The sequence below is a fragment of the Symsagittifera roscoffensis genome, chromosome 10, assembly GCF_963678635.1.
Source record: "Symsagittifera roscoffensis chromosome 10, txSymRosc1.1, whole genome shotgun sequence".
NCBI classification, from domain to species: domain Eukaryota; kingdom Metazoa; phylum Xenacoelomorpha; order Acoela; family Convolutidae; genus Symsagittifera; species Symsagittifera roscoffensis.
In genome coordinates, this window is record NC_087071.1 from 44,253,593 (window position 1) to 44,325,453 (window position 71,861).

At 35.0% G+C, this 71,861-nt stretch overlaps 3 protein-coding genes across 3 annotated transcripts; all 3 read left to right on the plus strand.

Annotated features, from left to right (window-relative positions):
• The first annotated feature begins 7,006 nt into the window (after positions 1–7,006).
• Positions 7,007–8,640, plus strand: LOC134855290 (solute carrier family 35 member C2-like). The gene has a single exon (XM_063871772.1). It carries the CDS (start codon positions 7,053–7,055, stop codon positions 8,232–8,234), a length of 1,182 nt encoding a protein of 393 aa, XP_063727842.1. The 5' UTR covers positions 7,007–7,052; the 3' UTR covers positions 8,235–8,640.
• Positions 8,641–9,897: 1,257 nt separating this feature from the next.
• Positions 9,898–19,598, plus strand: LOC134855141 (ras-related protein Rab-23-like). The gene is made up of 7 exons (XM_063871557.1): positions 9,898–10,054; positions 10,646–10,731; positions 11,754–11,830; positions 12,297–12,421; positions 12,948–13,030; positions 13,592–13,696; positions 18,292–19,598. Exons 1-7 carry the CDS (start codon positions 9,900–9,902, stop codon positions 18,459–18,461), a joined length of 801 nt encoding a protein of 266 aa, XP_063727627.1. The 5' UTR covers positions 9,898–9,899; the 3' UTR covers positions 18,462–19,598.
• A 2,547-nt stretch (positions 19,599–22,145) lies between these two features.
• LOC134855199 (uncharacterized) lies at positions 22,146–52,501 on the plus strand. Its single transcript, XM_063871643.1, has 29 exons — positions 22,146–22,449; positions 22,994–23,443; positions 23,936–24,126; positions 24,357–24,515; positions 24,836–24,948; positions 25,296–25,524; positions 25,811–25,885; positions 26,358–26,481; positions 26,786–26,910; positions 27,183–27,376; positions 36,515–36,776; positions 37,126–37,206; positions 37,359–37,469; positions 38,400–38,610; positions 39,210–39,363; positions 39,896–40,016; positions 40,496–40,607; positions 40,912–41,103; positions 42,011–42,120; positions 44,099–44,196; positions 44,452–44,662; positions 46,936–47,069; positions 47,732–47,834; positions 48,446–48,637; positions 48,948–49,044; positions 49,861–49,897; positions 49,999–50,077; positions 51,472–51,662; positions 52,141–52,501. The coding sequence occupies exons 1-29, from the start codon at positions 22,197–22,199 to the stop codon at positions 52,256–52,258; spliced, it is 4,527 nt and encodes a 1,508-aa protein (XP_063727713.1). The 5' UTR covers positions 22,146–22,196; the 3' UTR covers positions 52,259–52,501.
• The last annotated feature ends 19,360 nt before the right edge of the window (positions 52,502–71,861 follow it).

Below are 71,861 nucleotides of genomic sequence, written 5' to 3' on the forward strand. Positions count from 1 at the left end.
CAGTCAATTTAAAAGATAGTGTACTCACTACCCAATCAAGCACAGTTTATGTAGATTTAAAATCAAGAACAAAATATATATATATATATATAATGACAGAGTATGAATACCTCTATAAAAAACGTATGTGTAATGTACTCTTGGTCGGTCGTAGTACAATAGTCGAACTTGTCTTTTAAAGAAAAAGCTTTCCCTGACTTTGAAGGCAGTAATTTTCTCAAGTGGGCGTCTATTGCACCCACCGAGTACTGCGTTACCTATCTGCCTTCGGACTGCCCGAGCTAGACCTACTAAAATCCTCAGGGCAGTCACTTTTCACAAAAACGTATTATGTTACAATCCACACCAATGAATCACGCTCTTTTTAGTTTAGACTTAGTGTCGCGAATATCCGAGTTCGGACCTGTTTTGTTTTGGTCTGGTTCTTATTGAAAGGCAAGTTACCAGTGCAGTCACTGATTCCTAGCCTGTGTGCTAATAACCTAATATCTCTCACTTTAGTCTTTCTTTCGCCTACCTAAGTCCTTTAATAAAATAATACCCCTCCGGATTGGCACAAATAGGACCCTTCCGGACTAACAAAATCTAGACCCTTCCGGATTGGGACCCCTCCGAGTTAGTTAACACAAGACCCCTCCGGATTTGGACCCCTCCGAATTAGCAACTATAAGACCCCTCCGGATTCGGTCCCCTCCTAACTTGAAAAAATTTTGACCCCTCCGGATTGGGAGCCCTCCGGTTTCGTAAAAGTAGCTTTTCGGAGATTTCCTTCTTTCAACCTATACCCCTCCGGATACGTTCTCCAATGCAATTTTGATTTTTCAATTAACTAGGAAGGGTATGTACTACTTTCCTAGACCCTTCCGGATTGAAGTTAAGCCTCTTATTTTAGAATTCACACTAACGGTGAAGGGTCTTGTCGCTTGCCTAACTTCGACTCGATTAATGTTTTGCTGTGCCTTTAGCCTTCACTTTTCGTCTAGAACAGCCTAAAGTTACTTTATTCAACCGCTAATACCTTTTGGTAGGGGTATAAGGGCTTTTCTAAAAGAAATTTACAAAACGTGAAGGGTCTACCTTCCTAAATTGGTGAATTTGCTAAAAACAATCTCAAAAAATTTTCACGCTTACTTTTCCGAAAATTTTTCAGTAAGCTCAGCTAATTTCTGATCTATTGGTACCAAGATCAACTCGATATGCCTAGTAGTTCCAAAGTTATTAACCAAAACGTCTTTTTTCTAAACTCAAAAATTTTCTCTCTTTTGGTTCCGCCTAACTTTTTCCGCAAATCTGGTCCTTTCGACCTAAAATTTATTGATTCGAGCTCAGAAGGCCTATACTCTTCTAGTTCAATGCAAAAAACCCGATCTAAAACGCTTTTGTTGAAAAAATTTGCGAAAAACTATGCTACCTGTACCCCTCCGGATTGATGAATCCACCAAATCAAACACGTTAAGTTCGATTTCTCTGCAACCCGGAAGGCTTTCGGGTAGCGGGTTTTAAAACTTGTAGATTCACTAGTGGACGATGTCCGAACAACTGTTTTTACTGTTCTAACTCAAAAATTTCAAAAAATTTTCTGAATTTATAGTGTTTCGTTTTCTCAAAAATCACGAAATTTCGGTTTTCGGTACCAAAATGGTTCCAGCCACTTCTGAACTAAACTTAACCGGTTCTATCTATTATGGTAGTGCAGTTACGATGTAACACACTAACTTAGCCTTTTTTTCCGTTTCAAAAAATATCGATATCTCAAAAATCTTGACTTGTGGGGGGATCAAAATATCGCTATTTTGACCCCAAAAACCGGTCTACTTTCTGTGTTTTTCACTGAAAAACGGTATAAGAGTAATAATATAGGCTATATTAGTAATAATATTAGTAATACTATACCCCTCCGGGTTTGTTTAATATCCGAATTAAGGTGCTTAACTCGGATATTCGCAGTTCGGTGAAGGGTCACTACAGTGCAGCACTGTCGAGCCCCCCACAGATTGCTATCTTAATTTTTGTACCAAAAGGGATACAAAACTTGTTAACGATACCCAACAGTCGATTGTTGTTGTCGTTGAGCCCCTTCTTGTTGCTCCTTGTACTGCTTGCCGGATCAGTCTTCTCCCAAGACCCCTCCGAATTGAGCGCAAATCAGCTGACCCTTCCGGATTGAGCGCAACTTATCATTAACGTGCTTAAATGCTCAAATAACCCTACAGTACAAGCCTCAAAAACGGGCTACAAAACTGATCGTATTGATCCTGACTGATATAAATGCCTGTAACAACAATATATCTATAAACAACAAACGGGAGGGTCGGATCACATCTTGTCTGGGGGATGGTTTCTACTGATTTTTTTTTAACTTTTTTTTTACAGTTTTTGGTTTTTTCGGTTATTTTTTTATGTTTTTTGTTTTTCTTGGGTACTATACTACTTTTTGTTTGAATTTATATATATCTTTAAGTGTTTTTGGTCACGGACCATTCAGGAAATGACGGGACCGCGAAACCCCCCACCCTTCCTGGTTCGTGAATTTTCGGTCTTAACTAGGTTAAAAAACTATTGACGGTAATCCGGAAGGCTTCCGCGTTCCGAACTACCCTTCCGCCCCGGCGGTTTAGGCCTATTAAGGGCGTTAATGTGAGCATCCGCTCGGCGCGGAGTGCTCGTTAACGGTTCTGCCGGTCATGATGTTAAAAAAGAATAACACCCAGGAGCGCCATAAAAACATGTATGTAACATTCGCCCGGAAGATACATATCGACGGAAAATAAAACTAAGTCCTAAGACGACTGGCTAACGTCTAAACAGAGCTTTATATGCTTTTCACCGTCTCTACCAAGCCAGTACTTTCGGTGGTCTTTTCCAACATCGGGTCGACAAAAACGTTACTGCTTTCGGCTTCGGTCAAAACACTCAAATTAACGTAATTACATGCAGAAATAGTGAGCTCATGGCTGGTTCTCAGTATCCCCAGACCACGAGGTCACTCCTAAAAACAGGGCTACTACTTATTATATTACTATTGTTTTTGTTCAGTAGATAAAAATCATCATCTCCATCGAAGATGGATCAACCCCTTCCCCCAACTCCTAGCTTCTCATCCTTATCAAAATGAATCCAGTTGTTAATTAAATTCAATTCAGGACATGACAAGAAGCTAAAAGTCTATATAAAAGGATAAAAGTCTGAGTTCCGAAACCCTTCCGGATTCTTGAATCCACTGAATCAAGCTCGTTAATCTTGATTTCTTCGTAATCCGGAAGGCTATCTTCCACCCTTCACCGTTGTCTGCAACGGCCTTGCAACTATTGTAGCGACACAATAGTTGCAACTCAGAACGTCCTTCTGTTTTTCTCTGCTGTTTTTCTATCACAATCTTCGTTGTTTTTGTCAGTGCGACTATCGTTGTTCTGTTGCTTTTTAGCTTTTTCTGCCAAAATGGCCGTTTCTGACGTTTCTCAGAAATGTTACGTAATCACTTCGAAAATTTAAAAATTAGCAATTTCCGAAGCCCTCAACCTTCACGTTTTGTTCAATCGTTCCAATAACGTTCTTAATCCTTAAAAATCACTAATCCGGAAGGCTCGCTGCTAAAAATTCGAATTCTGCAGAGATTGCATTTTGGCACATTCTGGTCGAATGTCACACTTATTCCTTTCCGGATGGACACGTCGTCCCAACACCCTTCTTGGTTCTCAGGAACTGCTTTGTTACGATTGTCACTGCACATTCGTTACAGCTCAGAATGGTTGTGGGTCACAACAATCTTCTTATCGTTCGTATATCCCGGCTGACTCTTCTCTGTCTAATTTTTACGTTTTTCTCGTTGAGAATACTGTCCATGTTTCTACCGCCGTTTCAATTGGTGTGAAATCTCAAGGTCGTGACGTGTCCTCATTTTAAAACGAATTTTTAAAAGCTAACTTGAAACTCCAAATCAACCTTTTCGAGTTCGTCAAAATGAACGATTAAGACCTCTAGTTTGTTAAACTCAATCTTCCCTCTCCGATGTTACAAAAAAATTTCGAATTCGAACTTGAATTTTGACACATTTTGGTCGAATGTTACGTTTTTCAGAGCCATGTCCCGGTTTAGGGAGTTAAATAGTAGTAGTAGTAGTAATAATATGAATTCTGTGGTTCACGCAAGGGGTTTGGACCCCGTCAGTTTCTCGTTTCATATAACAGTTCTAATTCTGCAATTGTTCATCGTACAATCGCTCGCTATTTTTCAAGTGCTCTTGTCGCTCTCATTGTATTATTCGAATTTCGACCAGAAGATTTTTAGAAGTCGTTGTTTCAAGCCAATCCCTTCTCCTAAATCGATTTTTAACACATTCGCATGTCCTCAGGTTTGGTACGTGAAGTTCTGTTTGCATTTGGCTTTCCTTGGACGACTCAGCTGAAACAAATTAGCGCGCGAGAACTCTGTGTAATATGGTATGTCTAAGTTACATGCCTCATAACGTCCTAAAGTCAATTTTGAAAGCAACATCAAGTTGTTTAGCTGAACATACATTGGCAAAGGAAGAATACCTAAGAAGTTTTTGCTAAAAAGTAAATTTCAAACGTTTTCGCAACTATGTGCATCGTCAGGATTTTTACAATAAACTACTCTAAATGACGATAAAACATCAATTTACAAATGTTATTTACAATAAATCACATACAATTTGGTTCTAAACCATCATGATAAAAAATTAGCCAATCACAGTTGACCTCTAAATTACTATTAAGATTAAAATACTTTTAACCTCTAAATTAATTAAACATTTTAAAATTAATTTGTCTGGAAGTTTCTGAGTCATAATTTCGATTTAGACATGTACGTTTTGAATAAAAAACCAAAAATATTTTGGGACTAAATTTTCAGTGTTAACTCCCTGCTCCTAAACTCATCGCGCGTGTTCAAGCCCGGTTTCTCTTTCCTGATATGTATTGCCTCTAGTGTTAGCAATTTTGTTTGGTTGTTTGACCTATCTATAATTTCCCAACTAAGATCTGCGCTATTTCCCTCAAGTTGGCATTGCTGAAGGTGGAGGCCTACCGGTGAGTCTGCTTTCTTATGTTCCTCGATTCTAGTGGTCAAATGTCGAACAGTTTGTCCGAGATAGGTGGAAGTGCATCCACTACATGACAGTTTATAAACCACTCTTGACTTGAGGTCATTAGAAAATGCTGACTTCAGTGATGGTAAACATGATTGTAGTTTTCTTGTGGTGAAAACCACTTAAACGTTCGTTAGTTTTCGTAACCTGTTAGCAAAATATTGGCTCTGGTTACCTCCATATTGCACCATCAGCATTGGGGGCTTCTCATCCTTTGGCGATTGAACTGACAAACCCCTGTCACTATCCAGGGGCTTGCCTTTACCCTCGATGATCTTGCACAAGGCGTCTGAAGCCACTTTTGCGGACCAATTTTCAGGGTACTGATTTGTCAGCCATTGTGCCCTATTAGTTTCCATAGCCTTATCAAATTGCTCCCAGCTAGATGTACTCCTAAAAACCCTGTGTACAGTGCCTTGGATAACACTACGCTTATACTGAGTTGGGGCGCAGCTTCTATAGTTCAGTATAGTCCCTGTATCTGTTGGTTTTTGATACCAACTGCAAGTTACACGCCTATCCTGCGATACATTTATGTTCAAATCCAGGAACAGCAAATTCCCCTCCGAATTAGTTTTCTCTAGAGTGAACTGCAAATTTGGATGAAGAAAATTGGCGGCATCGAGAAGACAACTCGGCTCCCCTCTGACTGTTCTAACAATGTCATCCACATACCTGAGGAACAATTTCACCTGGGGAGTATCCTTCTCCTTGTTCTTAGCTCGGCAGCCGCTTTCACAGTACCAGACTATCTCGGTTATTGTAGCGTATACGTCATCGGATATTTTTCCGCATTTTAGATGATACCAGTTTCGGCAACTCTCGCATTCAACCCCTTTGATCTATATGTGACTTTCCTGCTGCAACATGGGCACAAGCCGTTTTTGTCATTAATTTGCTGTACCCCCGTTACCACCGGTATTTGTTGTCGTAGAGCAAATTCGTATTCTTTCAGCCATAAGTTTGCCAGAATTTGAGCGAGGGACGCGCCCATTGCTAAACCATCAACTTGTACATACCATGAATCATTACACTTGAAATATACTTTGCTGACCGCCATATTCAAAAGCCTTTTCATGGTTGCTCTTTGAATTTCCAGAGTCATAATTTTGGAAAATTTATAAAAAGAAAAATTCAAGACTCTGGAAACTTTTTTTCTATTTTTCCCATACAAAGAAAAATTCAAGTTTTCTTTGTATGGGACATTATTAACGCAAATCCATTTTACTGCTCTTCGCTGAATAGTCTCTAAATCGGGCATCACGTACTTATTTAAACCAAAACACGGACTTGCGTAAAGAATCACGGGGTTTATCATGGATTTGAATAAGTTCAGTTTCGCTACTCTGTTTAAATTCGATATGTTTCTTTTGATCGCGAAAAAAGTTTCATTTGCTTTTAAGCCTGCTTTGTCAATGTGTAGATTACAGTTGTTTAAATTTGGTTGGTCAAAAAGTTTTAGAGCATTTTTGTTCATGTTTCTCATTTTTTCAGATCTTTGATCGTTTTGTAAATTTTGTTAAAAATTTTTATGTGCAAAATGTGCAAAAACGTTTGAATTATCCGTTTGAATTAACCTTCTTGTATACCTTAAATGTGTAAAAACTCTTTTGTTAAACATGCAAAATTAATACGTTGAGAAAGCTTAAGCATGGCTAGATAGTGAAGCCCCCATTTAAATTTATAATAGATTATACTGTGTACTCGTAGTCGGTCCCAAAAACTAAATTCGCACTTTTCAGCGTTCAAGCTCAGGCAGTAAATTTGTTCCGATATCGGAATGTTTTTAAGGCCTCGGAGTACGAATGACAGCCGAGCGTGAAAACCCTGGAAACTGGTCTTGAAAAACTTAATTTTCATCCGAGAAAGCTGTAAACTTTTTTCTACTCTTTCAGATGCGGTTCAAATGTGAATGTGGAAAATTAACCTTATTTATTAGAACGTCATGTCATTTACAGTGTACATAATCAAAGTTATCTTCTTGGGATCATTCTTCTTTACATGTTCTATTACCTTAACTTTCTATAATAAATGGCTGTTTCAAAATTTCCATTTTCCGTTGACGGTAACCTTCATTCATTTTTTGACCCAGTTTCTAGGTGCAGCCATTATTCGAACACTGATGTCCTGTTGCTGCTCAAAAAGTCCCCCCATAGTTCTTAATTGGACAATGTACATGAAAAGAGTATATCCTGCTGGACTTGCAGCTGCGTTAGACATAGGGCTGAGCAACATGTCCTTGATGTTCATAACAGTGTCACTTTATGTAATGTCAAAGACATCTTGTGTAGTTTTTGTTCTAATTTTTGCGGTTATTTTGCGCTTGGAAAGCCCTAGAGTGACTACGTTAATAGTAGTTTTACTTGTCAGTGGGGGATTATTTCTGTTCACTTACAAATCTACCCAATTCAATTTAGGAGGATTCATTCTTGTTATTAGTGCGTCATTTCTGGGTGGTCTGAGATGGGTATTACTGCAGATGATAACCCAGCGTGAAGATATTGGTCTGAAAAATCCGATAGACACAACATATCACATGGCGCCTGTTATGGCGCTGGGTCTATTGTTACCCGTCTTTCTCATTGAAGGCGTACCAGCAAGTCTTTCATCAGAAATATTCCGCTATGAGTCATATCTTACTCTGGAAACCACCACCGGAAAAGTAGCTCTTGGAGCGCTTCTGGCGTTTTTGTTAACACTTTCTGAGTATATGTTTGTCCATTACACATCTTCATTGACTTTGAGCATCGGAGGAATTTTCAAGGAGTTGCTTACTATGTACTTGGCGTCTGAGATCAACCATGATAAATGGTCAACAATGAATCTTGTAGGAGCAGGTCTGTGCGTTCTGGGAATCCTCAGCCATGTGATGTTCAAAGCAATTTATGCCAAGAATAAGTACGATGTACAAGGTGCGAGTCCTAGGAATCCCCGGATTCGGTCGTCATCAGAAGGAATGGGTGCTTTGTTGAAGAGGGATAGGAAGACGAAACCATCTTGGGAGGCAATTGAACTCTTGAATGGAGACGATAGCGATGCGATAATTTCGTCGAGCGGAGAAGAAGAGACGATATTTCCGAGCGAAGAAATGACGAGAAAGAGCAACGGACGTTATGATACTGATTAAGATTAGATATTGGTGCATTTTATTTTGATTTGCGTTCAAGGTTTATGTTGGAAGCAGAATGACAGAATGAATCAATGAATTGTATTTGTATTCTCTCTTGTTTTGTAATTGTACTTATCTGAAAAAAGTTGCTGAACCAATTCAAACGTGTAGGTACAGTTGGTGATGTAATAAAATTAGTAAAGATTTTCTGAATTTTAATTAGATTTGCTTGCTTGAAAATGTATAACAAAAGGGTGATTAGAAGTTATTTGAATAGCTGTTTTTTCCTTTGTATCTTAGATCAGCATTAATACTTTTTTCCCGTAAACAACTTGTTCACAGGACTCATCCTTGGGACTCATTAATTTCCTGATCTTTGTTGGAAACTGCAACAGACACATTTTGAGCATGTTAGCAATTTAATTATCCGTCCTATTCGAAATTTGCTTTAAAGGTAGATAGTAATTTAACCATTTTTTAAATTTCATTTTCTCTTCTTGTAAAGGGTTAAATAAATTTCGGCCTATATTATATTGGCTTAGTGCCCTGATATGGCGTCGTTTGATGAGAGAAAAAAATTGTACGTGTGTGTATTGAATGGGATGGGGCTTTAACAACTTCTTAATTAGTTTCTGTGTCTTTTTTCCTTTTTTTCTCGATTATATAAGTTTGGCCTAGATTAAATCGGCTTATTGGCCTCGTATTGCGTCGTTCGATGAGCAAAAAAAAGTTTTTGTGTGCGTGTGTGTTTTGATTGGGTTGGGGCTTCAACAACTTTTTAATTAGTTTTCAGGTCTTTTTTAAACTTAATTTTTTTATCGGTTAAGTAAGTTTTGGCGTCGTTTGTTGAATAGAAAAGTTTCGGTATGCGTGTGTGTATCGAAGGGGATGGGGCTGTGTCAACTTTTAAATTAATTCTTAACTCTTTATTTTTTATTTTCATTTTTTTCTTGGTTTATTAAGGTTCAGCCTATATTATATCGGCTTTTTGGCCTCATATTGCATCGTTTCGGCCTCATAAGAGCAAAAAAAACTTTTGTATGAGTATGTGTATTGAGGTGGTTGGGGCTTCAACCACTTTTTATTAGTTTTCATAAGTCTTTTGTGAAATGTTTTAGTCTGAAAGGGTTTCTGCTCAGGTACTTTGGGCTTTCTTAAATTTGGTTAGTTTTCTTCTGATGCTAAGTTTATCTTCTTTTGTCTTGGTGTTTTTTTTTGAAAACTAGTTTTATTGATTTAGATAGAATTCGGCATTTTTGAATTTTGTTTTCTATTTAGCGGCTGATTTAGCGACTTATAAAAACTAATAAAAAGTTGCTGAAGCCCCATCCACCTCAATACACATATAAACACAAAAAAATTTTCGCTCATCAAACGATGCAATATGAGGCCAATAAGCCGACATATAATTTATTAAGCTTCGCATGTGGTGCGAAGCTCGGCTTCGCCTCTGTGTTAAAAGCATGCAAAAAGCCAAAAAAAGTCTTGATAAAAGTCGTGTAGTATAGTAAAAACGCCAGTGGTTGATGTGAGTTTTGTCGAAAAGGGAAGTAATTTCAAGGATTAAGCCATTTAAAAGCAGCCACAAGATGAATCTTTAAAGAAAGCTTAAATTTATCATAATAAAGAAAAAAGTTTTTTTTTTCAACTTGGGAAGATTACTTGGATCAATTTCAGATTTAGATGGAGGAGGAAGATTTGGAGATAGCGATTAAAGTGTTGGTCGTGGGCAATGGGGGAGTGGGTAAATCGTCTCTCATTCAGAGATACTGCAAAGGCTCTTTCACTTCGGGATACAAGAAGACAATAGGAGTCGACTTCCTGGAAAAGTCACTAGAGTTAGTAATCCTATTAGTTATTCAACATTATCAGTGAACGTTTGCGACAAGCTAAAGTTTACGCTCACGATTAGCAAGCGTTATAAAATTATGAAATTGAAAAGTGTTTTTTTTGGCGTAAAAGATCTCATTCACAAACTTGCGCTGCTAAAGTAGAGCGTTTTTTTTTGCGTTATCGAATGATCTTGCTCAATGTTACGTATTCTCCAAAGGCTCAGAAATCCTAATCTGAACTGGCGTCTTAATCTGAAACCAAATAGAATTTCATTTATTTATTAAAGAAAATGAGTACAACATAGTCTCCAAATTGTTTCATAATCAAATGCTTGTGCTATATCACGTTCAGTTTCGGTTCAATTTCTGTTTTTTTTGGACCGCTCGAGTTCTCTATGGCAATTTACGAGCATGTTTTACGGGTTTATTGATGGCAAATTTTTCTTTTTTTTAGATTTTACTTAATTTTTATATTCTCGAATTTGAAAGCTCCTTTTTCAGTTTTTTAAATGTGTTAGCGAAATGCAGCTTCGCCTCTGCGCTGAAAAAAAAACTAGTAGTTAGGTTGATTGACTATGATATGGTTTTTATTTTTAGAATAGATGGACAGGAGGTGAAGATGATGTTGTGGGACACAGCTGGTCAAGAAGAGTTCGACTCAATCACTAAGTCATACTACAGAGGTATAATTAGTAGCAATAAGTTCGGACAGACAAAATTAATTAAAAAGAGCAATTTATCTAATTTGAAAAAATGTTGCATGGAAAACCTAATTTTTCTGTCCGAATTGCTGTCTCAAGGTCGTCTGTAAAACAAAGTTGCATGCAAAAATCTATCAAAATGTTACGATTGCTCTTTTTAATTAATTTTGTCTGTCCGAACTTTTTGCAGCTCTCTATAGTTTTGTTTACCTTAGACATTAAGGCCACAATGTGATCGATCTCAGATTTATACAATATTTATTCGTTGCTTTGGAAGACGCGCATAATATTCAACGATGGTTATGGCTTGAAAAATACGAAAAAGTGGGTTTTACGAAAAATTTGAACTTTAAATGCCGAGAGGTTGAAAAATGTACTAAATGGTGGCATTGATTGCTAGGAATAAACGACAACAGTTAGGAGCCAACTTGAATCGAATTGGTTGCAATTCTAGGTCATTTTCACCTCCTTCTATGATCATCAAAGCAGATGTATTTAAGCACATGTGTCAGATTTGGTTCCAAAAATTGAACAGCAAGTGTAAAAGAGACAAAAGGATGCTTATTTTTGTTGCATTTTAATCGCAATGGAATTTAATCTCACATGAGTTATCCGTGAAATCAAAATCATTTTGAAATAGGATTATTTCCGGAGAACAGTTTATGGAGCTTCGAGAACATGATCGCTCGAAAGCTTGAATCAGTTGCGTTTTTATGGATAAAACATAAAATTAAATTTCCACGAAATATGTCATCACAACCAAAGAGTTCTCGACTAACCAGCTCTATTCGTAAAATCTCAAAAAGACTAAGCAATAACCAGCATTATCCTAAATATTACCAGCATTATCCGAGAGGGCTATAGTTCTTAGAAGTGACTTACAGTTATAGAGATGATTTTTACGGTACCATCCTAGATACAGAATTGAAACGCGTCTTAAATGTCTTGAAATTTCATCTTTTTTGTAGACTAAATTTGACGAGTTCATTAGTTTTTTTTTTCAGGTGCCCATTGTTGTGTGCTAGCTTTCTCCATAGCAGACAGAGTGTCATTCGAAGCAGTGGACAGGTGGAGAGCTAAGGTAAAGGACACTCAGTTTGATTGGCAGTTTCCAATTATGTAATAGAATCGGAAGAGCATTTGTATTGAATATATAGGTTTGGTGGACTGCGACCCACCTTTTGTCTAATAATACGTGTTTGTTACATGGATTCTTTCTTATTATAGCCCCCAGTAAATTATAGACTCCTCAAATTTAATAATCACTATCGTGGAGGGGGCTTCAATTTTTTGTTACTGAGCCAAGGGGGGGGGGGGTATAATGGGTATTATGTTATTCGATTGTTCTAAACTCAGTTTTTATTGTTTTTTTTTGCAGATTTCCACTACAAATCCTTTTCAAAAGCGTAGAAAACTACATGAGTAGTATGTTGCTTCTCTATTTTCACAGAATGTTGCGACCACTTCGTAGGTTGAGTAAAGTGGTCGGAATCGTAACATCTTTTCGATAGAGGAGGGAGATTTTTAGCAAAAGATTTGTTTTGCAGGTAGTTGATCAGTGCGGAGACAAGATTTGTATGATAATAGTCCAGAATAAAATGGACCTTCTAGAAAATTCTAACGGCCAAGAGGAGACGGCTGACGACGATGCAGCATCCAAATTTGTGTCTCCGTAAGTAGGTTCTTGCAGATAAGCATGTAAGCATCCGTATAGCTACGTTTTGCTGGCAGAAAAATGTCTAGAAGTGAATTGAATCAATAGGTTTTATTGGAAGAGTCATATAGTTTTCGGTCATTTATGGTTTTAAGTTTCTGGACAGTTTTGATTCGGTAGTGATGAATGTTTTGAAGCAATTGCGAGGTACCGGAAATGACTGCCATTCAAAACTGCTTGCAATCAAAAGTATCAGATTCCTTATGTTACAACGACTAGATTCGATATTCGGATCCCGAACGAAGTGATGCTTGGATAGATTTTCTACCGAAAAAAAAAACGAAACACATACCTGATTGCTGGAAATGACAAGATACGACTAGAGTTTCGCATTGTTATGATTAAAGGCATTATTTGTTTTAGTTTGTATAACATTAAAGACATGCAGAAAAAGCTGTTCAGCTTGTCGATATATATCTTCTGAAAATTTTTATCAAAACACTTGTTGCAATGAAAAAATAGTTTTTGTTGTTGTTTTGTTCAGACAAGAGGGCGAGGAGATGGCGAAGAGACTAAAGATGAGACTGCACAGAATATCAGTGAAGAACAACGAAGGAGTTGGCCCAGGTATGAGTCATAAAATATCCTTGATCGTCAATTTTGAATTAAGTTGGAATTTAGTTTTTATGCTATTTAACAACATCCATCTTGTAAGAAAGGGCAGGAGGTTCTCAAAGAGATAATTCAACGAAATAAGCAGATTTTGTGGCAAGTCAGATAGCAGAAAAATATTGATTGGTCTGTCTGGACTACAATGAGTACTTGTTGGTTTAGAGGAGGTGCTGTTATTTAGTATATATCTTACGGGGGGGGGGGCGTTGTTTAGCAGACCCTAATTTTCATGGGCTCATCAGGAAAAGCCATCGCACTGATACGGTTGCCTGTGAGTAACTTCCTTTGGAATTAAAACGGTCAGGTGATTTTAGTATGAATTACTGAACATATTTTTTGTCCACCCAATGAAGCAATTGAGGCAATTAAGTTATTAGCACCTAATACATTAAGGCGTTTAAATGTAACCACAAAGGCTTTATTTTGACACTAATCCTTGGCTTTTTCTGTAATTTCTCAAGAGACCTGCTTCAGTTTGTTTGTTTTAGTGTTTAATTTGTTTTGTTTGTGTTGTAGTGTTTGAGCACCTGTGTGCGAGGTATCTGAGTAATCTGAAGAAGGAGAAGAAAGACATGCAAGAGGTGTCCTCTTCAGGAGCTGCATCCTCCTCCTCCAACATCGGTGAGAATCCATAATTGACGTCTTCTAGAGTTCTGGCAATATTTTATTTAGTAAACGAATCTGAAAGAGTTCACTAACTTTAAACTGCTCATTTTGCTATCGAAACCATTTTATCCATGATTACACAAGCCAAGCGTAGTGTATTATTACGTAGAATTTTTTTCTAGTCTAAGTCGCAAATAAAAGTGCTCAGTTGGTGGCACTTTTGGTATATTTTAATTTAATCATATTTAAGCATAGGCAATTTAAAAGCAATTAGGTCCAATTTATTAGATCCTGTTTGAAAAAACAGGTATTATGAAAATATATGGGATTTATTGTTTTTCGCTGTGTTTTTTGCGAAGCATTGGAAAGTTTTTGCACTTTGCGTAGAAATTCAATTTTTCTCAAAAACTTCTGTAGCGTTTTTAACAAAATGGTACCAATGGACAAACCGGCTGCTCTTCTATGTGTCTGCATATTCCGCTAGTCTCTTTTCATTTTAACCCATGTTTTCCATTTTCTCAAAAATTCAATGCACAAATCTGAGATGAAGGTTTCAATCAAAAGAACAAATTTTGTGAATCTTTCGTACGCAAGCGGCTGTGCTCGGCGTTTTGAAAAAAATTGCCTTCGAATTAGTCCAATTTTTGACAATTTGCCTGTTGTTTCAGGAAACCACTGAATTAGATTTTCCCTTCGTAAACTTTCACTTTTTTTTTTTTAGAAAAAGAGTGTGGAATTCGGAAAAATCCTTTTTTTTTTTTGAAATTTTTACAATTTTTTAGAAATTTAAACACTTCTCGAAAACACTACTCTAAATCTGATAGTAAGGGTTCAGTCTAAAATTTATGACTAGAAATTTCCGCTGCATAAGAGGCTGTTCCCTTGCTTATGTAGAGAAAAATTTATGGATTTAGGAAAAGTCAATTTTTTGATAATTTTTTTTGGAATCTTTTTCACTTTTTTTACACTGCGATCAGCTTAGTGTGTTATTACGGACATTCTTTTTTCTAACCAAAAGTGTTCACTTATTTGGAAATTTTTTTGCTGCATTAGAAATTTTAATTGAAATTGCAGACAAAAGTGTTCACTTATTTGGAAATTTTACTGCTGCATTAGAAATTGTAATTGAAATTGCAGACAAAAGTGTTCACTTATTTGGAAGTTTCACTGTAGCATTGGAAATTGCAGACTCTTAATCTCTATGTTGAAGATTCGAATCTAAGAGATAGACGTATGTTTGCTAATTCGATGATTTTTTCTAATTTTATCGTGTTCTTTTTGTCGTGTTCTGCTTTTTGCCGTGGTCTGCTTTTTGTCGTGGTCTGCTTTTTGTCGTGTTCTCGCTAGTGTTTCCATAGCGAAGCTTCACCTCCGTGTCGAACACTACCCAGCCAACTTGATTATAACTCGATTGAAAGATTGAAGAGTAGTTTTCTCCTTTAAAAAAACTGCTAAGCTCCTAATTAAGCGTAAAGTCCATCTTTTTGAAATTTTGAAAATTACGCATTTCCGTATCAGTACAATATAAGATGAAAAATTTTAAAACTGGTACATCTAGCATTAGCTGGGCCCCTAATGTTCTTCCAAGTTACCGTGGCACAGATGCGAGGACATGAGTGACACTCCTAATCATCAGGTCGGAGATTCTAATCCAGAACATTGAAATACTTTTTTCGCTCGAATTTCTGCTGCTTTATTTGGTGGCTAGTGTTAGTAAAAAAATTATTTCAATGTTACGGATAAGAATCTGCGACATGATGATTAGGAGTGTCACTCACGTGCTCCCATCAGCGCCACGGCAACTTGTAACTACATAAGCGGCCCAGCTAATGCTAGATGTACCAGTTTGTTGTTGCTCTTCTTGTATCGTCTGTTAGTAAGTTTTTGAATTGTTCTCAATACCACTAGTGATGATTGCTATCACAATTCAAAGTCTTTTATTTACTTCTTCAACTGTTTGTGAAATTACGAGCCTTCGTGGAGCATAATGGTATACAAGTGAACGTGATTTTCTTAGTCTCAAAATTGTTTTTCAAGGTGTATTTTTATTTTTTTTCCTTATTGCACTTAGTTTTGCTTGTTTAGAGCTCTTTTTCGTCTGAAACCGGAATATGCAGTTTTTTCCTTGGTCCAGCTTTCTCTAAATGGGTCATAGCAAAACTTAAGAGATAAAGTTTTTAAATTCCAATATTGAAAAATGTATGTTCAATTTTTTATTATCTTAAAGACCTTTTCAACCATATGATAGCCATGTTTTACATAGTAAGTTATAGTTGTGTGCAAATTTTTTACGTTGTGTATCTAGCTATATCGGATTTTTTTAAGAGTTCTTTGCTGCCTTTTTTTTTAAAGAATAAAGCATGCGTTAAAGTAGTGTATATGACACCATGGCTCAGTTGTTGGCAATGGGCTTTTGTGCGGGAGGTTTCAGCTTGAATCCCGTAGTCTCACTGAACAGTGATTACAATGTCTCTAAATTTATTATCCGAGGTTTATAGATATGCCTTCTTTCGAGGCATTTTTCTGTAGTTTCTCCCTTGTTAAGAGTCGATGAACGTAGTTCAGACCCTCATATAGGTCGCGATGATGTTTTTTTTGTCAGGCAAAGTCCTCAAAGTTCAGGCTCAATTACTTTTTGGCGGTATGACTTTGATTTCTTTTTAAGTACCGTTCATTTTTTTTGTTAAAAAGAAGGCAAATTCCATTATCGAACAGCAATTCTACAAAAAAAATTCTGGATAAAATATGCATACACTTTTTTTATGCGGATTTTTACATTTTCTATGCGGATTGCACTTGTCTTACTGTTAATTTCTTAGATTAATGATTTAATTCAATTTTATTTAGTAATACGGTTAATTTTGAACAAATCTAGGCTATACTCAAAGTTAGCTTTTGAAATCCGTTTTTTCTCCCTCCAAATCGATTGGGTGGGAATTGTACGGTTGATATTAGATTTTTTCATGAAACAAATCAGTATTTTTTTTGTTTACTTGCGTTCATTGACTCTTTTCAACTGTCAGTTGTCTATATTTTATTTTTTGCCGTGTTTTTTTTTCCGCATGTATTTGCGAAACGAAGCTTCACATCTGTGTAATACATGGTATTATATTCTAGATGTGACTTTGTTTGCACAGATGTTACGAAGTAAACACTAGTTTTTGAAGTCTTCCTCTATCTTTGGCATTTACAGAGAGTGACCTTGTGATTTAATGACGTGATGTTCCTAAATTTATCGACAAGATGGTGTTGCAGTTGCTGGATTTCTATTGGTTGAAACTAGCGCGCTTTCTCATGTCGAATATGTATGGCATTTCTATGCCTGCTGACAAGATGTGAAAATAATGAATTTGGTGAACTTGGAGTTGAAATCTCCAATGATCTATCGTATATCCTTGTGTATTTTGTTGGCTAAAATTGGCATTTTGCAAATCCGGTTTATAAAACAAGATTTATAGTTGACCCGTGAAGTGTTTGTAAACACTTAAAATGTGTTTGTTAAAAGCCGTTTGCATGCGTTGTTAAACGTGCAAATTTGGTTTAACTAATTGATAACATGTATTGAAAGTACTTTTTTCATGTTTGTGGTTTTGAGTGAAAAAAGAGCTTAATAAATTTCAGCCTCACCCTTAAAGTGAGAGGTTACACAAATCATTAATCATTTGGTATAAAATTAATTCAATAGAAGTTTTCAGGAAGCTTTGGGACGGCCATTTGCAATGCTTCTTTTTGATGAAGGGGGAGTTGTAGACTTTTTTTTTCCATTGAGATCTGTTTAACTCTCCCCCTCTCACGCTCACCCCATTGCCTTAGGGGGAAGATTCTTTACTAGATAAAAAGTTCACACTAGCTTAACCGTTGAATTAGTTTTTTCTAAGAATAATGAATGTAGCGAGTACTCTTATATGGGTCTTGGTGATTTTTTTTGTTTTTTTTTTCAGGAAAAAGTCTTGAAATTTGTTCACGCTCAATTTTGATTTTTCTCGGTTTAACTTGTGATTTATTTTTAAGTTCAGTGCATTTACTTAGTTAAAAAGAAGGCAAACTCCACTATCGAACAGCAAAAGTGTAAAGGTCACGAAAAACGTGATCGACTTTAATTTCGAAAATAGAAATTAATTATCAGATTTCCCAGCGAAGTAAAAGTTTTACCTATTGATCCAGTTTTCTCAAATTGGGTTAATTTTAACAAAAAAAGTCTCCATCATAAATTGTTCTTTAAATTCAAAGAGCTATAAGGTCATCTATTTTTTTCTTCGAATTTCAAAAGTTGAAGGTTTTTGAAAAAAAAACTAGTCAGTTTTTTTTTCAGTTTCCTTGCGTTCATTACTCTTTTCCAACTGTCAGATGGCTATGTTGCTATGTTTGTAGTGGTGGCAATTCGTTAGTAGGTGCCAAAAACAGAAATTGTTGAAGATCCGGCCATTGCAACACGGCTTGTCCGGTGCTTTTTTTCCTATTTTTTGGAGCCTTGGTATTAACATAAATTGATACCAGATGACCATTTATTAACAAAGTAATTTTGCCAGGCCACAATCCAAATCCACAGTCAATTTTTTCTAGGTTTAAATGAACTTTATGCTCTTCAAGTTTAGTTTATCTGTTACCAGGTATGTTCAGCACATCTATTAGCAAAGACACTGGCGGGCGCAAACCCTCTGGTGCAGACCACACCGATGGAGATGACAACGACAATACCAGGGACAGAGGAGCTACAATTAATCTGAAGCCGAGCAAACAACGAACTAAAGCGAAGAAGAAAATGTGCAAATTTTTTTAGATTTTCGGCCAATTTTGTAGTATAATAAAGCGATCTCATTATGTACGGTTGCATCTTACCTTTCAAAACAACAGTCTCCTGGCATGTTTTAAGGCTGATTGAAAAAAATTGAGACAGATTGATCTTTCTGACTAAATTTCATAAATGGATTTCTGGTTTTCATTGTCAGGTTTTTTAGCCACAAAAATCTAAATGGCCGGTAATTGATTGGAGTGAACTTGAAAAGAGCAGCTTTGCTTTGTAGCGCCATCATCATTCTGTATCTGTCTTCATGTAGTCAAAGAGCTTTGTTTTTTTGCGAAGTTTTCTCAATGAACTTGAAAAATAATCTGAACAAGAAGTTGCTTATAATCTTCAACGATATGAACAAACAATTATTTCATTGTGATTGTCTATGTTTTTCTTCTTTATTTTTACCTAATAAATGATTGGAAAGTAATCAGTCAATTATTTCAGATAATAATGTAAAATATGACATAATTGTGCAATTTGAAATTATCTTTCATTTTAATTTTTTTAACTGATGGGGCTAATTCCAAGGAAAAAGTTCATACTTATCAACTCAATTATTGATAGTTAAGTACATTCATTTTAACTATTCATAATTAATTTATCAACCATTTTAGAAGCTACTTGAAATCCGAGTTCTCAGGGAATTCTGTTCTTTTAAGTCAAGAAATCTTACTTGTTGCTCTCGATTGATTCAATCTTATTCAAGAGATCCCAGATTGTTTTTAAGAAACTGCGCTGTTGATTTAAAATTCCTTATTTTGGTGCTCTATTTTATCTAACTGTAAAAATGTACCATAAAATTTTGTATAGCTTTAAACCTAACACTGTACAAAATAAGTTTTGATACGTGTCTTTAAACTCTTCAGAACTTTAATAATGAAATCCGAACGTTTATTTGGTTTGGCACTTTTTTCCAAAGGGGACGATGTTCATGAAAAGTTCAAAAAACGTTCGGGTTTCTTGTTTGCTTTCTGCTAAGAAAGCTGTACTAGTGGCGCAGTTCGCAATATTCCGTGTAAAAACCCTCATCAATCTATTTCTATTAGTATTCATTTCTTCATTCATGGTTGAATATTTAGATTGAAATTTTTTCATCTTTTATTTAAGTAACACTTGTGTTAACAAGTTCAACGTCTTTTTTCTGCTTACCTAATGTGCAAAATTCTGTGTTTAATGTTCAAAAGATAAGATGGAATATTTGTGCCCGGTATCGTTTCAATTTTTACCTAGCATCTCGGACGGATTTTTTAATAAACAGTACGAAATTTTTTGGTGTACAAACTCAAAGATCTCTTACTAATTATTTAAAGTGTATTTTGTCCTTCGAGGCGAATGGTTTGGCGAATTGGAGATGCTTAATTTGAGCAGCTCCAAACTTTTTGTCAACGCGTCGCGTAGGCTGCTTAATTGCTGTTAACTTAATGATGAAACTTGCAAGATTAAGTGTCTTGTAGTCGGCAACTGATTTTTTCCCCACTTTAGGCGACCATAAAGCACTGTTGTTCTAACTTAGTAAGACAATTATCTTGCTGCTTGTAATAGTCGATGAACATACTTCAGATTCTTAATTTGATCGCGATTATTTTTTTCGTTTTTTCTTCATGAATGGTCTTAAAATTTGTTCAGGCTCGAAGTTACTTTTTCGCGGTTTGATTTTTGATTTCTTTTTAAGTTCAGTTCATGTTTGTCAAAAGAAAAAACAAATTCCACTATCGAACAGCAAAGCTTAAAGGTCACGAAAAACGTGATTGATTTCTAGTTTCGATAGTGGATTTTTTTTCAGACTACCCAGCGAAATAGAATATTTAAGAATTGATCCAATTTTCTCAAATTGGGTCATTTTTATCGGAAAATAGCCACTCATAAATTGTTTCAGAAAATAAAAGAAAAGAGCTTTAAGGGCTCCTATTTTTTCTTCGAAACTCGAAAGTTAAGATTTGTTCTAAAAAAAGTCTGTATTTTTTTTACATGCGTTCATTGAATCTTTTTTAACCGTCTGTTGGCTAGGTTATTGTTCTTGCGATGAGCAAAGGTATTGCAACAGGGTACTAAACTTTTCTCCCTTTATTAATTCAGTTCACAGAAGAGTCAATTAAGTAATTTACTATCTCGAAGCTTCTTGTGATATAACACCTACATATTACCTGCATTTCTTATTTTGATATCGTAATTGATTTTTAAGTTGTTCATGCAAGTATAGTGATTGTTTTTAAGCAAAAATTGTCGAATGTTTTCAGTTAAATAATTGTCGGCCTTATTTTTGTCGGCTTATTTACCTAATGTTTTTTTTTAGTTCATAAGCTTAACATAAACTTTTCTGCTACTTTTTAGAAACCATAAAATGTAAAATTTTCAATTCTTTTCTCGGATGTAGATTTGTTCAAAATTTTATCGCTATTGTTGGAGCTACATACTGTGTTAATTAAATCTGTTTCGGTGAAGATAATTACGCTTGCGATAAGCAAGAGTTATCAAATCGGAGTATAGACTTTTTTCGGGTTAACAACTAGTTCAACAGAATCTTTTGAATCATTTTACCTTTTTTGCTTTTAATTAACTTATCCGATTGGTGTTATTTCAGATTTTCAGTTTTTTCTATTGGCGCGGCCTTTGAAAATGGGGAGGAACTTTGAATTCGAGTTATTCATTTTTTTTGGAAGAAAAATGTTGTCGATTATTCCCAGTTCCCTAATTTTCTACATATTTTGGTTGTTCTCTAATTACACCACATACTAAAAAAGAACACACCGCGCACTTAGAAAAAAAGAAAAATCGTTTTTGTAGTTTTTTATGAATATAGTCGGAACATTCTGTGATACTTTTACAGCAACCGGCTATCCTTGTTGATTCTTTTTCTTGGTTTTGCGTGTGGAGAGTATTATTAAAATCCATCCTTTTTTTTACCGAAAACTCTTATCACGATACATGGCAGAACACGTTTCAAACACGTTACATGTCTGTTTGCTTTTTTGACAGTTACATCTGAGCAACAGGAAGAAGAAGAGTTCATTTCTCATGGTTAATGGTAAATAAACGGAAATAAAAATTATAACAGGAAGCACTAGAAACAGTGAGAGAGAGGACAGCTAACGAACCCATTGAGTTACAAAGCACTCTCCGTTTTATCGAATGAAATATGAAATTGGAGATCTTCAAAGAAAGTGAAAACATAAAGGACACATTTTAAAAAATTGTCAAATGTTGAATAAAATAAAGTAGCTGATAAATGGCTTTGACTTGGCAGTCTTATTACATAAGGTCCAAGTTTGGAGATCTTCAAAGAAAGTGAAAATATAAAGGACACATTTTAAAAAATTGTCAAATGTTGAATAAAATAAAGTAGCTGATAAATGGCTTTGACTTGACAGTCTTATTACATAAGGTCCAAGTTCATTTTTTCAAATGATTGTTCAATCGTAGTCGGTATACAGCTGAATTAAATGAAAATATTTCAAACCCATCGCCGAAAAATTCTTAAACTTGCTTGTCAGAAATTTTGTGGGATGGGCTTGAACGTTTTTCCTATTAATTTCGGTTTTATGGCGACTCCGATTGAACAATTATTTTAACTATTGATGCAGAGCTCGCTAACGTTTTATTTGGCGCCATAAATTTAATGTTTTAGAATAAAGTTTTAAATAAACTGGGTTAAAAGTTCGGTATTTCAGACCAAATGGGCAATAAAAGTAACATAAATCAACAACGTGGGCTCTTGTAATTAAAATGGTGATCAAAATCATGACAAATTTCGTCGAAATTTTCCTAACTCTTCTTTGGGTATCCGTGACACATGCCTCGTCGAATTGCGGAAATTTATGTGGGAGCATCTGTAATCTGCAATTAGTAAATCCGAATCAAAATTTATCTGCCGGGTCTTCAGTCTCGGTAGATGTTTCCTGTTCAGTTGTGAATACGAATGGAGTCGGTGATCCGGAACCCTTCGTTCTCGTGCTAACTGCTCCCGAGCAGATTCAAGGTAACAAAAATTGGGTAATCGTGGATTATATAAGGAAATGAAGGAATTTATTAAACAAATTCAGCGTAGTTAAAGCAGATTCAACGTATATTTAAACAATTTTCAAATTTAATTGAACCCCGAGAGGACAGCAATCGGGCCCGCTAGGGTCTCAAAGCTCTTACAGATGTTAGAATTTAGTTGTTTAACCCCTAAATGGGGAATTTTGGAGAATACTAAATGGGAAATACGAATTTAATAGTTATTTTATATTGTTGCGCCAGCGTCCAATTTATGGTGGAGGTTAAAACTGAAAAACCTTAGGAGTATTAGCTGATATATTTTCTCAAAAGCTTGGATATAATGATCTAACATAACACAAGCAATGCTTCTCTTGAATAACATATGATGTTCTTTTTATGAATTTATATGAAGTAATGATGTGGTCCCGAATGTTTAAGTTTCTAGAAGATGCAGAACTTCTACGATCTTTTTTGTCAATATCGAAAGCATGCTCCTAATATTTAAAAGCATTTTAAGAAATCATTTAACCCTTTTTTTATAGAGATTCTCCTCTCCTTTGACTGTACGTCAAATACCGCAAGCTGCCTTGTACCTTCTCTAAACGCCTCACTTGAAACTGCGACTCTGTTAGCATCGAATCCTCTGGAAAAATACCAATTCAACGACTCCGAAGGGGTTATCATAGCGTTATCGGGATCGGTGCCAGTTGCAAGTACAGTCGAAGTGTCTGCGACTTTGAACGTATATGTCCAAAATTTGTACTCTATGCGAGATTCGATTGTCGTGGTCAACGGAAGTGTTCGCGGGTTCCACGACTTGACTCATCCAATCGGAACCTCAGCGCCGGTTGAGGTCCAAAAAACAGAAATCCCGACTCTCGGGATGTTGTCGGTGACTAATGATGAAACGTATTTGGCGATTGGCGAGACGGATACTATTGAATTTCAAGTGTTAGCGGGGGAAGTTGGATTCACCGCGACGTTGGAAATATGTGAGTTATGGATAAAGATATTGCTTTGTTGTCTATATAACCCCCCCCCCTCCCCAATTTTCAATTTCAATTTGAAAAAAAAATACTTTTTATTGTCATAATGCAGTGAAGCTTGGCATAGCGAACAAATTAATAATTGTGAACAGATTTGTTCTTGATACTTTGCATCGTAACATCACGCATTCAGCCATAATAACACGTAAAACACCTATAAAATGAGAAGTTTTGAAAAGGGGGGAGGGGAAGATTGGAAAGAAGCTAGAAAATAGTTTGATTAAGCCAGCTTCTCGTTTCTCTTTTTTATCTGATAATTTTATTCTATGGCGGCCATTTTTGCAAATCAGGATATGAAATCTAAAATCTACTGAATTTGATGTCGAATTAGTGCGCAAACAAAATTCACTGCGGCGAGATTGTTTGTCAATCTGAACTGAAATTTCAACTCAATTTCATTGTATATATTTTTTCGCACTCACAATCTATGTTTTGTAGACTCGAATTACCAACTGAATATCTTCACTTTCAATATCGACAACACAAATCTCGTGAACAATTTGGACCACGTTGAAAACATGACGGCACTAGATCCTCTTCCTTCCATATCAGATTCGGACAATAACCAAATGTATAAAGTGGACTTGTCTGGATTTTGTTGCGATGCTGCAACATCACATGATTTTGAGGTAGCTTTAAACTTTTGCAAAAAAATGATTGTTTTACAAACTTATTCTCATATTTCGTAACTAACAAAAAATTTTAAAATGTTTTATAGGTATTTACACTCACCATTCGGCCAGGTGTAAAATAATGATTTTAACCAAGTGCTGATGGAAAGAAAAAGTTCCTGTGTTTGATATCTGAAACTAAAAATCATTAAATCTTTAAATGTGCATTTTGAAAGTTCTCTGTTCAGATTGGATATCACTTGTGGGAGACTGCTGATCAAGGAGACGAAGTGTACATTAGTGTCTACTTGAAAAACAGCGTCTCCGGATGGCCTCTGTTTGTGGGAATCAAAAATGCAGAGACATTTAGCACCAATCCTGGAGTCTCCGTGACCAAGTCGTTGAAGGTTTGATTTAATCTGCAAAGAAAGCGATTTATTGCAGAAATCGATTTTAACACAGAATTTGTTATTCCAAAAACAACATCGTCGTAGCCTGATGATAACATAAAAAATTTCCTTTTTCTATGAAAAAAGATTACACGCGAAGCCAAGTGAAGTTTTCTTTGGAATCATAGATAGGGTTTTGATCTGTCTTGCATATTAACAAATGGGTAGAAATATTTAACTAAATTATCAATGTTCTTGATTCTGTGACGGCACTGATTTTATGGCTAATAATTAGTAGAGGAAATTTTTAACATGATTCGACAGTTTTTTCGGTTTAGCTCGTATCGGCTGATCCAGTGCCTCAAGTGTACAGAGTTCAAATTGAGGTCAACAACCGAAGTCCATACCCTCTGAGGTCATTCAACCTTCTAGATGACATCTCTAACCTGAGGTAATGAATTATAAAATTCATCGTGACAGGTCCATTAATGGAACATTTGTTAGTTTAGATTGTAGATTAGTCGTAACTGAAGACTCGTACAAACTGACTGACTGCTTTAGAAAAACTTCAAACGCCTGCCAATGTATTTGTATTGGTGAAAGTCTATTTTCATGAACTGCAAAATTTTGATACACACCCAAAATTTTGCATTGGATGGAAAAAATAGAATCGTTTTTAAGAGTCGATGAACGTAGTTCAGACCCTTATGTAGGTCGCGATGTGTTTTTGTTTTTTTAGTTGCGTTTATTGACTCTTTTCCAACTGTCTGTTGGCTATATTTTATATTTTGTTTTCAGAGTTCTCGATAATTCCAATCTGCAATCCCCCTTTGACTGGACACAAACCCCCAATTCTCTGGAGACCTCTGAACCTATCATCACTACAGCACAAACCTCTTTCAACTTCTCCTATGATGTGTCGCTGGATGAAGATGGAGATGGAGGCGGATTCCCATTTGATGCAAGACAGTGGCGTGCAGTTCAGGCTTCGTTTGTGATTGTAGATGCAGCAGAATCTGTAGATAATGTAAGCTCTTATCCTTATAATTTCCTATTTTTATTTAATCTTGATGTTCATCATCACAAATCATGTCCTAGTCTAGTTCCATAGTTAAATTGAATATCACGCTGTTGCTGCAAATCAAGTAATGGAAGAAATCGATTAATGTCTTCCAATTTTTGTATTACCAGCTCTATCGGTTAATAGATGTACCGTTAAATGGCTCTGGCGATCAGTTTATTTCTATTTGATGGAAAGCGAGCTTATATTTAGAAAAAAGAGATTTGGGTTAAAAGTTGTTTTGTTCTTTCAGTATCTGGGAAAGGAGTTCTTTGTGTCCCCAGAATGTCCAGCTTGTTTCACAGCGAGGAACTTGGAAACTAAAGAGGCAAGTATATTAATGGCTCTGTTGCAAACTCAACTAACTGCTTTAGTTCTCGGATCTTGGTAACTATTCCCTCTATTGATGACGGGAAGATCCGTTACAAGGTACAACATTATAACATGCGTAATCGTTGAATTAGCTCTTTATTCGAGGCGGCGTTTCTTTACTAGTTCTCGCTTGCGTTAATATTCAGCTGCTCAATTGTTTTGGTATGAAATTTTCCGCAACTTTGCTTGAGTATATCTGAAAACTTTTGAGCATAAATAGGGGTGTTCTTAGCTATATGGGACGTTCTGGGCAACAGCTACTTTGTTTATGCTTTTCCTTGAGGAGAAAAGGTCTTAAATTGTCAGAAGAATTTGATCATATTAATGAAAAATTACTCGAGCTATTGTATTTCGAGCTATTAGAGTTATTTAAAAAAAATTGGAGTGAATAATGGTTTCGCGATGAATAACAAATTGATTGTATTTAGACCACTGATAGATACTATGGCTTCATAGTTGGTGTCATTCTCTGTCTCCTGTTTGGATTCCTCCTGGCAATCTTTATTCTATTCATCTCTGTATACTGTTGTGGATTCAACTCCATGATAGCAGGTAAGAAAAATCTATCTAATTTTTGATAATTTTCGAGTTACTTTCAAAGTAGAAGGAAAGTAAATCAAATCAGTTTCTGCGATATCTCTTTTTTTATGAATATGCGCAATTGCTGTGTTTTCATCAGCTTTTGTCAGAGGATAATTAGTGTGCACGCATGCCTCTATAGAAATGACTCCTACATGGTTCGGAATCACGTTAAGCAGGGGGGAGGGGGGGTATACAGGGGTTCAGCGGGAAGTTTTCGCGAAAAGGTGTGGTGTTTATTCTTGTTTTTCGATTCTTTTCACTTTTGTTTGTTTAGTGTCCCCATTGGCAGATGAAGAGACATGTGAAGAAAGAGAGAAGAGGCTTCGGAAGGAGTTGAGAGAGAGGAAGAGGAGTGAGCGAGAGAAGAGACACAAGATGAGAGCCAGACAAAACCAGATTGTAAGTTCAGTCATACTTGTACCGACAAGGTTTCACTCATATAGCATTTCGGATTAACAATTTGATACTTAGACAAAGAGATCTTTGTCTGAAGTTAGTAGATAATGAGTTCTTCGGAGAATTTTCTGGGTCTAAAATTGGTAACAAGGATGCGAATTAGCTTAGAATGAAAGCATTTCATGATAGATACAGCGAATCTATTTGTTTTCCATGAGAGAATACTGAGAAATCTAACAGTGATTGAGATAAACCAAAAGTTAAACCCGTTTCAGGTCCCCAAATCGAAAGTAGCAGCTCCTAAGAGCAAATCCTACTTGGTGGGATCTAAACATGCGTACGAGGCTGCTCTTCAGTCGCTGTGTAGCCACAAGAACACCAAGGATAATATCTCCAACTACAAGGAGTGTACTGTGGTTGAGGTTGCGTCAATTGACGATGCGATCAAAGCAGACAAGGAGATAGCATGGTTAGTTGGCATCAAGGTCAATCTTGAAGGACAGGCTTTTTAATTAAGAGATTGATTCTGTTTATTTTTTAAAAGTCGATGAACGTAGTTCAGACTTTAATGTAGGTCGCGATGGTTTTTTTCCGTTTTTTCTCATGAAAAGTCTTAAAGTTTTCCTTTTGTACAGGCTCAAATTAAATTTTTTGCGGTTTGACTCTTTATTTATTTTTAAGTTCCGTTTATTTCCTTTGTTAAAAGGAGGGCAAGCTCCAGTTTCGTCAGCGAAAGTGTAAAGGCCACGAAAAACGTGATCGACTTCTAGTTTTGAGAGTGGAATTTAATTATCAGAATGCCAGCAAATTAAAATTTTACTTGTTGATCCAGTTTTTACACCAGCGGCAGCCTAGTGTATTGTTCCGAACCTTTTTTTTAAGTTAACTCGCTAATAAAGTGTTCATGAAAAGTGTTCACTTATTTGGAATTTTCACTGTAGCATTGGACATTGTAAAGCATCTGTTCTCTGCTTTATTTGTGACTATTGTTTGGCTATTAATTATTAAGCTTCCCTGACAGAGTGGTTAGGGTGTGAGACTCTTAATCTCTAGGTCACAGGTTCGAAGCTCAGACGTAACTGAATTTTTTGTTAATTCGAGGCTTATTTCTACTTTTTGTTTTTGCATTTTATAGAGCTACTTTTTTGTCGTGTTGTCGTTAATGTAAAAACTATATCACCAAAACTTTGCTTCAAACGTTAAAGCTTTTGAAGATTTAGCTCTTCAATTTTCTTAACAATTTCACTTTTCTGACATTTGGGTTTCGCTTTGTCACAAAATGCATTCGATTTTATGAAAAACTTGAGCGAATTCCTTCGCTCCGCTTCCACGGTTTTTTAATTTCACAAACGCAGCAAATACTCAGATGCGTCGGTCAGGTGTTTGATGTTAGCAGAAAGTTGTCTAATTCTTTTTTGCAATGTCTAATTCTTTTTTTGGATTTTCTCTTCGTTTTTCTTTTTGTTCTTTAAGTCGTTTCCCTATCTTGAACTTGCTGCACGAACATCATTTGTCGCATCAAACTTCCTTACTCCCCCAATATGTTGAATACCGTCTCTTCATCTTCGCAAAGCCACTTAAGTATCGAATTATTTGTTGTCATCAATCAGATCTTGGTTGACAGAAAAGCAACACTCTACATTCGCTGAACCATATGATAGCGACATAATTTTTCGCAGGACCAAAAAGAGATACATTTGAACCACCAATTGAAGGGTACTTATATATTCATGATCAAGACTTTATTTAAAGATATCGAGATCCGAATTTGAAGTCGAGTATTTCGACGTGCTAAGAGCCTCTTTATACTGCTCGATGACAATATCAAACTCTATATGAACTTCCAGTGGCCCCTTCGTAAGTTTCTTATTATTACACTTGCGATCAGCTTAGTGTATTATTACGAACCTTTTTTTGTTTTCTAAACCAACTTGCAAATAAAAGTGTTCTCTTATTTGGAAATTTAACTGTAGCATTGGAAATTGCATAGCATCTGTTCTCTGCTTTATTTGTGGCGAGTGTTTGGTGCATCTTAAGCTTCCGTAGCTGAGTGGTTAGTCTATGAGACTCTTAATCTCTAGGTTGTAGGTTCGAATCTCAGACGTAGCCGAACTTTTACATATTCGAGGCTTATTTCAGATTTTTTTATTGCACCTTGAGGTGCTTTTTGTCATGCTCTCGCTAGTGTTTGTGAAGCGAAGTTTCGCCTCTGTGTCTTAAATTGGGTCGATTTTATTTAAAAAGCCAATTATAAATTGTTCAAGAAAAAAAAGAGGTTTTCGGGTATCATTTTTTTCTTCCAATTTCGGAAGGTGAGATTTTTCAAAAAACAAGTCAGTATTTTTTCTGTTTACTTGCGTTCAATAATTTATTGCAACTGTCTGTTGGCTGTTTGTTAGGAATGTACAATAAGTTGACCGTTCTTTATAAGGAAACCTGAAGTTCCTTAACTTCCAAGCGCTTCATATTTGGTCAAGTGGTAAAATCATGCGTTGGGAGCCTAAGTGCAGGGTTTGAGATTTTTCTGTGAAAAATTGAATTTTCCGTCTGCCGTTTTTCCACTTAATTCTTGTCGGCTCTTTTTTGCAAGCATGTGAACTTTTCCGTAAAGCTCAAGAAGTTTTCACCGTTCTTAGAGTACCGTATCTAACAGTTTAAAAGATGCAAGGAATTGAGTTTCAAAATTTTGTATAGTTTTTGTTAGAAATTGTTCGTTGAAGTTTCTCGGGCCTAAATGGTTTCAGCATTTTTTATCTTGGCGAAGTTGCCTCATTATATGTCGTTCAAAGGTCAAAGGTATAGCTTAATGCGTTTTTGTGCTTCTGTTGACGGAAAATCTTGAAACTTTTCTAACACAAAGTATTCTAGCTTTTCTTGAGCTAACTTTTCTCAAGTTTCTTAGATTCTCCGACTCATTTTATGTAGGGGTAACGAATGCTCTTGGAATCGCAATGGTCCTAGGTTCGAATGTGACCACGACCACGATTTTTTTTTCAAACTGGAAGAATTGCGTTTCAAAAGAACTGTCGGTCTATGATTTTTCTACTGATAATTTGTTTGCCTAGTTGACACAATTTTTATGCACGCATTTTTTTGTAGTTGCTCATTGTGTTTTGGTTAACTCCTGCAATTTTTTTTCTAATAACTTTGACTTAGTATATTTTCCTTTTTTCGCTGAAATTTTTTTTATCGGTCTTTGATAATTTTGTTTTATATTATTGGCTTAGTGACCTAATTTTGGGTGCTGTCAAGGGAAACAATTTTTTTATTTTCCCCTCCAGAGCGCAAAAGATGCTAAAACCTTACATAAGAATTTATAGTTCAACATTTTTCATGAAACAAGTTGTTATTCGGTTCTGGTTCTACGCGAATTTTACCAAGCTTGGTTGGCTCAGTTGTCTCTCAGTATTTATTTTGAATTTTAATTAAAAGCCGTGGATTGTTTTAGGTCGTGTGTCTCATAAATAGAGCATCATTCCACGCAATATTTTGGAAGTTTTTTCTTGTGGTTTTTCGAATACTTTTTGCTCTTAGTAGCTCTCCTTTCCTTACCAGCTTGTTAGCATGCTATGCTATTTTTATGAGGTATGGCAAGTGGTGCGAAGCTCAGCTTCCTCTCTGTGCTTCAAAAAATATATATTTTTAGCTGAGTGGCTTTGTTTCTGTCCGCTTGCACTGCTATGTATGTGATGTGTCGGAAGTGTTTGGAAGCTCAACTTCGCCTCTGTAGAATGTTGACTTATATTCATAAGCAATCAGTAGAAAAAATGAATGGCATGTTTTTGTGATGCTCTAACAGTGTAACTGTAATATTACATGCTCATGCTATTAAAATAAGTCGTATCGTTTTTTGTTTGACTTCGTTTATCTAACTGGTTTTTGGAATATTTTTCAGTTTTTTCGAACACTACCCAGCCACAGCTGAGACAAAGAATTCAATTGAAAAAGTGAGTAGTAGCTTTCTCCTTAAATAAGCAGTTAACCTCCTACTTAAACAGATAAGTTACTAGCGTTTTGCGTTAAGTCTTTTTTTTGAAAATGCGATTACGTGAGTGACGCTCCTAATCATAAGATCGGATATTCAAATCCGGGAAAGTTTTTTTTCGCTCGAGTTTTGCTACTTTATTGATGGCTAGTGTTAGTAAAATTACAATCGGTCGTAGAACAGATGTGATAAGGTGATACTGCTAATCTCAAAATTGAACTTTAATTTTTTTCAAGGCGTATTTTCAGTATTTTCCATATTTTGTTTTGCCTGTTTAGAGCTCTTTTTGCATTTTCCTCATTTGGGAAGCACAGCTTCGTTTCTGTGTAAAGTCTTTGCATTCATGCTTCGAAGCCCATAGAAAAAATCCGCAGTATAAAGAAAAACCGGTTTAAAATTTTTTGACTTTTGGTCAAATAGAGCAAGTTTTGAACAAATAAAGCGAGCTTGCAGGCTTAGAATTTGGAAATGAGACGTAAAATCTTAGTTTTACTTCAGGAAAATTAGTTGTTGAAGTTTCTTTTAGCGAACTCTTGACTTTTACATATTCGAGAACTTTTACATATTCGAGGCTTATTTCAGATTTTTTTATTGCACCTTGAGGTGCTTTTTGTCATGCTCTCGCTAGTGTTTGTGAAGCGAAGTTTCGCCTCTGTGTCTTAAATTGGGTCGATTTTATTTAAAAAGCCAATTATAAATTGTTCAAGAAAAAAAAGAGGTTTTCGGGTATCATTTTTTTCTTCCAATTTCGGAAGGTGAGATTTTTCAAAAAACAAGTCAGTATTTTTTGTGTTTACTTGCGTTCAATAATTTATTGCAACTGTCTGTTGGCTGTTTGTTAGGAATGTACAATAAGTTGACCGTTCTTTATAAGGAAACCTGAAGTTCCTTAACTTCCAAGCGCTTCATATTTGGTCAAGTGGTAAAATCATGCGTTGGGAGCCTAAGTGCAGGGTTTGAGATTTTTCTGTGAAAAATTGAATTTTCCGTCTGCCGTTTTTCCACTTAATTCTTGTCGGCTCTTTTTTGCAAGCATGTGAACTTTTCCGTAAAGCTCAAGAAGTTTTCACCGTTCTTAGAGTACCGTATCTAACAGTTTAAAAGATGCAAGGAATTGAGTTTCAAAATTTTGTATAGTTTTTGTTAGAAATTGTTCGTTGAAGTTTCTCGGGCCTAAATGGTTTCAGCATTTTTTATCTTGGCGAAGTTGCCTCATTATATGTCGTTCAAAGGTCAAAGGTATAGCTTAATGCGTTTTTGTGCTTCTGTTGACGGAAAATCTTGAAACTTTTCTAACACAAAGTATTCTAGCTTTTCTTGAGCTAACTTTTCTCAAGTTTCTTAGATTCTCCGACTCATTTTATGTAGGGGTAACGAATGCTCTTGGAATCGCAATGGTCCTAGGTTCGAATGTGACCACGACCACGATTTTTTTTTCAAACTGGAAGAATTGCGTTTCAAAAGAACTGTCGGTCTATGATTTTTCTACTGATAATTTGTTTGCCTAGTTGACACAATTTTTATGCACGCATTTTTTTGTAGTTGCTCATTGTGTTTTGGTTAACTCCTGCAATTTTTTTTCTAATAACTTTGACTTAGTATATTTTCCTTTTTTCGCTGAAATTTTTTTTATCGGTCTTTGATAATTTTGTTTTATATTATTGGCTTAGTGACCTAATTTTGGGTGCTGTCAAGGGAAACAATTTTTTTATTTTCCCCTCCAGAGCGCAAAAGATGCTAAAACCTTACATAAGAATTTATAGTTCAACATTTTTCATGAAACAAGTTGTTATTCGGTTCTGGTTCTACGCGAATTTTACCAACCTTGGTTGGCTCAGTTGTCTCTCAGTATTTATTTTGAATTTTAATTAAAAGCCGTGGATTGTTTTAGGTCGTGTGTCTCATAAATAGAGCATCATTCCACGCAATATTTTGGAAGTTTTTTCTTGTGGTTTTTCGAATACTTTTTGATCTTAGTAGCTCTCCTTTCCTTACCAGCTTGTTAGCATGCTATGCTATTTTTATGAGGTATGGCAAGTGGTGCGAAGCTCAGCTTCCTCTCTGTGCTTCAAAAAATATATATTTTTAGCTGAGTGGCTTTGTTTCTGTCCGCTTGCACTGCTATGTATGTGATGTGTCGGAAGTGTTTGGAAGCTCAACTTCGCCTCTGTAGAATGTTGACTTATATTCATAAGCAATCAGTAGAAAAAATGAATGGCATGTTTTTGTGATGCTCTAACAGTGTAACTGTAATATTACATGCTCATGCTATTAAAATAAGTCGTATCGTTTTTTGTTTGACTTCGTTTATCTAACTGGTTTTTGGAATATTTTTCAGTTTTTTCGAACACTACCCAGCCACAGCTGAGACAAAGAATTCAATTGAAAAAGTGAGTAGTAGCTTTCTCCTTAAATAAGCAGTTAACCTCCTACTTAAACAGATAAGTTACTAGCGTTTTGCGTTAAGTCTTTTTTTTGAAAATGCGATTACGTGAGTGACGCTCCTAATCATAAGATCGGATATTCAAATCCGGGAAAGTTTTTTTTCGCTCGAGTTTTGCTACTTTATTGATGGCTAGTGTTAGTAAAATTACAATCGGTCGTAGAACAGATGTGATAAGGTGATACTGCTAATCTCAAAATTGAACTTTAATTTTTTTCAAGGCGTATTTTCAGTATTTTCCATATTTTGTTTTGCCTGTTTAGAGCTCTTTTTGCATTTTCCTCATTTGGGAAGCACAGCTTCGTTTCTGTGTAAAGTCTTTGCATTCATGCTTCGAAGCCCATAGAAAAAATCCGCAGTATAAAGAAAAACCGGTTTAAAATTTTTTGACTTTTGGTCAAATAGAGCAAGTTTTGAACAAATAAAGCGAGCTTGCAGGCTTAGAATTTGGAAATGAGACGTAAAATCTTAGTTTTACTTCAGGAAAATTAGTTGTTGAAGTTTCTTTTAGCGAACTCTTGACTTTTACATATTCGAGAACTTTTACATATTCGAGGCTTATTTCAGATTTTTTTATTGCACCTTGAGGTGCTTTTTGTCATGCTCTCGCTAGTGTTTGTGAAGCGAAGTTTCGCCTCTGTGTCTTAAATTGGGTCGATTTTATTTAAAAAGCCAATTATAAATTGTTCAAGAAAAAAAAGAGGTTTTCGGGTATCATTTTTTTCTTCCAATTTCGGAAGGTGAGATTTTTCAAAAAACAAGTCAGTATTTTTTGTGTTTACTTGCGTTCAATAATTTATTGCAACTGTCTGTTGGCTGTTTGTTAGGAATGTACAATAAGTTGACCGTTCTTTATAAGGAAACCTGAAGTTCCTTAACTTCCAAGCGCTTCATATTTGGTCAAGTGGTAAAATCATGCGTTGGGAGCCTAAGTGCAGGGTTTGAGATTTTTCTGTGAAAAATTGAATTTTCCGTCTGCCGTTTTTCCACTTAATTCTTGTCGGCTCTTTTTTGCAAGCATGTGAACTTTTCCGTAAAGCTCAAGAAGTTTTCACCGTTCTTAGAGTACCGTATCTAACAGTTTAAAAGATGCAAGGAATTGAGTTTCAAAATTTTGTATAGTTTTTGTTAGAAATTGTTCGTTGAAGTTTCTCGGGCCTAAATGGTTTCAGCATTTTTTATCTTGGCGAAGTTGCCTCATTATATGTCGTTCAAAGGTCAAAGGTATAGCTTAATGCGTTTTTGTGCTTCTGTTGACGGAAAATCTTGAAACTTTTCTAACACAAAGTATTCTAGCTTTTCTTGAGCTAACTTTTCTCAAGTTTCTTAGATTCTCCGACTCATTTTATGTAGGGGTAACGAATGCTCTTGGAATCGCAATGGTCCTAGGTTCGAATGTGACCACGACCACGATTTTTTTTTCAAACTGGAAGAATTGCGTTTCAAAAGAACTGTCGGTCTATGATTTTTCTACTGATAATTTGTTTGCCTAGTTGACACAATTTTTATGCACGCATTTTTTTGTAGTTGCTCATTGTGTTTTGGTTAACTCCTGCAATTTTTTTTCTAATAACTTTGACTTAGTATATTTTCCTTTTTTCGCTGAAATTTTTTTTATCGGTCTTTGATAATTTTGTTTTATATTATTGGCTTAGTGACCTAATTTTGGGTGCTGTCAAGGGAAACAATTTTTTTATTTTCCCCTCCAGAGCGCAAAAGATGCTAAAACCTTACATAAGAATTTATAGTTCAACATTTTTCATGAAACAAGTTGTTATTCGGTTCTGGTTCTACGCGAATTTTACCAAGCTTGGTTGGCTCAGTTGTCTCTCAGTATTTATTTTGAATTTTAATTAAAAGCCGTGGATTGTTTTAGGTCGTGTGTCTCATAAATAGAGCATCATTCCACGCAATATTTTGGAAGTTTTTTCTTGTGGTTTTTCGAATACTTTTTGATCTTAGTAGCTCTCCTTTCCTTACCAGCTTGTTAGCATGCTATGCTATTTTTATGAGGTATGGCAAGTGGTGCGAAGCTCAGCTTCCTCTCTGTGCTTCAAAAAATATATATTTTTAGCTGAGTGGCTTTGTTTCTGTCCGCTTGCACTGCTATGTATGTGATGTGTCGGAAGTGTTTGGAAGCTCAACTTCGCCTCTGTAGAATGTTGACTTATATTCATAAGCAATCAGTAGAAAAAATGAATGGCATGTTTTTGTGATGCTCTAACAGTGTAACTGTAATATTACATGCTCATGCTATTAAAATAAGTCGTATCGTTTTTTGTTTGACTTCGTTTATCTAACTGGTTTTTGGAATATTTTTCAGTTTTTTCGAACACTACCCAGCCACAGCTGAGACAAAGAATTCAATTGAAAAAGTGAGTAGTAGCTTTCTCCTTAAATAAGCAGTTAACCTCCTACTTAAACAGATAAGTTACTAGCGTTTTGCGTTAAGTCTTTTTTTTGAAAATGCGATTACGTGAGTGACGCTCCTAATCATAAGATCGGATATTCAAATCCGGGAAAGTTTTTTTTCGCTCGAGTTTTGCTACTTTATTGATGGCTAGTGTTAGTAAAATTACAATCGGTCGTAGAACAGATGTGATAAGGTGATACTGCTAATCTCAAAATTGAACTTTAATTTTTTTCAAGGCGTATTTTCAGTATTTTCCATATTTTGTTTTGCCTGTTTAGAGCTCTTTTTGCATTTTCCTCATTTGGGAAGCACAGCTTCGTTTCTGTGTAAAGTCTTTGCATTCATGCTTCGAAGCCCATAGAAAAAATCCGCAGTATAAAGAAAAACCGGTTTAAAATTTTTTGACTTTTGGTCAAATAGAGCAAGTTTTGAACAAATAAAGCGAGCTTGCAGGCTTAGAATTTGGAAATGAGACGTAAAATCTTAGTTTTACTTCAGGAAAATTAGTTGTTGAAGTTTCTTTTAGCGAACTCTTGACAACAATTGTCTTATTAAGGCTTTTTCAGATCCGTTTACAGCCGAACAACAAAAGCATCTCAAAAATACATAATCTTTTATTGTTTTTTTTGTGGTATATTCTTCTGTCTTATGTAAATGTTTCATACGAAAGGAAATAGGTTCATGCAGTATATAAATCATGCGGAACGATTTAAAGTTGTGTCAAATTTAATGAAAAGCTATCACGCACGCTCTTGTTTGGTTTCAGCAGCGACATAGCCGAATCGATCGAGTTCGATAAACACTGCGAAGCAACCCGACTTGACCTAATGATCAAACTTATCAGAAATTTTCTCGCGAGACAACCTAGCGACAACAGCAGCATTTCAACCTCGTCTGAAGTGAATGAAGTTATGACACGGCTGGGAAAAAAGATTGAGATTGCATTTGGGGATGTGAAGAAGAAATTAGACGATGAATTGAGAATGGGGTTGGAGAAATTAAGTAAAGAGATGAAAAGGTTGCACGAGGTTAGAAATAATTTAAAGTGCTCGAACAAAATAATAGTTTATTGCAAAAAAAAATCATGAAAATTAACTGGAAACAAGGAAAACGAGTTAAGACTCTTGGCACAAGGAGAAGACACGGTTTTGCGGTGATTTTTAATATCCATAAGCCATTAGAAAATCTGCAATCTTGGAAATAATCTACAATGGACTAGTTGCTAAAAGAACGAATCTAGTGATTCGGAAAAAAATAAAGTCAGCGACGTGAATTAAGAAACTAATTTAGTGACGCTTTCAGAAATAGAAATTGAGCCGAAGTTGAGGAACTGCATTTCGATTGGTCGCCGAAGGTGATTTGTTTGTTGTTGTTTAGAGCCAACTAATGAAGCTGCGTCTGAGACAGTTGAATGAAAGGAAGCCTCTCTGGGATTTGCTGAAGAATGAGCAAAAAATGGTACGCTTTAATTTGATAACAATTTTTTTTTTACAGAATTAAGCGTCTAGGTATCATATCAGCTTAAAGATATAATAGACATAATAACGCCTTAAATAAGTTTTGTTACTTTTCCACGCCTTAATTTAGAGGTCAACGTAGTTTAATTTAAGGAGAGACATAGTTTGGTTGAGTTGTTGGACAAGCAACACAAAAGAGAGGTGGATGAAATAGTACACGTGCTACAGTTGGAGAAATTCGAGAAAACTGAAGAACTTAGAAGGGTTAGTTACTTCAGTCCATTCATTGTACTTGAATTTTCAAGATTTTCAGGTTATTTTTAGCTAATTGGGTGTCGGTCTTCATTATGTCGACGATTTTTTTTTATGTTTTTTAATTTCTATTCAATTGTTTGAATTGAAGTTGATTCATACTTGTCATTGTATTTGCGAAGGCCTGCAATCAATTTCACCATTGACAAACAAAAATTTGTTTATTTTTTCACAATTTTTTCTTGCTGACTTTTGAGTGGCATAGTGTGTCAATCGTACCATTTTTGGTGAAGCAAATTTAAATCATAGTTAATCTGTATTTTTTTTTGCTTTTTAAATCTCTTTTCGGTCTATCATGTATTAGCTTTTGTGTCGGCTAAATGTCCTCGGCACTCTTTTTCTTGATAGCTCGTGTGTTTTAAAGGATAGAAATGGAATTTCCAAATTTATAATTTTGCAGGTAACTGTATTCCAAGATTTTGTATAGTTTCAACTTTTATTTTTTTAAGCGTTCAAAGTTTCATCGGCTTAAATGTTTTCGGCTTGTTTTATCGATATAGTTGTCTTATATTTTATCGTTTGAAAAGTGAAACTAGGTGTATATGTGTTTGCGTGCTTCGGTTGGGATGACATAACAAATCGAATAGTTTTGTTAGGATAGTTACCATTCGATAATTTTGTCTAAATGTTATTTAGGGTGTTTTATTGCTTTTTTCTTTTTTTTCGACTGGCGACTTTCGGCTAGCTCTGCCGGATTATCGCAAGCAGGGGCGGATCTAGGATTTTCTCGAGGGGGGGCGGATTTTCAAAAAATTTTCCAAAATTTTGACGACCTTTTTTTTTAGGTCAACCAAAGTGATGCAAAGTTCTGCTTCGCCTATGTGTTTGGATAGAAATTTCCATTTAAACTTCCATTAAAAGTCGACCTGTTTCTTCATTCAGGCTAATGCGACCGAACTTCGTCTTAAACTGAAAGAAATAATCACAGAAACTCTGCTCACTCAAAAACAGATGATAAACTCCGAGTGGGCTGCCATATCCGATGCTGCCGACTACGAAACCTCAGCCTCTTTTCTTCTAGATTGCGAATTCCAACTGGATTCCATCACGCGTGAATTTGAACAAAGTCTGAACAAATTGGAATCTTATCTTGGTAGGAATATTTCAGATGCCTTCAATGAAATATTGTATGCAACAATGAAATTCAATAACTTGTTTCCAAATGAGGTTATTATGCAAATTGATAAGTTCTTCTATATTAGCATCACTTGAAAGAGCGTTGTAGGACTAAAACCTAGCCTGTTTTCAGTAATCTAAGATGCTCAATGCATTTCGATTGAGTGATGGGTCCCTGTCTAAATATTTTGAAAAACGTTTGAATGATTCGAATAAAAAGGAAGGGCAATCTGCCGTTTTAAACATATTTTGCATCTAGTTTCTCTCTGAATAATTAGCTTTGACATGCAAATGTTCTGATACAGGTCTCTTTTTGATGAGAGATGTCTGATCGAATCATAATAATTTTGGTTTCAAGCCAGAAACTTCTATCAAACTGTACGTTTACAACTTAATTCGGCTTGTTGGGACCTTCTTTTTGAGTCTTTTTTATCTTTCCACATCTGTGCGCTGGTGGATGTGAATGATATGGAAAAATGGCGTGGAATTTGATTAGATCTGTAGCGGAATAACATGAAGATCTGTAACTTTCCACATGAAGTTTATGGTAATATTTGGATGAATCCACCTGTCTAGATCTCTACACTGGGGATGTGAAGTGTAAGCTGGAGGAGAAGGTGACTTGGAGGAGACACTTTGTGAGGATGAAGGAGGTGGCAGGAGATAGACAGAGGAGTGCGCTTAATCTAGTCAGGGAGAGGATGAAGAACTTCTTGGACAGTCAGATCAAGTGAGTCAGTAGTGCTGATTCATGTAGAACTCATCCTGTTCTACATGGATGAATTCTTTACTCGCTCATTTGCTTTGTATATCTTTTTTGAGCGGTCGCATGGTTGCATATAATGTTTTCACTGTCTGAGAATCCGAAGCTTACACATCCAGTGGTAGGATGTCCAGTGAAATCCAGTGGTGCATTTTCAATAGTTTTTACAAAATCTAACTGGAAATACTGGTGGCCATTCTGTGAGTATTGGTATTCTGTGAGTAAGACAAATGCAATGAAATAAAGCATAATTAGTGCACAATTAAGACCATAATCAGATCGTCATGCGAATTTTCAGCTGAAGTAAATATATCGTCGACTCTAGGTATGAAAAAAATCGTGTTGCGTAATATTAGTGTTCGCCTCAGAAATTGATGAAAGAAGAGGCTAAGTTTTTGATCTAGTTTAATCAAGAGGCTTAAATCCTTTTTAAATTCGCTTTTTTTAATACCTGGAACTATTTTCGTGTAGTTCAGTTTAAATAACTTGCATTTTTTAGACAAGGGCGCATTGACGATGTAGAAGAGAGTGGGTGGCTGCTGCGTATGCGGGGGGATGTTCTGGCCATTAAAACATCCATGCAGGCTGAAAAGGAAACACAACTCCTAGATCTCGCTAAGGTACATATGTCGAATATGGAGCTGGAACTGCAGAAAGAACATCAAATTTCAATAGATTTTATGTCTTAATAAAAAAATTTCAGTAAAAATCCTCCGAATTTCAATAGATTTCATGGCTATTATATATGGCTTTTATGGTAGTAAACAATCTTCCGGAAATGATGTTATTTTAATCGATTTGGTAATATATATTTATAATTGTAGATGAATTTAAAAAGTAAAGTCAATGTCGAATGTTCTTCGTAAAAATTTAAATTTGCAGCCTTTCAGCGACTCTTTTGCTCACTGATTAGAATATTCTACTGCTTTGCTTGATGTTTTTCTTGCGATTTATATTTATTGTATATCCTTAATCAACGATTAAAGATCATAGCGGGTCTGGAGCAACTAAATTTAAGTGGCTGTTGTATGAAATACTGCCGGATCAACTACTTCACCATCGCCCCCGTCCTGTAAAAAAAATATTTGATTCGTTTCAGGTGAAGCAAGACCAACAGCATGCGGATAGAGTGTTGAAACTGGCTACTTTGAAGGAAGCGGTGGAAAAGTACGACAGGGAGGCCGGGGAGTTGTTTGTCAAAGGCGAAATAGGTTTGTTGACACTCCATCCCTGCGTATAGAATTGACATCCTGGCTATCTCTAGGTTTTTTGTAGGTTTGTTTTTGAACTGTGAACGTTTGAACGTCTGTGAACGTTTTTCTGGTACCCAATGCGCTGACGGGATGTTTTTTATTCCAATACCTGCATCTCTGAATGCACGTTCTGTCTAAACATAAATTTAGTACTTCGTTATTCTTTTTTTATCATTCAACTTCTTTTAATATTATCACACTTTTTAATGTTCATTTAACGTTTTGTATGAAGGTGAATGTTCAATTAGTATATATTTTTCAGACACCTCCAAACTCTTCCGAGAACGCTTCGACATCATGCGCAAAGAGGCCATCCAGAACTTGGAAGACGAAATGACGTTTGACAGAGAGTGTAGTTTGGAGGTGGGCCAGACCATGTCCAGTCTGTTTGACAAAGTATACTCTGCCCTGGAGCAGACGAGCAGAGGATATGCTAAAAATTTGGAGGCGAAAGGTATGTCGAATCTTTACGTTTTGAATCAGTTTCAAAAGAAAAAATGCTTAAGTTTATTGCTCTTTCATGTATTAGATCGTAGATCGTATATAATATAGTGCTGTTTTGCTATAAGCATTATGTAATCATAACACAGGCTTAATATATGTGTCCAGGGGCGTATCTAGGATTTTCTCGAGGGGGGGCGGATTTTCAAAAATTTTCGAAAAACTTTTTTTTTTAGTTCGACCGAATTGATTTTCCGAGCTCTCCCAAAGCAGTAAAAGAACCTATTTTGGTCAAATTTTCTGCGCCGCAGGCAAATTTTGAAAAACAGGCCAAAAAAGGTGTTTTTTGGAACTTTTTAGAAAATTTAGACCAAAAAAATTGCGTTTTTTTAGCGAGTGCTCCCCATTAAAGTAAGTATATATTGGCGCCTTTAGAAAATCTTCAGGGTCCGTCACCAAATATGGACATCTCAAAATAGTACAAAGGGGGACCCTTTAGGTCGGCAGGGGGTCGAATCCCTGAGGGGAGGGGGGCGGACGCCCCTGTATGTGTCAATGCGTTTTAGTACTTGTCTTGAACCTTTTAACATGATAACGATAGTTCTTTGTGTGCGTTTATGGACACTTTCCCAACTGTGTGTTGTTTTTTTTTCGACTTATGAGATTATGAAAGTTAAGATTTTTTCAACTAAGCCAGTGTTTTTTTAATGTTAACTTGCGATTTTTTTTTTAATGCTTACTCTCTTCCAATCTTCGATTGGCTATATTTTCTTTTTAAATTAACAAGTTGAAATTTAATAAAACAAGTAATTTTTGTTTGTTTACTTGCGTGTTTTATGTTGGCTATGCGTCTGTACATAAAAAGTTAAGATTGGATTGATCAAATTGTGACTGGTTGTCCTCTATGTTCTGTTTTGTAGGCTGTAGTGAGGAAGAGGCGGCTGAGATGGTGGACCAGTTTGAGAGGGACAAGGAGAACATGAAATTGACCCTGAAGGAGGAGACAAACCAACTACAGAAGACATACCAGGTACATTTCAGAAGAGTTATTAGATCTGAATTGAAATAAATACTCTGCACTACTTAATTGTTGGAATCAATTCCAAATCCCCCGCAAGAAAAGTTTCTTCATATACCTCGCACTCTAGAATATGGTGAGGATGCACCGAAACGTTCATGCTAATAATTTTACCCATAGTTTAAGAAAATATGCCGTTTTTAATTGTTTTGAGTCAATAAACTCTGTTCAACTCCAAGAAAAACAGTTTGCATTACTAGTCAAAAAATAGAACTAATTTAAAAAGACAATTTTTTGGCGATAGCCTCTGAATAGCCGATCACCTAGTAATTGGCCGCAGAACGTACTATGCGTTTTATACGCCCAAAGTCATTTTTCTTCCCACGTGAACTTTCTTTCTCAACTGCAACTGCGATGAAGTAAATGCCTGCAAGGATTGTTGTCTTTAGATAGCTTCCATGAACTTCAGATATCTGGGTTTGACATCTGCAACATTGACTCAAATCCGCGGTGGAATCCTCAAAAAGCTTCTCAGTATAATGGCTCTGGGTCACATTTTTTCCCACTGCTCTACATGCAATAGCGGTGCAAGTGCAAGCGCAGCCAAGAGGCATATGGTCAAAATGAGGTCTTTGTCCTCACGATTTTGAACAGAGTTTTCGAATTCAAGGATTTTTGTGTGGATAGCTTGTGAAAATGAAAGAAACATCCCTGTATTTCGTTTCTGAAAAATTGTCCCCCCGTAGTTCATCGAGGACATTTCAGAGTCGATCATCACAGAAACTGGTGCTTTAACGTCGGATTTTTGATTTGTTATGTATCCTGTCTCTTGGCTGGAAGAAGTGTTTATATGCAGGGGGAAAGTTGCTCCGTCAACCTAACAATGCAGTATAGAATTGGTAGAAGTTTTCAGGGCAGCTTTTATAGGTTCCATTGATAAACCAATTTCCATAACCGTGAGGACATTAGCCTTTATGTTCCTGGCAAAAAGCAAGTCTCGTTTTCCTATTTCTGCAACCACTGAATCTGCCGGAAGAAATTCTTCTTCCTTTGGTATCTGCTTATATCTGTCTGAAAGCGCGAATTCCAGACCAGTTGGTATTAGTGTGTTGTCGGTTTTCTTGGCGAATTCTTCTGCTTCACTTTTTGATGTTGGGGACTACAGACATCTTCGAGGAACGTTTAGGCATCGGGTGTACTAAAGCTGCAAATAGTACTTTCTGCGTGGAGCCGTGTCTGCATGTCGCGGAATCCTTCTTGATTTTCGCATTGATTGTATTTGTTTCAATCGCTGCGTAACGGGGTCCGCGCGTATATTCATGATGAGCCAATTTCTGTAACTCTCCCTTTGTCACTGGCCTTGAATAGTAAGCATAATCGTTGTATAAGGCTTTTTCGACCTATTTGTTACTTAAAACAGAGTAAATTTGATTTATTTGCATTTTAGTTGGAGTGTTAATTGTTGGCGAGGAAAATTAAAATTGCAAGTTTTAATTGTTGGTTTCTCATTTGCACGTGTTCTACGAAATAAAACAAGTTTTTCGTCCGGAGGCAACTATTTAATTGCTGAAAATGGATTTTTTAAGTGTATGCAAACTGGTATCACGCTTACAATAGTCACATTGTTTCCGGTGTAAATTTTAATACATTAACCAAAATTTAATTTAAAAAATTCAAATTTCAATGTTTTTGTACCAAATCAATATTCCGCTATCCTAGAGATCTTAAGTTTTGACAGGTTAAGGGAGTATGGTTTTCTAGAAATCAGGTCCTATCACACTATCATGCACCCCACCTCAGTGGAAGCGCAGGATCTTTAGGGGTTTACTCCTAGACCATAGGGACGCTAACTCAGATTTTTGTCAAACCAAAAGAATGCAAACTACAAGCACGTTAGAGTTCACAAAGGAGCATTAAAAAATTGAACCGAAACTTCACAGATTTTCAAGTTGCGGTAAGTATATCCAAGAATTTTTTTTTGTCGTTTTAGAAACAACTGGCGAAGAAGATAAAGAAGTGGAGGGATCAAAGAGTGGAAGAGAGAAGTGAACAGGCGAAGCTGAGACAGCACGAGGAACGAATCATAGAGTGAGCAGCCACTAGTCTGTCTAATCGTTATCCGCAGTTAGATAAGAGATCTTTTCATGGAAGTGTAAAACAGTAGATTATGACTGGTTGCTCTATTTAAGATGAAAGAAATTATCTTGCTCATTTAATTGAATGAAATCTGTCGCAGAAGTTTTGCCTCATTTTGTTTGTTTTTTAAATCGAACTACACATTTTGAATGAGATCTAAAAATGGTATCTGCTTCGTTGTTTTTCATGATGTTGTATTCCGTTTAGAGCTCTGATGGTCGACAAGTCCCCCCTTCACTATTCTAACATCACCCACCAACTGGAATTAATATCCAAACAGGATGCCCTCTTGACCTCAATTGAGAGCAGTGTTTCCATGCAGAAGCTGAAGAGTCAGAGACAGTTGGAGCAGCTGTTGTATAGCAGAATGGATAGACGGGTGGAGAAATTGTTGAAGCAGCAAACTCAAGATTATGAGGTAGAATTGATACTTAATGTCAAATTGTTGGCTATATCTTTCCGGTCAAAGAATCTGAACGTAAGTTATAACCTTAAACCGCTCATTTCAACACGTCTGAAACCAATGTTTTACTCATGGCATTACATGAAAATCATGTCAAAAATCTATGTAACATAAAAAAGCTCAGTTTTGTGATCGATAAAGACGCTCAAGGTCACCAGTATTGCATAAAAGATTAGATACCCAGAATTATTGTGTCATAAAGCAGCCTGCGATTTTTAACAATTTAAACATGCACGTTAGAATTTTCAGGCGACACTGATACACAAATGGTGTATGCAAAAGTTTTTTGAAATAGACCATTTGCTCTTTTTATTTAAATGTCTGTCTTTTTGGGAGTTTTTTTTTCTAAATCATTGGTACTAAGTTTTTCTATTTTTTTTTCTACCACAGAAAAACCAATTTTTAGAAGCAGTTTGTTTTACTTAAGTTATAATTTTGAAGAAGACCTAAGTTTCTTATTATCAGTACAAATACAATATTACAAAGGACGGTTTAAGGATGAACGTTTCAAAAAGTATTGCTACACATGTGCAGCGTATTGCGATGCTGCAAGACCAATTTTTTCCAACCTAAGTTGCAAATATTGGTGCCATAGTTTTACTAAAAGTGACGGAAAGACCGATATTAAGACCGTCTTTTCTCGTGGGCGCAGCATATTCGGCTGGTCTCTTTTTAGCGTACCCAAAGAGGGACATTTTTAATCTATTTTGGATTTAATATTTACACTTGCGATCACCTTAGTGTGTTATTACGAACCTTCTTTTTTTTTCTAATCCAACTCGCAAATAAAAGTGTTCACTTATTTGGAAATTTCACTGAAGCATTGGAAATTGCATAGCACCTGTTCTCTGCTTTATTTGTGACCGAGTGGTTAATGGTTCCTATTAAGCTTCCGTACCTTAGTGGTTAGTGTGTGAGACTCCTAATCGCTAGGTCGCAGATTCGAATCTCAGAGGTAGACGAATTTTTGCTGATTCGAGGATTATTTCTTTTTATTATTGCACTTTTCAGAGCTGCTTTTTGTCGTGTTCTCGCAAGTGTTTGCGAAGCTTCGCCTCTGTGTTCAAAATTTTCCTATGACATCTGAAATTAAGACTTTCATCAACAGAGCTTGTTCTGGCAATTTCCCCTACATAAACTGCTGGGCCCTTGTTTTTTGTAGAGAAAAAGTTTCGGTGTTACAAAATGCCCCAATTTGGATCGTATGTTGGAAACTTTTTTTCTCGAAAAATTTGACTATTTGTTGAAATTTATTGGTTTTCTCGAAAACTACGGGTGCCATATCTGACTTAATGGGTTCAATCGAAGAACAAGTTCTAGGGAAATCACCTGCATCAGGTAATTCTCCCAGTTTTGTTATGGAATCAGCTATTGCCAAAAGAAATGTTTGACCTTTATTTGGACCAAAAATGTCTGTACTAATTTTGAAATTAATAAATCAATAGAACTGAGATGTTTCAATGATCTCCCCTGAAAAGCATTTTCTCTGTTATTTTGGTTTTATGTGAATCGATATGTCAGAAAACCGAAAGCGAGCAGATAAGATCAGTTTACCTCAAATAAATTATAAAATGACATTAAAACACAAATTTTTACCACAAAGTTTTTACCTCAAACCAAAAATTGATACAAAAAATGAAAAGAAAGAACTCTTGTCATGAAACCCACAGCTTAGAAATTAGTGTTCTAGCCCCGGAAAATTTTGATTCGATAATTGTTTAATTGTTACGTACTTTGATTTGGTAATTTACTGACAATTTTAGTTAATGAACGCACGCCGAGCATTTTATTAAAACTTATCAAACAGATACCTCCGGATTTAGCTGGGCCCTTTCTTTTTTTTCAAATTCCGTGACGCAGATGCAGCACATGAGACTACTAATCTACATGTTCAATGTTCAATTCCGCCTCATTGAATTAGTTTGATTTCAGTTTGGTGGCACTTGTGATGAATAGATTTGGCAATGTAATAGTAGCTATAGTTGCTTCATTGATACCTACCTAGTGTGGGAAAATTCTAAGGCGATCGTGGCGCAGATGCCAGATTTTGCGAGTCGTCTAATCGATAGGTCCGATTCTGGCAGATTGTGAAAGAAGCAAAGAAATTTTTAATTTTTTATAGCCGTTGCCGTTTTCTCGCTCGTGTAGCTTCGCGTCTGTGTTAATGAATAGTAAATCCTTTCTTCTTCAAAATGTCTCGTTCTGAATAACTCTGAACTCATTTCCAGGCGCGGGAGACTCGAAAGAGCTACGAGATAGAAGATACTTCAGATATCGACTTTGTCAAAGCTATCATCTCAGAGAGAGTGTCGAAGGGAATAGTGTCTGTGCCTAGGAAGAAAATGAGAGATATGTTGTTCACGTAAGTATCATTCAGTGCAGCAATTTTTTTAGGAGTCGATCAACGTAGTTCAGACTCGTACATAGGTCGCGATCTTTTTGTTTTCGTTTTTTTTTTTTCAGGAAAAGTCTTAAATTTTGTTCCCGCTCAAATGTACTTTTTCGCTGCTTGTCTTGTGATTTATTTTCAAGTTCAGTGCATTTCGGTTGTTAAAAGGAAGGCAAACTCCACTATTGAACAGCGAAAGTGTAAACTTCACGAATAACGTGATCGACTTCTATTTTCGAAAATGGAATTTGTTCGAAAATGCAAAAGCGAAATCAAAGTTTTATCTATTGATCCAGTTTTTTTCAAATTGGGTTAGTTTTTTCAAACAAGTGCCAATCGTAACATTGTTCTAGAAATTTAAAGAGCGTTAAGGACTCTGAAGAACTTTAACATCTAAAATCCATTGCAATTTTTTCTGATGAGTTGATGAGTTAGTAATCAATAGCGGTGCAAGCGACGAATATTTATAAGCTTCTTTGAGTGAAGCGTACCTTTATGATAATGGCTGGTGTTACGTATTACAGAGATCATTCACTAGATTGAATCCTCCGTTCGATCCAGCATTTTCTCTTGGTGTTGTCGCGTTGCTGCCAGTCTGCATAATTATAGGTTAGATAGGTCTCACTTGTTTGCAGGATCGAGGAAGATTTAGTCTCAGAGAAACTGGGTAAAGTGAAAATGCACGAGGAGAAATTGGGCACATGTCTGGCAGCATGGCACTTCCAGAAGTCCAGAGAGGTGGGACAAGTTTGTTATCATTTTTAGTTTTTCTCATTACAGCGGCCTCTTCATACAAGTTATTTCAATCAGGGTGGAGGAACACTAAATTGTATTTTTTTTTTGGTTTTAATTCGTACTAATTTTTTGAGTTATTTGGAGATCTCGGAATTATTTTTCAAACAAGGTTAATTGCAAAATCATGCAAGCTAGCGATCGAAGTGTAAGAGTGCGAATTAACTTTTTTCCAAACAAATTCGATAATAAATGCGTTCGTTAAAAGTGTTCATTTTTGTGTATAGCATGTGTTTGTTATCATGTTCGATATCCACTTTGAATGTATAAGTATATATAAGTATATAATTATTCATGTGCACACGGGGCTTGTAGGAGGAAATGAAACTCGTAATGTCTAGCTAGGAAGATCGTTTTCCTTTCATTTGAAGTTTTTGTTTTTCTAAACTTATTTTTGCGTTTTATTTCCCGATTTTTTTGCCGTTTTCTTGCTTGTGTTTGCGAAGGGCAACCTCGCTTCTGTTCGGAAATTTGTTCGCGTATTTCAATGCGTTTTCATTTGATGTCGAGAATGAGAGTCGATAATGTGCAATATTGAGTTGGTTTGCATTGTTTAGTCGGTATCCAGAGACGATTTCTACGACCGACTTGTGACCCTCAAAACCTGCCTTCTACTGGAATTGGGACACCAACAGTCCAATCGAGACGGCGGAGGAGGCGATTGGGTCAAACAGGGGTCACCGGGGAAGGTACTCAATCAGGGAGGAGAATCTTCACTGGGGGCGAAGTTGATGAAAGCATTTGCAGAGGTAGTTAATTAGTTTTTAAAAGGTTAAAATTCAACGTTTGGAGCAAGTTTTGCTCCAAGTTTACAGCATGAACATGGTGAATTGTCTGGGATGAACTTCTGTTGATTCAGTCTGCAATTTCAGTCAGTGGATTATCGATGGTTTTATAAGTTACTATAGTTATTGTAGTTATTTGATATCTGAAGGAGAATTTAAAACAAAATGCTTGCTTTATGTTTCGTTTTGTATATCCAAAAAAAAAGAAGCTGATTTAGGGTGAAATTTATTTTTGTTCGTTTTTATATAATGATTGCAAGATCTTATCTTTTAGATTAAGAAGAAATACGAGGAAGAAATTGAAGCGGAGAAGAAGAAACAGAGCTTCATTCTCCAGCAGAAGATCGCAAAACGGGAAGGGATGAGCGGAGGTTAGCATTGATTTCCGAAGCAAAGAACAAAACTTTGAAATTTCCAATGAAGTTGGGTTTAAAGATTTGAATTTAACGTCAGTTAATGTTGCTGATAAATAGCGTAGTTTGGCTGTTCCAGATGTCTTGCTTGCTATTCATGTCTTTCTGTTAACACTGTTCACTTTAATGATTTTTTTTTGGGATTCGTTCCAAATTGTTTGGTCTAAATTTCAAATAGATGCCCATATCTTTTTTTTCAAATAATTAAAAATAATGAATGCAATGAAGATTCTTATATAGATAGGTCTGGGAGTTTTTTTTGTTTGTTTTTTTTTTTTCAGTAAAGTCTTAAAATTTGTTCGTTCAAATTTGATTTTTCTCGGTTTAAAGTTTGATTTCTTTTTAAATTCAATTCATTTCCATTGTTAAAAGGAAGGCACTATCGAACAGCAAGAGTGTAAAGATCATGAAAAAAAATCGACTTCTAGTTTCGAAAGTGCATTTTAATTATCAGATTTCCCAGCGAAATTAAAGTTTACCTATTGGTTCAGTTTTCTCAAATTGGGTTAATTTCATGAAAAAATTGTCAATCATAAATTGTTTTAGAAATTCAAATCGACTTTTTTTCTTCGAAAATTGAGTTTTTTTTGTTTCCTTGTATTCATTGCCCTTTTGCAACCGTCAGTTGGCTATGTTTTTATGTAAAAGTCAAATCAACCAAAACAGTTAGCCTATATTTTGCCATGAATGTACATTAAAGGGCTTCCAAAGCTGATTTTTAAAAATGAGATGAAAATTTGTTGCGCGATCTAATTATTCTGTATTGAATTTCAGCTTCGGATACAGATGAGGAAATCAACACTTTAACGGAGTAAGTTGTCTTTAGTGCAATTTTGTTTCTAAACACCTCAACTGTGAAAATTATAATGGTGATTTTTTTAACAGCTTGATGACAAATTTTTGTTGTTTTAGAGATTTCAACAAAGAAAACTTAATAGAATCAGCAAGAGTTCTCATGCAAGATAAAATGGCAGAGTCAAGACGCCAGCGAGTAAGTTTGCAGTTGAACTTCTAGTTAAGTTTTGAATTGTTTTTTTATTATTTAAAACCCGGTATACGAATATAAGGAAAATTTTGATGTGAAGTGCTAAAGAAGCTGATTTTTGTTTTAATCAGAGCATTAATATTTTGAAAACCAGGTTCATTTGAAGAAAGCTTTTATATTTGAAAATAATGGTATTTTTGTTACGACCATTGAAAATGAGAGGAACTTTGTATTCGGGCGTCTTTTAGGTTTTGTTTGTTTTCTACGCAAAATCAGCTACCATAAATAATCATTGGACTGGCTTGAGTGATATCATCTTAAAGCCTTCCCAGTGGTGATTCCAGTGTCGAGAAAAACTGGTTTGAAATTTTTGGTTTTTCGTCTAATTTCCTAATTTTGAGCTATTAAAGCGAGCGAGCACGTTTTTTATAGACGGATAGTCTCAGATAAGTAGTAAATACGCCATGAATAGGCCTGAATAATCAAGTAAAATAAGTTTTCGAAATTTTTTTGGCGCCATCTTGGTATTTAAAAACAATCAATTTTTTTTTATTAATCATTTTTCGAAGAAAAATGTTTTCCATGTACCCATTGTAGAATGATAATCGGAAATTTCTAAAATCTAGTCTTTCGTTCAGATCCTTCCATCACTTCAGCACATAAAATGACTCAAGTTTAAAAAAAAATTTTGTGGTTTTGTAAGAATATGGTCGGAACATTCTCTGCTACTTGCCGAGCAACCGGCTATTCTTTTTGGGTTTTTCGGGTTTTTGTTTTTTTTTTCTTTTTTTTTCCACTCAAAAATCAGGTATCACAAATAATCATCGGTCTGGGTTAAGTGATATTTCATATTCAAGCCTTTTCAGTCGTGATTTCATCCACATTAAAAAAAATTTAAAACCGGTCTGAAATTTTGATCTTTCGTCTAGTTTCGAGCGACGACAGCCAACGAGAACGCTTATTTATCCTTATATTGGGCCGTTTACAATAGCTGATTTTTGCTTTATTTCATTTTTACTTGTTGTTGTTGGAGATTTCGAATGGCATTTTGGGAAACAAAAAATTGTTGTTTTTTTTTTGTTTTTCTAGTCATTTTTCTTCAAATTCTGTTGTTCTCTTTTCCTACATTACTAGGACTGTCGAATATGCCTAAATTATAGTTACACATCAGATCCTTTTATCTCACCACGCAGAAAAATACTACACTAATTGAAAAAAATACTGTTTCTCGTAGTTTTTTAAAGACTATGGTCGGAACATTCTGTGATGCTCACGCAGTAACGGGCTATCCTTGTTAAAATTTGTATTGATAATCAGTGTGTTAAAAAAGTTTTTTATGTTTCGAAAATCAGTGCATAATGTCTAATTTTGTTTATTATAATGCTGATATTTGTTCTAAGGAGGAAGAAATTTTGTCACTCCTGACCAAAGCTGCCAGTCTCAATGCAAGTGAACTGCTGCTGCTGCTCATGATGACATTTCCTCTAAAACCGGCAGAAGAAATGCAGAAATTGGCTGTAGATTTGACAATGAACAAGGAAAAAGATACAATTGAAGCTGTTGATGCTGAAAAAACCCTTCCTAAGAGAAGGTTAGCTTGTTTTTGTTTTGTTTAAGATGAAGTTAAGAAGAGAAGAAGAGATTGTTCACTTGGTATTTTGGGTGTTAAATTTTTGACATGATCCTAAATGTTATAAATTACGATTTTGGTATTTCTGCAGTCAATTTTTTTATATTTTAAAGTATAATAGAATTCATGAATCCATCACTCATTTATTGAAATTTAATTTATTTAGTGCGAGCTTCGAAAGGGATAGGAGCAAAGTGATCTATCGCTTATTTAGGTTACTGTTTTTTTTTCACCAAAATGTCTTTAAAGTTCTTCGCGCTCAATTTTTTTGCAGATTGACTTCTGTTTTAAAAATTCCCAGCGGAAGAAAAAATTTTCTTATTGATCCAGTTTTCTCAATTTCGGTTGTTTTTTTTCGAAATTCGGAGAGCTTTATTCGCCTCCTTGAGTTTATTGGCTTTTTCCAACTGATGTTTGTTGATGTTCAAAATCTTTTTAGTTCTCAACTTGGTCAATTGGAACTGACCTTGAAGCTAGAATTAGCAAGCATGCCAGACAAAAACACTAAAGACGAAGCGGAGTCTCCATTTTCGAGAACAAAAGCTGAGTCGATTTGATCGGAAGAATAGTCCGATGGGAAAATTGAAATAGAAGAACTTCGAGTGAAAATTATTGTGAAAGGCAAAGTTGGCAACATCACTAATTCTATCTTGAATCAATTTTTCCATCTTCTGTGCACAGTGTAAATACGGCTGATTTTTTTTTCTGTAAGTAATGTTAATTATGATGTAAATAGTCTGCAAAGCATTGTAAATAATATGAATATAAAGTTCTTATAAAATCTTTGATTGTTTTTTTAATTCTCTGCAAATCCGACATCAAATATTAGCTCTGTAAGGCTTTTCGAATCGCGAATTGACTATGATTAAATTTCTCATGATGCTAAATAGCGTTATTATTCTTCAATTTGAATTTTTTTTTGAAGTTGATAATTGAACTGAACTTTTAAGTGGCAATGAACAAAAAAAACATCATATTTTAGTCAAGATTTCATTTTTAGGTAAAAGTCTTAAATTTGGCGCTTGCTACTCTTATTTTTAAGGTTGGGACTGACGTTTTGAGTATTAAGCTGATTGATTATTAAAATGTTAAACTAAACTAAGATAAGAAGAATAAGATTGAAAACTGTAACAAAGTTGTTCGATGCAATAAGAACAATGAACAGTGTCAGATCCACCCCGATGGTGTTTACACATTTAAGGTCAGACGGTGCCAGAGAGTTATCTGAACTGAATTAAATGAGCAATCACAACATTGAAAAAAGTTATTTAGTGATCCAGTTGTCTCGTCAATCACACAGAATTCCCAAAACTTAAAGCTTTGGTGGTGTTGGGAGTGTTCTTTTTTCAATCTTAAATGGTTAACCCAATTTAATTCAATTTTTAAACTTGCGACGGTAGTGCATAAGGATGACTATAATTTTTTCCAACGTAACTCGCAAACGCAAGTGCATCATATAACGGATTAGGGGCATCTTAAGACCAATCCCACGGGAACGACTTGAAGACGGTTTCTTTTGCTTCAAGATTCTGAAATCCACATTAATCTAAATATGCCATCAATGAATTGGAACAGTTAGGGGTTTTTTGGGCGGTAGTACATAAGAATTACTTTTTTGGAGCAGATTTCGAAGTTAGCATAGATCATAAAGCACTACTTTCCGCCCTTTCAACACACCACGGGAATAAAACCTACCGCATTAGATTAACTAGATGGGTCGATCGTTTGTTCCCGTTTAATTTTAGAATAAGGCACTTGGCAGGAAAAGACATGGAGTTCACTGACCTAATTTCACAAAATCCATCTTGAAAAGCTTTGACCCCATCACATTATGATGACGAGTTTGTAGTAGCAAACACAAATAAAATTAAAGTAGTAATCTATCCTTCGGATAATCAAAAAAGTTCTACAATTTGATTGGTTCAAACTTGGAAAATTCCGATACGCCAAGAGCACGTAGTTATTTATAAGCCTCAGTTCTAAAACTTGTTAACTCGACTCTTCTTCCATTTTGCAACTTGAAACATGATCGAACTGGGTTTTGCCTCCTCAAAATATATTCTTCCGAATTATTCTAATGTTCAAAAAAAATTCAAACTGCGTTTCAATATTTTTTTTCTTAATCTTGTCTTAATTAGTTCCCTTTTAGATAGAAAAATTGTAATTACTGATAATAAAGAAAATAAAAAAAATGTGATTAATCCGTCTACTTCATTTTTACGTCGGTCAAGCGGAAATGTGGGCCCGCCAAAGTTCTGTGGTAAAGGTTATATCAGAGATGTCGTACACCAATTTGAAGAAACATCGGGATCGGCCTCTAATCCAATCACTTTAAACCCTACCAGCTCAAACGAGCCAAAACCAACCTTGTTACATTCAGATCCTTCGAATGACTTAGCCATATTGTTTGACACTACTTTATCAGACATACATTCTCCCTCTTCAACAGACCAATCCCTAAGAATGGCCATCGAAGACTACGACGAGAATGTTGATATGGATAGCGAGCTGTTCAATGCTGAATTGGAAAAACGTATTTGTGATAAAAACTGAAAATAAAACTCTTTAATTATTTCTATATTTCCCGTTTTGCTGTTGGTTTTGTTTCTTCTAACCAAGGTGAACTTAGACCCCCCTTTATGATCTTCGATACGTGACATAAACAATACTGCATTCGGGCAGTGGTTTGGTACACCCTAAAACTCTAAATGTTTTGCAGCAAACTTACCTATTTGTACAATCCGTTGGATTACTACCTCAAAATTGCTTTCATGACCATTAAATTTAAATATTTCGTAAATCAGTAAAGTTACCATTCTTGCGTTAAAATAAAATTTCGTTAGCAGTTTAGTAAAATCTATAATCCGCCGGATTATTTTATAAAGTTAGTGTTTACCTGTTTAATTTCTTTCTTCCTTTTTTTATTCAATTTGGTGCAGAAAAAATTTGCGCTTTATAAAAAATTTTTCACTTTCCCACCAAGGAGAGAAAAGGAGCAGTTATTGTTAATAACTGTAATTGATATTTTTTTCCTGCTTTGAGGACCGATATGATTTAGCTGATGTACTTAATTTACTTAGCTTAATCTTAACTGGTTTAATAGTTCATATATAATATGACCTTGAATTTTCCATTCTCTACTGCGTAGAGAAAGCTCTTTCACTTTTTAATGTTTTAACTTTCAGGTCAATTCAATTCTTATTCTTCTATTCTTATAATTGTATATAAGTAATATTAGCTGTAACAACGTAATATTTAATCACAGACAAGAACAAGTGCTTCATCGCCAAAAAAGATTCGTCGTATTTCTTGTAATTTTGTTGAATATGAAAAGTTTGAAGGTGAGGATCATCAGAAAGTTATTTTTAGGAATTTTTGAAACTAGACAACAGTGAAAGCCAGACTGCTCGTATATCAGGAGGAAGCCCTGAGCAATGCAACTGCATTTTAAAATCGATTCAAAGAAGCCATTTAGACTTCAGAAGCTGTTTCGTCAATTATGTACGCCCAAGTTTAATATTTAAACCTGCCAATAGAGATTCATTATGAGGCCAAACTGCGCACTGGATAGGCGCAAAATTTTGTCTCTGAATGTTGCTGGTTTCCAGAGACAAGTCTTTAAACAAGTTCCAAAATGTAAGTGGATTCCAGCTACAAAACTTCATTTGATTCCGCGTGCAAATACCTGTAACGAAATTTTTGTCGGCACGTTTCTTTTGTTGCGGATTCCGCAACGAGCGAATATAGGTAATTGTTCCGGATTCCGCAAATGTACGCGGATTCCACAAGTTAAGTGAATTCTGCAAATTTATCCGGATTCAGCTTACAATATGCGGATTTCACTTACAGTTTGCGGATACCACTTATAGTTGCGGATTCCGCGACACTCTAAGTTTACCAAAGTTATATGTTGTAATTTGTTCATGGATTACACAAACTGGTTCCGGATTCCACACATTTTGTTGCGGATTCAGCAAAGTTGTCTGTTTTTGGTGCGATTTTGAGCAACACGGTGTTTAACCTGTGTCCGTGGAATCCAAAACAGCAGAGAAGATTAAAAAAATAGCAATGATGCGGATTCTCCGACAAATCTGATTATTGCCTGTTGCGGAATCCTCTTACCATTCCAAAAATGCACAGTTTGGCTTCGTAATGTTTAGGCGATCTTTTTTGATGTTTATAAAAAATATCCTAAAAAAGTAGGCTTCAGTTGTTTGCCAAATAACTATCATTATCAAATAACTATCAATCACTAACTTCAGCTGAAGTTTTTTTTCTCAACTTTATCTGCCCCATAGACCTAAGCATGTAGCGAATGAGCAGAGTGTTTTAGATTATAAGTTTGTTTGTGACTATAAATTATAAGTTGGGATCAATTCTTTGACGTTTAGGGTTCGCTATCTCAAAAATTTGTTGCGAAAACTGCTCATAAATGGTTCAGCATTGTTGCGGAAACCACTGCAGTTTGAACGTGTAGTTACGTCACTTCGATCTCTACAATTTGTTAAGGCGAATCCCAATGGGCTGCAAAGCAAACAAAATACTTATGATTGTCATGATTCATTTTTTTGTTTAGTTATTTATTATTAACGTTGTTGTCTTTTATTCTTAATTATGATTCTAATTATTTTTTATAAAGTACAGAGTTGTTTTAGCACGGTTTTGATTTTTTATTTTTGTTTAACTGTGATTTTTTTTAGTTTTAAATGCCTTGCTCAAACTTTTGTGGCATTTCAGAGTGTATTTCCACTGGATTTGGATCGTGTCATCATATTAAGTGTTTTGAAGTTAATTATGGGAAATTGGCAAAAAAAAGTCGGGGTTGAGTTTTTTTACACAGAGTCAAAGCTGAGCTTTGCAAAACTTGAACTACAAATTTTAATGTTATGAAAATCAAACAGAAAAATTCAAAAAATCTTTTTTGCCAATTCAAAAATTTTTTTTTTCAGAAAATACAAAAGCTCAAAATATCCGCAACAAAATTTTCTGCACCATTAAAACCTCTACAAAGAGCTTACAGAAGCCAATGCTATACAGAAGCCAAGTTTTCAAAAAAAAAGATCTTTTTTGTTTGTCTGCTTATTTCTATCTGCAAAAAGATCTTTTTTTGAAAACAGACAATAATCTAAATTAGCCAAAACTTTGTATTTGCAAGAAAAACAAGTCTCAACTGGAATCGAACTCCCGCAAATCTCTGCAATCTCAAGCAGTTAGTATATCTATACGCCGAATGCGCCGGATGGTTGATTGGATTTGATTTTCTAATCACTAAGCGGTAACAAAGTCGAAAAAACCTGAGCAGAAAATCTGTATGCCGAAAAGAAACTCAGAAAAATTCTAAACATGAAAGAGTCAAGTCCCTTTTCCCGCCAGAGCACACACACGCTCACAAAAAAAATTCGGACGTAGCGACGCAATGAAAGGCCACTAAGTTTATATTAATTAGGCCAAACTTTTTGAGGCCAATGAAAATGACAAAAAAGATGAAAAAATTTTCTCAACATAACGAGCTGGTTAAATTACAACCAATTTGAAAAGCAAATATCGATTCGGCCAGATTGAAAAGCTAAAAAAACTGCAGTTAAAAATACTTAAAGTTTAAATAAATGACTTTTAGATAGGGCAACTAAGCCGACAAAACATAAGCAGACAAATAGTAGGCCTAAATTTTTCTGAAACGAAACGATTACCATTTGGAAAAAAACTGACCCTGTGGACAAAGTTGTTGACAAAAAAAAATCTAGTACCCAATTGCAATACCCTTGCTATCGCAAGCTTAATTATAATTAAATTTAATATGCTGATTCAAGCTATCCGGACAAAAAGAATAAAAGCTGAAAAAAATGTGCTTTCCTTAAATTGGGTTAATTTAGATAAAAACTGATGAAGCCAAAGTTTGCCTGGAAAATTTGCAAAATTATTATGATGCAATTGGTTTTGCGTTATTCAAATTCAAAATTTCACCCAAATATCGACCAATATGCCTTTTAGGCCAATTAAAATTTATGTCAAAATTATTGATTCAAGTGCTAACAAAAATTATTTTATCTTGACACTTTTAGATAACCCAGCAAAGATTAAATTTGTATAATCTTCAAAAATTGGTACTAAACGTCTAACGTTTTTTTAAAATTAAAAAATGATGTTTGTTTTTTATTTAAAAAATGGCCTTTTGTATAGTAAAAATGACATTTTCTGGTTAGCAAAGAAATGATTTTATAAAAGTGTAGATAAAACATTTTTTGAAACTTATTGTGTTTAATAATAGGCTGACTAAAATTGATAGTTTTGATGACTTTTTTGATCTAAGAAAGCCGAAAATAAACGGTTTTTAGAAAAAATTTTGTGTCTCAATATGGCACAAAAAATTTATGTTTAACCTAACCCAGAATGAGATAAACGCGTTTGAAGTTTCAAGTCTTTTGTTTTGTCGGGATAAATTAAGTTAGCATTGTAATTGAAAATCACTTTCAAAAACGAATTTGCTGAAACCAGTTTTTTTGACAATGAAAAAATGTTGAGTTGTTTTTCGAAATAATTAATTAGGTTGAAAAGCTTTAAATTAAAGTCTCAGCCCTGTTTTTTCCAATCATTGAAGTGGGGAGGAACTTTGTATTCAGGTGTGTTTCAGCTTTTTTCATTTTGTTTTCCACGCAAAATTAGGAACCACGAATAATCATTGTACTGGTTGTATCATTTTAACGCCTTTTCAGCCGTGAGTCGAACGAAATTCAAAAACTTCGAAAAGTTATAAAAATTTTGAGAGAAAACCGGTTTGAAATTTTTGATTTTTCGCCTAATTTCGACCAATTACATTAGCTTAATTTACGCTTAATTTCAGACTTGAAAATATAAGTTCAGCATATAAAGTTAGTTTTTGGAGTTCTTAGCGCCATCTTATTAATGAAAATTTTCAAAAATTTGAAAGGTTTGGTAAAAATTTTTTTTGAACAATTAGAAAAAAACTTGAATATTTTTTCATTTTTTTTTGTTTTTCTTGTCAATTTTCATCAATTTTTTTCCAATTAGCTTATGTTACTATGACTGACGAAAATTGCTAAGCCCTATATTTTTGTTCAGTTTCTGTTATCACACTGCGCCGAAAAAGCGACGCGGAAAAAATTTTGTTGTTAAAACTATGGTCGGGACATATTGTGCTACTTGCACAGTAACTGGCTATCCTTGTTTGTGTCGGCGTTTTGTGTCGGCGTTATAAAAACAGTATAGGCTTCAGTTCTTTGCCACTCTATAAAAAACAAATGGTTTCTTAATAGTAATTACTTCATTACAAAATTCGTCGCCAAAAATTGTTCGACTAACAACAATCAATTACGTAAAATCAGTATTTTACAAAATACAATCAATATTTTATGTGAACAACTAAAAATTATGAAATTTTTAGTTTTGAAGTCAACAGCTGAAAAGAGGACCCAAAAATAAAGCAAAGTGGCATGATTTTTAGAGCTCTAGACTTTTTTCATACTCTTTGTTGAAATTTCTTATTGTTTGGATTCACTGTGTTGGACTTTTAGCCTTCGCTCTCTTAAAAATTAATTACTCTCTGCGCAAAATTAGGAAATTCAATCGCTCAGTGGCAAGAAAAAAGAATGAAAAATATCGTGTTTCAAATCAAAATATTTCTCGCGAGAGTAAATAAACCAGCCGAAGTATAAACCAGCCGAAAAGTTACGTCAAATTTGCATAACTTTTGTAATTGTTATGTATTTGTTACATAACTATTATATAACAATTACGCATATTCGGTTGTTTCATATGGTAGCAGGCTTAGACATCGGCTGGTTTATATACTACCATTTCTCGCATAACGTCAGGTGACTATCATCTGGATTATTTTCAGCACTTCATTTTTGAAGCAAATTGTAGTTTGTTTTTGAGTTATAACTAACTTGTTGCTGGTTTCTTAGTTCAACCTACCTCCCTCTTCCAATATCCAATGAAAAATTAGAAAAAAAAAATCTTGAAAAAACAGCATAAATAAATAGTTTTGAACGCAATTCGTACAAGTATCTAATTATCAAATAACTTCTAGCAATTAAAAAACATTATCTGCTTTAAAACTATTAATATTGTACGTTTCAACACTACTGCAGCATAAAAATAACGGAAAAACTTCGGTTCTGTTTTCTTCCTTTAAAAAATGATTTTTAAAAATTTTTAATGAAGGTTTCCGTGAAAAAAAAAAATTGGTTGACGCGTACAAAACAGCATGCAAGAGGATTTCAATGAGAACAAAAATATTAATCTTGTGTTGGAGGAAACAATTGCTGCTCCGATACCCAGACTAAGTTTGCATCCCAAATATCCCCCCTTTTATGAGACACTACATCAATGTTCGTCTGTTTTTTAGAAGACTTATCATTGTTAGATAAATATAAAGAGTAACCCATCAAATAAGTAATCAATTAACTCAACGAAAAACTTTGTCTGAGCAATCCACCGTGATTTTTTTTCTCGATCAAGCAGCTGATTTTGCACTTAATATTTGAAAAAGGCGATTGGTTTTTCCAAGAGCGGATAAGTAAACTCAGTTGTGTTTGACAAAGGAAGTGCAAACAGGAAAAACTCTCTGAGAGGGTGAAAAAAATAAACAAGCACTTGAGGTTGAAGTGAAACATATAAGAAGCTTTATTACCAGTTCTATTTGCTGTTATATTTGCTAAATCGTCAAGATTTCTTTTTTCTTCCAGCTTGCATCGCACCAATTCGTATAATCGATAATTTCAGCCAGAGTTTACTATTCTCAAATTAACTTTTAAAATTGTAGCTTATTTTCTATCTAGATTTCATTTTTTATGTCGACCACAATTTGATTTTCCCAGCTCCCCTAAAATCCTATAAAGACCCTATTTTACCAAATTTTTCTGCGCCACGGAAAAAAAACTGAGAAAAAAAAACAGGTAAAAGTGATGTTTTGATCAGGGTTTTGACCATTTTTTTTCGTTTTTTCAATGGGGGCTCTGCGCTCAATTGTTGTGCGGATGCGCATTAAGAAGAACTCTAGGGGTTCTCAACCGAAAAACGCTGTCATAAAATGGTATCAAAGGTTTACTTTTGAGAAAAATTGGATATTCCAATTCAAAGGGGGAGGGGGTGGGTATTTCTCCGTTCCTTCTTCTCTCGGGACTCTACTGAAGCTATTTCAGTACTTAGACTATTGGTTTTTAGCATCGTCATATTAAATGCAGTTTTATTTTGAGGTAGGACTAAGGTTATAACATAAATTTCATCTTGAATACAGGAATTTTTTTCTTTAATTGTATGGCTCTAACTTGTCGTAGAATCCGTAATATGGATACCTCTTTAAATATTTTGATTGTGTGAAATCCAGACACAAGTGGCTAAAACATAGTAGTTACAACTTCTAAGCTCAATTCTTCGAGCTTTCGCTCAAGTGTTTTATTTTTTCGAAATTTGCAGGTTTACGTGCTCAATTCTCTTACGTTAAAAGAAATAAAAATTTCGTTTTATGTCAAACACGCATTTATTTTTTCGCGGACTCGGCGTTGACTTTTTGAGTGGATTCCAATAAAATAAATTTCACATGTTTCAATGCTTGTGTGCTGATTCTAGAGACACACACGCTTCAAATAGTGCGCTTGGATAGGCGCACAATTTTGTGTCTGTATGTTCCTGGATTCCAGAGACAGGTCTTAAAACATGTTCCAAAATATAAGTGGATTCCACTTAAAAAAATTCAGTGGATTCAGCATACAAATACCTGTAACGTAAGTTTTGTCAGCACATTTGCATTGTTGCGGATTGTGTAAAAGCTCGGTTCGGCCTCGTAATGGCTCGGTTTGAAATCTTTCATCAATTTCAGGCTACGCCAAGTATGCTCAGAAAACCTTAAATGTGGCATCATAGTTCTTGTAATCAGCTGATAATCGGACTGAAAAACAGAAAATAAAGTTTTAGAACAATTTCGGAAAAAATCTGGTTCGAGTAATTCTATTTGCCAGAACATGTTTTTATCCCATCTGTTTTCAAAACAGTTTATTTGACTTTTAATCTTTTAATTTACCCAATTGTATCGACTTTCAAGGAAGAAAGTGATGGAATATTTTTGTTCGTGTGGTTTTTTCTCCAGAAAAACTTCGATATTTTAACAGGCAAAGTCGGACAGAGTTTTTTTGATATCATTCAAAAGATTTTGTTGTCTCGAGCTCACCTTTAAAAATATATTTCAATGTGACTATTTTTTGTAAAATTATGCGGGTAAAGTTTGCCAATTTGGCCAATTTAATATCAACTTAGGAATCGTTCCAAATTAAATTGATCGAAAGATTAACATTTAAAAATTGGTCAACCAATTTTTTCATCCAAATTTAAACTCGAAATCGATTTTTTTTGTGACAGTAGTCAAACTAGATCATAGTCTTTTTCTGGCGCTCAAAATATTTTCATTTGAAAATTTTTCTTAGTAAGTTTATTCGGCAAAATTTTGTGAGAATCATTAATTTGAGCGCCAGAAAAACACTCTGGAGATCCAATTTGACTACGTTCACAAAAAATATGAGTTTAAAATCCGATAAAGAAACTACGCTGAACAAATTTTCAAAATTCATTTATATGGTCGTTTTTCAAGCTTTGTAAAGATAAGCGTCAGTTGCAAGAATGTTGCATGATTTTTGCAAGATAACCTTCCTTGGTTGACTTGCGTGGATGAAAGCCTTTTCAAGATTATAATCATCATAATCTTTCTTGGCGGCCAGGCAACGCCTACTCTCATTCGTAGCAACATGAAACTATCGATGCTTGATCAGATTACTCTGGACATAATACCACAGCCTCGATTCTGTTGAGGCTTTTACCTGTAGTGATTGGTACAACTTTACAAGGTTAAATGCAATAAAATAGAGAAAAAAACAAGGCTAGTAAATGGATTGTAAGAGCCTAGGTTTCATATTTTTTTTTCGTATAAAAATCAATAATCTCGCTTGCATTGAGTGAAAAAAATTAAGGTGGAAGTTATAAAATGTGAGTGGGAAGGTAGTGCCATTTGATACAGGAAAAATAATCAGTGAAAACAGGAAAACTTCACCACGCTAGTTTGTTCAGACACGTTTTGAGCCGTGAAAAAATAGCCAACCTTGAAATTCGTCGTTTTGTTTACTAATTTTTCAAGCTTTCCTCTCATTTTTAATCTTTACATGGAATGATATTTGATTAAAAAAGAGGTTCTTTTTCAGTCTACTTTTATATCTATTTTAACTTCCATTAACTTAACCTTGGTGTAATAATGAAATGGACAAAAATAATCAGCAGATTAGAAACAAGCCTTTGCTCCTAATTCGAAAATTTTCTACATTTTTAAATGTGTTTAGACGACAAAATCTTTCAACCCTTTCAATTATAAACAACCCTGTTCAATGCTGCATGTTTTTTTTGCCGTATTAAATTCTGTTTTTACCTCGTTAAGTTCTGATAATCTTTCAGGGTTTATAATCTTATTTCTTATTTAAGAAGTTGAATTAAAGTCTTATATTCTATACATACTTAAAAGTCATAGCTGCAACTTTTTTGTCGTTGCCCTCATACAGTTAACAATTCCATTTTACAAAGCTGATTGTTAAATTGAAAAAGGCGGCAAGCTTTGGACAAAAGGTTGGAAAAAGAGTAACTTCAGGCTTTAAATGTGACATTATTTCTGACCAAAAACAAAAGACAAACGGCATTGATAAGTTATTAACCCATTAAAAGGATTGAAAAGCAAAAAAAATAGCCCATCCAAAATTGTTGTGAAACATTAGATCACCTTTTTTCGCATTATGCGCTAATATTAGCGCAATTTTAGCTTTTTGTAATTTTAATTTTGCTTTAAAGGTTTATTCAGCTTTTTGGTGCAATCTGTTTCAAGTTTACCAATGCGACGGTGTTTTAGCGCGTGCATTTTCTTTGACTCAAATCAATTGACTCTTACCGTAATTGAATTTGATTTATTCTGCAGCGTTTTATCTGATTTAAATGACATCGATATTAAACACAACCTCCAAATTTACAACTGAGATTTAATTTCTCTTGGTCCAAACTTATTTTCAGAGGACTACCTGATGCCAGAAAGACCGGATGACCTAAAATAGTTATAAAATTTAAAAATTGAGTTTTTCGCTAATCGTGCGATTCGTAGAAGATTTATGAGAGGCTCTGAGGCCTGTCTAAGCATGGTCAGTTCCTATTCCCCCATTTTTTTTCGTCTAGAACTTTCACTCTTTCGTCTAGAAACCGATCAGGCTGTGGTAGACCTGAAGCTAGAGGTCAAGTGAGAGCTAATCATCACATACTATTATTGATAGGTCCGGGGATCAATTACACGGACTGACGCGCTCAAAATCAACGCCTTTCCACTAGGCTGAAAGCTTCTGGAAAATTAATCTACCCATACTGGAGTTTCATGGGAAATAATCAATTTGAATGGATTCCCTCACCAGAATTTCATGGATAAAAATCGATTAAAATGGAAAATTGTTGTTTAAACTATAGTCATTACAATCAGAGGTGGATCTAGGACTTTCTCGAAGGGGGGCGGATTTTCCAAAAAAATTACTTCAAAAATTTTGTCGACCTTTTGTTAGGTCGCACTAAAAAGACCTTGTTTTAGCCAAATTGTCTGCGCCGCAAGCAAAATTTTGAAAAAACAGGCCAAAAAGGCGTTTTAGGCTATTATTGAACATTTTGACCAAAAACTAGCGTTCCTTCGGCGCTCGCTTCCCTCAAATTTAGTATAAATTGGTACCAAAGGCGCCTTTAGAAAAATGTAGAAACTTTAATAAAATCTTAGAAACACTGCTATAAAAAACTTCGATTAATTTAAAAATACCCAGAGGAACGTTATAAATATTTAGAACTCCACAACAATACTCTAAATACAGATGTTTTAAAATATCCTTCGCCGAGTGGCTTTTTTCTGCTGGTAACATTGATTGTTAATACAATAGAGAACCAATTTGTTTCCACTGTTAGTTTTCTGAGTATACTTTCCACCATTGGATTTTTGATGATTTTTATTTGAGTGCTAATTTTATTTGCTGAAGATTATACCACTGTCAAAATTATATCATTGTTTATCGCTGTTTTTGTTCCGACTTTCGATACGAAAGTAACGGAATATTTGTGCTCGGGGTGGTTTTTTTTTCTTCAGACAAATTTCGACTTTTTAACTTGCCATTTTTGACGAAATTTTTTTTTATCATTCGAAAGCTATTGTTGTCCTGAGCTTAAATTCGAAAAGATATTTCACCTTTGATCACTTTTCGTTAAGTTATGAGGGTTTTAAGATTGCCATTTTGGCCAGTTTGGGACAATTAACGCGCGATATAATTCGCGCTATTAACGCGTAAGCGTAGATTTGATCCGTCTTAGAAATCGTTCCAAATTGGTTGAAAGAAGCTTATTTGCCAGAATTGATTTGTTAATAGCAGCGAAATTTATCACTTTATACTTAATATGGCGTGTGGGGGATGATTTTCAAAGAAAAATTTTTAAATTTTAGAAAAAGAAACTTTTTCATTTTATTTTGTTTCATTAAATTTTTTTATGTTGTTTATGTTATTACTGCTCCATAAACGCTAAAAGGCAGTCGGAACTTACAGGGTTTCGCCCTGATACGAGCAGTCTTGTTCTATTTTAGGCTTGACTATCGCCTCAGTTTCAAGGCTTCAAACTTTTTAGCTACTTCGATTTTCGGGGGACTGTAGTTTGAAGTATTAAACTTGTTACGTTTCGTAAGTGAACACACTGCTGATTAAATTTTCCGGACAAAACACACAAAGTTTGAAATCTAAAATGCGTTTTTCTCAAATCGAATCAACTTATGGTGAAAAATGATGGCGGCAAAACTTGCATAAAATTTTAGCAGAAATATTTTGTGCAATTTGTTTTGCAAAATTCGGGCCAATATTTTCACCCTATATTGAATCAATTTTGGCTTATTTAGTCAATTAATCAGCAATTACGACAACAACGTTAAGCAAAAATAAGAAGGCTGTTATCTCAAAAAAATGAGCAAAACGCTTCCAATTGTTTTCCAATAAAAACTTGTTTCTTTTTGAAGTGCAAATATTATTTTTTTGTTCTGTTCAGCAATAAATTTTTTATTTATATACAAATTAGAAGATTATAGGTTTCTTAAACTATGTTGGGCTACATAGGAATCATTTGATATAGTTTTCTCAGCAACTGATCTGTTGCTCTGGAGAAAACGTTGCTGGGTTTAAAAAAAAGCCAAAAAAAGATAGTTTTGGGGTCAGGTTTGAGCCCAAGTTTTGCAAAAATAATGCACCATATTAATTCCGCCTAAATACTAAGCAAGTTTTTTCACATAGTTCATTCACTTAAAATTAAAATTGAGACAAAATTTGTTTTAAATTTAAAGTTTTATTTGTTGTGTCCGGATAATTTCAATCAGCACTGTATGTGCGTGTTTATTTCTAACCATCCTATGAAATTGAACAAGAAATGATGTCCATGATTTCCATATTTTTGGTTTTTTCTGCCTTTTTTCTTCCTCCCTATTAGTTGTGAACAAATTGAAGCAAGGTCTTGCACACATCTTTTCAGAATACAAAAAGTCTGTTGTTTTGATTCAACCGAATCAAGAATAGTTGCATAATGAACATTTCCACACACATGTGAGAAGTTTACAATAGTATTGGTTTTTGATCGAAGACTCTTCGAGATCTTATCATATAGGCTAATAACTATTAGAAAAAAATGGGTTCTTTTAAGATTTACTACTCAATGATTTTGGACTGAGTTAGCATTCCCCCTAAACCTCACAAAAAGAGGTCTATTAATTTGCTCCTTAGAAGTTTTACCTGATTTGAGTCAGTACAATATGAAAATTTTCTCTTCAAATGAAGAAATAATGATTCTAAGAAACAAATTTGAAATCAAAATTGCCAATAGTCGATCAAAATTAATAAACTAACCGTTGGTCTGATAAAATTAATACAAATAGCTTGGGCAGAAAACAATACGATTCTCATAATTTAACGTTTACTTGACCTTTTGGCCAAGATTGGGCTGATACGTTTTGAATTGTTCCAATTAAATCTCTAACTCTGATTCGCTCAAGATTGTACCAAAAATTTTTGAGGGATGTAGAAAATAGCATATAGATAAAAAAGCATAAATTTTTGCTAGCTTTATTCACGTGTTGTCGCGAGATTTTTGTTATTAAATTAGCAAATCTGGAAGAGCAATACATATCTTGGTTCTGAATGAACCGGATGAAATTTTCAGCATGGCCATTTAGTGGCAGACTTATGACTATTCATTCATTTTCACTAAATTTTTAACAAAAACTGAATAAAAGCTAAATCAATTCTTTTTCTGCTCTTTTACAACCCAATTTCTGATATAAGCTAATGAGACCAGTAGCAGGAATGTTATCGATAGTATAAGTATCATCAAGTCTGATTGGTTAAAATGTAATTGATCATTTTTTCAAAAATTTCAAATTTTTATGCTGTTTTATCTTAATGCTAAAGATACGGTCCCCAGTATTCGGTGACATACAGTAAATAGAAGGCATAGAATTATAAAATTGTTGAAATCCCACATTTAAGAAAAGTGAAAACCAATCGTTTATAATGGATTTTCGTGGTCTAAAAAGTTGTAAATATAATCGATTCCCATGTTACGTTCAGGCAACAAAATTGGACTAAAAATGGATTTAAATCCATTTTTTCTCGCCAAAGAAAATGCATTATAATTCAATTGGAATCCATTATAATGGATTTTATAATAAGTAGGATATCATATTAAAATGTTTTTTTTTCCATTTTATTTTTGTTTCGCGCATCGTGCAAAATTTTGCAAGAATTTCTTCATTTATCAAGTGAGTTATGCGGAAACTTTCAAAGCGAGTGTACGGCCTAATCCATTTCTAAACCTAAACTAAAATTGCAAAAGAATACGTTAAGCTCTTCCGCCCCCCCCCCCCCCCCCCTCAACGTTTGCCACTTTGCTCCCCTTCAATCCCCCTAACGGGGGGGAGGGGGAGGGTTTGTAAATGGGCAAACGCTGGGGGGGGGGGGGGGGGTTAATGGAAGAGGGATTAGTCCAACTTCAATTTTACCCCCCCCCCCAAAGTTGTTAACAATTTAACAAAATTGTTGAAAGGAACAAAATTCAGTTTCTGAGTAACAAAAAAAAGTAACAAAAATATCTCAGTCAGGCAGAAAAAAATTAAATTGACAAGTAACCAACGTAAGCAACTTTAGTTTAAAACGTAGAAAAGACTTTATGTTCGTTGAAATTCGCATCTCAGTAGAGTGAAAAAAAAATCGATTTTAATTTAGTTTCATTGTCAGTGTCCACAAAAGTAAAAAAAAATTGATTATAATGGATGAAAAAAGATTTTGTTGTCTCGAAAAATAGTAATAATATAATCCATTTTTAATTGATTATAATCTAATTATTTTCACTTTTGTGGACACTGACAAGTAAACTCAATTATAATCGATTTTTATTCATGGAACTCCAATGCGGGATACTACCCTCAAACTTTAATGGTAGTTGCAAAAGTTGAATATATTTATCCATAATTTTTTTTTCAATTTATAAAAGTGTAACGTAAAATGGCGACAAATAAAAAAGTTGCCAAAACTTTAGGGGCTTAAAGTTGACATTAAATTATAAGGTATTTTCACTCTATAAAATTTTTTATTGTGTTTTTGGGGCTGATGCGCCATAATTTATCATTTTTTTTGAATTTTATTTATATTAAGAGAATTAGTATACAATAACCAGAAGTTAGTGTTGTTTGTAATGCTTTTTTAAAACCATGTGTTTTACCTATTTGCGCAGAGTTCAACTGTTACTGTGAATTTGTAGTTATTTTACCTTGAATAGTAGCCAAGGGAAGACATAACTCGTCCTCAATTATTATGTTTCACTTAGTTTATTATCATCACGTTTTATTTTCTTGTTGAAAAATGAAAATGTTTTTACGTTGAAACAACTAAACAGTTGAAACAGGAAAACTGCTGATAATTTTAAAGGGCTGTGGTTATAATAAGCCATCATATTTAGCGTGTTCATTGATATTTAAGACATAAGCACGAACGAAAATTTTTATCATCTTCCGCTTAGCTTTAACCAACAAATTATCCTAAACTTACAGCCTTTTTACTGCATTTCGCCTACGATCCTCCTTAAATTTTTTGAGATTATTGTACGATTATTATTCAGGTTTGAGTTTAAAGAAAGTTCAAATTTATCTGTGCTAAAAATCATAGCTGTGATTAATATCCTAAAATGAGTTTATAGACACTTTTGAGCCGAATTTTTTTTTATTTTTTACGGACCGATTTTAACGAAAAACAGGACTGCTCAGATCAGAATTGCTCAGAATTTTTTTGAACAAAAAACACCAGAAGTTTGGAAAAAGTTGTATCAAGAATAGACGATTTCTGATATCGAGATATGAAAGGATATTTGTAACTAAAGCAAATGCTAGTTTTGAGATTTCGAAGTACTGTAAAGTTGCACATGGAGTAATGATTTGCTCTGCACTTTCAATCCAGAAAAGCTGATAAAAAACGTTTTTGGAACAGACTGTTTTAGCAATCTGTAGAAACCGTTTTAGCAGGGGCAGATTTAGGGGGGGCCGACGATCCCCTCTTTGAACTATTTCAAGATATCCACTTTTGGCTAACGGAGCCCAAAATTTTTCTAAAGGCGCCTTTGGCGCCAATATATACTAATTTTGATGGGGGAGCGCTTTTTTGGCCTCTTTTTTTCAAAATTTTGCCTGCAGTTCAAATTGGTTGATCTTAAAAAAATCGAGTATACCGTAAGTAATGCAAAATGATTTCACACTTGGCCAAATAATTTTGCAACATTTTTTACAGAAAATTCGTTCCTTATAACTGAAGAAAAATTGAATAATGGATTCTAATCAATTGGGTTGTCCAAGGGCAGATCGAGGATTTTCTCGTGAGGGGCAGGTTCTTAAAAAGTGGTATATATTGGTGTATATTGGCGCCAAAGGCGCCTTTAGAAAAATGTTAGGGCTGGTCGGCCTAAAATGGATGTCACAAAATAATACAAAAGGGGCGGGGCGGACTCTTTGTTTGGTGAAGTGGTCTAATACTTACGGAGGGGAGAAGAATACGTCCGCCAATTCATTCTCCAGCCCCCCCCCCCCCCCGCCCCAAATCCAGCCGTGGCGTTGTCCTAAAGTGTAATAATTTTAAGATTTTTGGTTAAAAATTATTTAAAATCAAAATTTATCCATTGAATTCAACCGCGGATGGTTTGAACTAGTCATTACAACAGTTTCTCTCCGCTGACAAGTCGTCATTTAAAAAAAAGTTAAAAATACGTCATTTTTTTCTCGATTTTAGAAAATTTCATTTGGTTTTCGAATCATGACTGAAAAGGTTTTCATATGTTGCCATACTCGATACCACTCATGCGGTCTTCAAAGTACTCGAAACGGGTGAAAAGAAACCTCTCTAGGTTGTACTTCCTTCCCCTTTCGTGAAGTGGTCGGCCGGGAGAATAATTGACGCCTTGAGTATTTTAGTTGCAGCAGACTAGATTAGATAATCGAAAAATTGCAAAGAACAGGTCTGTGTATAATTTGTGAAAACAATTAAGTGAATTTGAAAAGCGTTTGGCTATTGTTACTTTTTGGGAAAAATTGTTCGATTGTTCGTAAATAAATTATTGATTGTGTCTTTGGTAAATTGAATTAAGAAGTAAAAGGTCCTTCTTCATCGGTTGAAAAAATAAGGAAACAACTGTAGGCTTGAAAGTTTTAGATAATCATGATGGATACCAAATTATAAAATCCAATCACTTTTTTTTGTATTTTCAATCGATTTTTCGAGATGAATACATCGGGGTGAAGGTGGGTATCCACAGTTGTCTCGATGGGGGGGGGGGATTTTGAATAAAATTTCTAAGGATTTTGTTGATTTACTTTAAGGCCGACCAAATTGACTTTCTGAGCGTTCCAAAAACACTAAAAGATTCAATCTGGCCGGATTTTTCTGCGCCGAAAGGCTGCAACTATGTTCAAAAAAACGATTGAAAAAAGTGTTTTGGGTGCCCGTTGTTTTTACAGACTGGCATTTTTCCTGTTTTTCAAAATATATTGTGGAAGACTTTTTTAAACCGGTTTTCACCGATTTTTTAGATTTATATTGACTTTGATTTTTGACATCCATTTTTATAGGTTTTTCTGCACTTTTTTCGGTCTTTTCACAATGGAATGGTATAACGTCATGATCTCAGCAGTCAATCCGCGCTTTAAAAACATTGGGAAAAAGTTAAACTCTTTTGTTTTATTCCCAATTTTTCATCTAATCGATTTTTCTCCAACAAATGGTTCTTTGTGGAAAATTGAATGGAAATTCGCATCTTTGCATGTTTGATTGAATTATAGATTTGGGAAAAGTCAAATTGAAAGCTATCATTTTTGGACAGGTCGATTTCTTTGAATTGATTTTTTCACCATATTCTCTCTAACTTACTTCAGGGTTTAAGATGTAAGTGCCAAGTGAATCCAGTAATCACGAGTAGACTATATATTTTTCCACCTCAATCTATATTCCTTTAAGTTACTTCAGCAAGGGTGAAAATTTTCAGCAAAGTAGATAATCAAGTCATCATATCTCAATCGCCTGCAGTTATTACAAGACGACCAACTTTATTAGCTTTTTTGAGGGTTTCCTAAAATTCCTAAATCAACATTCATTCTTGGTGTCCTGGTCCAGATAAAGATGCATCCCGTAATTAAAGTATTTAAAAAAATGGAGATTCTTTCCTTGCATTAATTCAAATAAATTCATTTTACGCCAAAAGGTAGTCATTCCAGTAGATTATAATTTTGGTTAATCAGTTATTTAATCTTGCTTATTTCAAGGAAGCAAATCGGATGAAAAAATATAATTTGGTCACCACGTTTTTCCCTGTTATTTTTTTGCTTCTGCAAAAAATTAATTATCCACGCCTAGTTTTAAACATGAACTACTTTATCGGTTTTATACACGTCTGATTGATTTTAGCGCAAAAAATGGAACAAATTGGTAACAAAAAACGGAACAAAAATGGATTTTCTTGTTGAAGAAATTTTTACTTAACGTCAAATTTCTACCCGCTTGTGTTTATTAAATTCAGTCTAGTTAC

Coding starts and splice junctions, on each gene's coding strand:
- LOC134855141 (XM_063871557.1), top strand. CDS start 9,900: ATGGAGGAGGAAGATTTGGAGATAGCGATTAAAGTGTTGGTCGTGGGC. Junction 10,732..11,753: donor CACTAAGTCATACTACAGAG/GTATAATTAGTA, acceptor TTTTTTTTTCAG/GTGCCCATTGTTGTGTGCTA. Junction 11,831..12,296: donor TGGACAGGTGGAGAGCTAAG/GTAAAGGACACT, acceptor TTTGTTTTGCAG/GTAGTTGATCAGTGCGGAGA.
- LOC134855290 (XM_063871772.1), top strand. CDS start 7,053: ATGTCATTTACAGTGTACATAATCAAAGTTATCTTCTTGGGATCATTC.
- LOC134855199 (XM_063871643.1), top strand. CDS start 22,197: ATGGTGATCAAAATCATGACAAATTTCGTCGAAATTTTCCTAACTCTT. Junction 25,525..25,810: donor CAGCAGAATCTGTAGATAAT/GTAAGCTCTTAT, acceptor TTGTTCTTTCAG/TATCTGGGAAAGGAGTTCTT. Junction 36,777..37,125: donor AGATGAAAAGGTTGCACGAG/GTTAGAAATAAT, acceptor GTTGTTGTTTAG/AGCCAACTAATGAAGCTGCG.